General features: G+C 37.2%; 3 protein-coding genes across 3 annotated transcripts; 2 read left to right on the top strand and 1 right to left on the bottom strand.

Moving 5' to 3' along the window:
• The first annotated feature begins 8,099 nt into the window (after window positions 1-8,099).
• On the top strand, window positions 8,100-15,790 carry LOC127449314 (peptidyl-prolyl cis-trans isomerase-like 1). The gene is made up of 4 exons (XM_051712664.1): window positions 8,100-8,292; window positions 8,478-8,632; window positions 12,615-12,683; window positions 13,113-15,790. Exons 1-4 carry the CDS (start codon window positions 8,237-8,239, stop codon window positions 13,331-13,333), a joined length of 501 nt encoding a protein of 166 aa, XP_051568624.1. The 5' UTR covers window positions 8,100-8,236; the 3' UTR covers window positions 13,334-15,790.
• An 18,622-nt stretch (window positions 15,791-34,412) lies between these two features.
• LOC127449300 (fibroblast growth factor receptor substrate 2-like) lies at window positions 34,413-53,570 on the bottom strand. Its single transcript, XM_051712642.1, has 8 exons — window positions 53,406-53,570; window positions 47,353-47,477; window positions 44,116-44,204; window positions 43,840-44,026; window positions 42,472-42,627; window positions 41,477-41,598; window positions 37,115-38,026; window positions 34,413-36,284 (listed from the first exon to the last, which is right to left on the bottom strand). Exons 3-8 carry the CDS (start codon window positions 44,179-44,181, stop codon window positions 35,856-35,858), a joined length of 1,872 nt encoding a protein of 623 aa, XP_051568602.1. The 5' UTR covers window positions 44,182-44,204; window positions 47,353-47,477; window positions 53,406-53,570; the 3' UTR covers window positions 34,413-35,855.
• A 3,312-nt stretch (window positions 53,571-56,882) lies between these two features.
• On the top strand, window positions 56,883-61,706 carry LOC127449316 (translocator protein-like). The gene is made up of 4 exons (XM_051712666.1): window positions 56,883-57,040; window positions 59,673-59,859; window positions 60,083-60,221; window positions 61,169-61,706. The coding sequence occupies exons 2-4, from the start codon at window positions 59,687-59,689 to the stop codon at window positions 61,340-61,342; spliced, it is 486 nt and encodes a 161-aa protein (XP_051568626.1). The 5' UTR covers window positions 56,883-57,040; window positions 59,673-59,686; the 3' UTR covers window positions 61,343-61,706.
• The last annotated feature ends 265 nt before the right edge of the window (window positions 61,707-61,971 follow it).

Here is a 61,971-nt window from a genome sequence, read left to right as displayed (position 1 = left end):
CCTTCAGACTGGTCTGAGATGTTTGGTCCAACATGGAAGGAGCAGTCATACCTTTAACAACTGGAAGAAGCAGGAAGTGGTCTTTCTCAGCTAAAGCGACGCTGCGACACAATGGCATCTCTTGTCCATGACTCCGTACCGAATGACCGCAAAAGGAATTGATAGGGTAACTAATGGTTACTTTTATTTTAATAAGATCACCAATCTGACCAAATAATTGATTAATTACAAATTAAATATCTTCATATATATCAGGTAATACATAAAGTTAAAATGGAAAAGCTACTGTATATAGTAAACTAGTTTAAAAGAAAACAGACCATTACAAAAAGATTGAATGAATGAATGACATAAAAACATATGTATACATTTTGGTAAAGTTTATTTATTTATTTATATCTCTCTTTCCTTTTTTAGCTTAAAACTGAAGCATGACATTTTTGTTTAAAATTTTAGTCATGTGAATCATTGAGTTTTATGAAACATAAAGGATTAAGACTGCCCAGCATGTTAACTTTCACTTCCTTAATGTGCCAAACCTGTCTGATCAGTTCAAAACAAAGGGGTAAAATACAGTATATTTTATATGCCAAATATATTTTATATGTTAAATATGCCCATAGCAACATTTGTCTTTAATAATATTTCATATCAACATGAAAAAACAAACAAAAACAAAAAAACATAAAATATATGTTAAAATATATAAAGAATGAAAAACAGAAGAATTATAGACAGACACTCATGTCTTAATGTAATTTTCCTCTATTAACCTGAGAGCATTCGAATAAAAAAGAGCCAGGGTATGAATTCAAACCGTAATTGTTCCTTTTAATTTTTCCGTGAGCATTGTCGCTGAGCATTACAATGAGTATATGGGCAAAACAGACAGACTCTCTGGTAGCTTCATTTCAGTAGTAAGTGAGTTATCTAATCTACTGTTATCTCATCTAATGCACAGGTGAGAGGTCAGTCAGGTGCACACTCAGGTGTTGGTGACAAAGACCAGCCATTTTGATTAGCATGACTAAGCGCTTTCTTACCACCTTTGTTGTGTGGTTGAAATGGGATTTGGAGGCTGTAGAAACTGTTTTGTTTTGATGAAGGTGCAACCAATTAGTTTAACTCTCCCAGGTCAAGGTTTCTCTAGTGATCACTCAGAGGTTATGGTTACCAAGGAGGCAGGCCAGGCATGCAATGACATTTCTTTTTTCTTTCTTTCGAATGATAGTTGCCAAGAAAGTTGTAATGATTTAAAAGATGCATAGTGGTAGAAGAGGTCAAGTTAAAATGAACTTGGACAATGAGAATGATATACTTTCATGAAAAGTTTATTGGTCTGTTGCAAGATTAGAGCCATTTAAAGGAAATAAAGCTATAAAGATGGTGGCGAGTCGGGACAAGGAGATAATAATTAACAAACATCTTACAGTGTCTTGGTAAAGTACAGACTCTCCAGTTTTACACAACAGAAACAGTGTGTGATGTGAGAAAAGTGTAGAGTCCTTGGCTCCCCTCATGTTCCACACTAAAATTAAAACAATTAGATGAAAAAAGTCAACAAGAATTAAAAAAGGATGAGACAAACCATTCAAGAACTATTTGGATGGCCATCTCCATCATGCGAGGCAGTTTTGGATGTTATAGCCTTCTCTAATACTGCCTGGTAATGATGCAGATGGTCCTCTGCGGGCATCGTTAAAATAAATTTGCATCTGGGTGTGAATGCGCAGACCATGCAAATGCACACAAAGACATACAAATAGGGTTTAAAGCGAAAATATTTCATGCTGAAATACTACTTCAGGTTGATCTTTATACTTTATCATTTGAATATTGTGATTTCAAAGAAGTTCACATGTGCATTCATTGTCCTGAGGGTTCATCTTACACGACAGTGCTTGGCTGTTCACTGATGTTCTAACACTGTCTGGTAATGATGCACTCTGGGGGCTCTGTGACCAGGAAGTTAACAAGTTTGCATTTTGTAATATAATATGAATACAAAATGCTGAGAATTCAGATTAAGTATGGGATGTAACATCCTTTGGCCACAGGAAACTGTCAGACTTCAAAATGTATCATGCTTTGTAAACATACAGTGGTTCCAAAAGTCTAGGATTTTCTTAATTTAAAGTTCACATAAAAATAAAAATTCTCTCATCATTTACTCACCCTCATGCCATCCCAGATGTGTATGACTTTCTTTCTTCTGCAGAACACAAGAGGAATATCTCTACTCTGTAGGTCCGCACAATGCAAGTGAATGGTGACCAGAACTCAGAAGGTCCAAAAAGGACATAAAAGCAGCATATACATGATCCATATGACTCATAAACATAATCCATATCAGAATCAGAATCAGAATGAGCTTTATTGCCAAGTATGCTTACACATACAAGGAATTTGTCTTGGTAACAGAAGCTTCCAGTACACAACAATACAAAACAGCAACAAGACTTTTAAAAAATAATTAAAATTGAATAAAAATAGATAAATATTGAAAAGAAAAAAGTATATATAGAATATATAGATCCCCGAATTTTCCACTTCTTAATAAGTGATTGAACAGTACTGACTGGCATTTTCAAGGCTTTGGATATCTTTTTATTTCCTTTTCCATCTTTATAAAGTTCCATTACCTTGTTACGCAGGTCTTTTGACAGTTCTTTTCTGCTCCCCATGGCTCAGTATCTAGCCTGCTCAGTGCATCTACATGAGAGCTAACAAACTCATTGACTATTTATACACAGACACTAATTGCAATTTAAAAAGCCACAGGTGTGGGAAATTAACCTTTAATTGCCATTTAAACCTGTGTGTGTCACCTTGTGTGTCTGTAACAAGGCCAAACATTCAAGGGCATGTAAACTTTTGATCAGGGCCATTTGGGTGATTTTTGTTATCATTATGATTTAAAAAGGAGCCAAACAACTATGTGATAATAAATGGCTTCATATAATCACTATCCTTAAATAAAAGACAGTTTTTTTGCATGATCGGTCATATTTTCAAAATCAATGCCAAAATTTCACAATTTCTGCCAGGGAATGCAAACTTTTGAGCACAACTGTACATACATATACACATATACACATATATGAATATATATACATACATACATACATACATACATACACACACACACACACACACACACACACACACACGTAGTGCACATCTAAATAAAAATTGGTTATGTACAGTGCAAGGGAATGTAATGGCAGAAGAGGTAGGATGTGTTGAATAATATAAAAAGACTAAGCTGTGTATTGCACATTAATTATTGCTCAAAGAGGCAGTTTTAACTGTTCATGAGATGGATAGCCTGGGAGAAAACTGTTCCTGTGACTGACGGTTCTAGTGCTCAGAGCTCTGAAGCGTCGGCCAGAAGGCAGCAGTTCAAAAAGGTAGTGGGCAGGGTGAGTTGGGTCCAGAGTGATTTTTCCAGCCTTTTTCCTCACTCTGGAAGTGTATAGTTGTATAGTGTGGGGGGGGGGGGGGGGAGGCAGGGTCAGGGGGCAACCAATAATCCTCTCAGCAGTCCGAACTCCTTTGTATGTTTAAATCCATATCTTCTGAAGTGATATGATCGCTGTGGGTTAGAAACAGGTCAATATTTAAGTCCTTTTTTACCTGTAAATCTACACTTTCACATTCAGCCACCTACTGGTTGGGGCTGGTCAAAGGTGGAGATGTATAGTAAAAAATGACTTATATATTGATGTGTTTCTCACTCACACCTATCACATCACTTCTGATGAAATGGATTTAACCACTAGAGCTGCCTTTATGTGCTTTTTGGACCTTCTGAGTTCTGGTCACCATTCACTTGCATTGTGAGGACCTACAGAGCTGAGATATTCTTCTAAAAATCTACATTTGTGTTCTGCGGAAGAAAGAAATTCATACAAATCAGGGATGGCATGAGGGTGAGTAAATGATGAGAGAATTTTCATTTTTGGGTGAACTTTTCCTTTAAACCTGAAAATAAACAGTAAGTATTAGGATTTTGAAAAATGTAAAGCAAAGAAAATTTGTGATGAAAATGATGAGGAAATATTTAAGATTCTGCACTATTTCTAGGTCACTAATCAAATTGAGGTGAGCATATTAACTTTGTACAAAAGATCAGATTTTAGGTTCAGTTTTTTATTAAGTATGGAATATAGCTTCTATGGCCACAGGAAGCTGTCAGACTGTCAGACTTCATGCTTTGTATTATTTACTAACTCAAATCAGTTATTTGCATATATTAAATCAGTTATTTGTCTATAGATAAGAGGAAGACTTGTCAAGATTTCCTGATAGAATGAGATAGAATAAAGGGAGATTGTGAGAAAGGCTTTGTGAATTGATTTAATATAGATACTCGCACTCATCTTACCCTGTTCATCTCACTATTGTCAAGGGATGCCCAGGCAGCCATTGTTATTGTCCTGAACCCCACCCTGTTACGTTGAAATACCTTCGTGAAAGTAATTCCTCCACACTCACACACCCTCTAATGTGTAATGTGTCTGTGAATGATCGGTTCATCCTGCCTTTCCTGTGTCTTATTGTGTGAATGTCACCTGAGATCTGTGTGAGAAAACACTATTTGAAGTGCACCTACACAATTCATTTGTCCAGTTTGCTGTGCTAAAGAGGAAGTGATGTCAGCCAATAAAATATTAAAGACTATTGAGGTTGGTATAAATACACATTTTACCTGTTTTTCAGATGATTATGTGTTAGGCTATACAATGGAGCATGGAAAAATGTATGTGATTTAAAAAAAAAAAAAAAAAAATGTAAAGGATATAATTAGCCCTTAAAATGTGGTTCTTATGATAATTTTCTGTCAACATGACCAAACAAAACATTTGGTTGTTTTCTGAATGTGAATAAGTACATTTCCTATGTGTGGACTACACACCAATGGTCAATTTTGGGGGTTTAATCTAACCAATCTGCCTCAAGTTGTCTTTCATTCTACCTCTATGGATGCTGACCCTTGATACTGACATTGACACTTTAGGTTTACTGCCAGTGAACTGTTTATAAACCTCCCATTAACATCTGCTTGCACTTTTTCCTACGCTAAGATCACTTTAAACAGTTTCCTTCAAGATTTTCCTTCTGAAAAATAAACACTTTAACTCTAATTCTGTCATTCTCTCTTTGTCTGCTTCCATCTCCCCTACAGTCACATGACATCAGACCCTTTCTTCTGCCTCTCCGCTGCAGTAAAATCCTCTGATTTGTGTCTTACCAGGCAAGTTTAGATGTTGATACTCTGTCTAATACTGCCTGGTAATGCCATCAATCACAAGGAATTTGATCGCCAATTTTCTTTTTAACTCCATGACTTCTGGTACACTGCTAGAATGGAACAGTTATTCATTTATTTAGATTTTAAACAGTGTTTACATTCATTATATATATATACCGATCAGCCACAACATTATGCCTTGTTGATGAGAGAGGTCAACAGAGAATGGCCAGACTGGTTCCAACTGACAAAGTCTACGGTAACTCAGATAACCGCTCTGTACAATTGTGGTGAGAAGAACAGCATCTCAGAATGCTATTCTGTGATGCGGGTTGGCTCTGTTTTGGCGGCACGAGGTGGACCTACACAATAATATGCAGGTGGTTTAAACGTTGTGGCTGAACGATGTATATATAAGTCTGATAATAGCTAATTGTATCTCATTTTCTTATGACACTATATACTGAAAATGGCTCTGGTTCTTCCTTGACACTTTACACTCCATATTGTTTAATTGCTTATTTTGTTTGAATGTAAACTACATGCAAATTCCTCTTGTAAGTAAAAGCAATAAAACAACCTCATTCAACTACATTCATGTGTATTTGACTTTGTGCATCAATTCTAATTGAAACAAGGGTTGTTATTTTTTTCAACTGCACTGCTGTTATCCCTGATGTTATTTTAACTCAAATAAATTAAGTACAATAAATATAAATCCTAACAAATTACCTCCATTACGTGAGTTTATTTTTTTTAGTTAGGTGTATGGTTTTAATGATTTCTCTCATTCTACTGGACTTTTTGAGTTCAATCTATTTATCTAGCCTATTCACATTGAATCAATTTGTATAATTATGTTGAATTTAAAAGTGTATTTGCCAAATCAACCCAAAAACATTTGTTGAAACAACTAAAATCGGTGTCAGTGAACTCTGCATCATTTATCACAAAATCTTTGATACTGACAAATTACTTTGAATCTAAACATGCTACAGTAGACAAACAATATCACCCTAAATGTTATCCCAACTAGCTTTGTCTAAACAATTTAATAATGAACAATGCTGCTAATTTGCCAGATCCCAGCATGCATTGTGGTATGAATATGTTAGTGTTATAGGCTTATTGTTTGTTGTTTGCAGATTTTATCTGTGCTGTTGTTGTTGTTGTTTTTGTCACCACTGTTAGTAAATAATTGTGTGATGATGTTCAGAGATCATCGTTTTACTTGATGTTTGTTGATTGCCATTACTTAGGTGTGTGTGTCAAGTGTTGAAATCTACGTGCCACCTTCACTGCTTAGAGCACAATGTGTTGGCTTTACAATTTGCAAAGGGGCAAAGACTAAACTGTGTATTTTGCTTAAAGTATGTAGAGTAAGTGCAAGAATGATTTAAAAAAAAAACAAGTTAAATAGATTATATTTATGTTATTTGAACAAAATAGGTCACTTAGTTAATTTTTTTTATTTTTTTATCAGTGTAACTTGAGTCAAATCAAAGATAACAAAACTAAGTTAAGATGAATCAACCCAACTTTATTACTACAGAAAAATGAACTTTTTTAGTGCAATGTTTCCATACATTTTTAAGTTCAATTAACTTGTCCAGGCTTACAGTGTGGGGTCCAAAAGTTAAAACAAAGAAAAGTTATGATTAAGAAATATTTAAGATTCTGCACTTCTAGGTCACTAATCAAATGTAAGCAATTTTTTTAGACACTGACCATGTTAACTGCTTTGTATAAAAGGTCAGATGTCCTTGCTTCCATTGAAGCACACAAGATGCACTATGAAACATTCTCAAATCGTGCTGGGATAACATGGATCATCAGGCCCATGCCAGCTCGAGTGAATGCTGTGATTAACACAAAAGAGGGGCATACTAAATACTAAGAAACTGTGAAATGTATGTAGGCTTACATTTTTTAATTCAACTTTTCACTCAGATTATGTTGATTATAAAATTAGTAATAAATTGTTTTGTTTTAACTTAGAAAATGCAAAATATAAGCATTTTCACTTGTGGTCTCAGAATTTTGCAGGCCATTGTACGTATGTATACAATTAATAGTTCACCCAAAAAGGAAAATTCTCATCATTTACTCACTGACTCACCCTCATGCCATCCCAGATGTGTATTACTTTCTGCAAAACATAAATGAAGATTTTTTTTTTTTTTTTTGAATAATATTTCAGCTCTGTAGGTCCATAAAATGCCAGTGAATAGGCACCAAAAGTTTGAAGCTCCAAAAGCACATAAAGGCAGCATAAAGATTAAATAAAAAAAAGTTAAATATTGATTTGTTCTCACATACATCTATCATATAGCTTCTGAACATATAGATTTAACCACTGGAGTCTTATGGATTACTTTCATGCTGGCTTTATGTGATTTTTGGAACTTCAAAATTTTGGCCATGGTTCACTTGCATTGTGAGGACCTACAGAGTTTAAATATTCTTCAAAAAAACGTTGTTTGTGTTCAGCAGAAGAAAGTAAGTCATACACATTTGGGATGGCATGAGGTGGAGTAAATAATGAAATAATTTTTATTTTTGAGTTAACTATTAGCCTATTATTCCTTTAAGCTTTACTGTATGATGAATAGAGACTGTCCTCGCTGCGGACTGTAGTGGTCGATTTTCGTGACGTACTGGATGTTTTTAATGTGCACGCCCACGGCTAAATATTATATTAGATTCTCTTAACAATATGATCTCATTTAGTGTTGTCAGTACGACATACACGAAATTTTGTTTAACAGGTTATATTAGCCTAATGGCTAACCATAAAGGTGAATAGACAAGCGCCTTGTCACCCAGTCCACTAGATGGCAGCACTTAGGTCATGTGTTCTTGGTGGTTTACAACAACGAGGGAACCCAACCGGGCAACTGTATCCTAATCACGCTTTGCGACATAATTTAAAAAAAACATTCAATACATTCATCTAATCCCAGTTTTAAATAATAAACAGAGATGTCCGGAATACCACCAGATTCTTGGCAGCCCGCCACTGTATCGGTGGAGACAACGTAAGTCGAAAAGTAGACATTTGTAAACGAATGAGCCACCTCTTGATAACACACGAGATTATTGTTTAACAAGGTTTCTTTATTCATACATACATGCTAAAAGTAAAGATTTGCTGCATGTTTGCATAAAGAGTACAGAAGGGCACTGATTTCACCACTTCCCTCACTTCATGTTGTCTTGTCAGTATGGGAACTATCGTGCTGGAACTGTACTGGAATCACGCACCGAAAACTTGCAAGAATTTCGCAGAATTGGGCAGAAGAGGATATTACAACAACACAAAGTTCCATCGCATCATCAAAGACTTCATGGTTCAAGGGGGCGATCCAACGGGAACAGGTAAGGGCCAAAAAATATCTCTCCTTACAGCCGGTTGATCAGACAGTCCCTGTTAACGTGATCGTGGATGGATATGAATGCCCAAAGTTTGTTCCTATTTCACACATTACAGTGTATTTACATTCACAGTTCTTTTTGTTCATGTACGTATTCATTTATTAATAACATTGCCCTGAGTTTCATTCAAAGCTCACACATATTTAATTCATTCATCTAATTATTTTTGCAAGGTAGTTCATTAAAGGTGCAGTATGTAAGATTCAGAAACCCTTGTTATTAATGACACCTGTGGCCGTTAAGTGAACTGCAGCCAGCTACCTGTTGCTCGTGCACACACTCCATAGGGACGCGATCATCGACCAAAACAATGACGTAACGTACAAAGAGACAACGTGATTCACAGACATCATGATGACAGATGAGGTAGCATAATTAAAATTACATGGTTATGATTGTTTTACTACAGACTTTGAGACTGCATATTATATTTGACTCTCCAGTGCTGGAACAGGGCTAAAACGAAGTGTGGATATAGGTCTGATTATGTGAGACTGTAGTTTGAAGTAATCAATTTTCTTTGCATGATACACTGACTGCATTTATACGACAGCCTATGTCGGCGTTATCTAGCTAGCCAGCTTTATCAATAGCTGTTATCTAAATCTGGTGGATGATGACAGTAGCTGTTTATAAAATATATTGTACATTATAAATATGTTGACACAATTCAGTATTGATGTGATTCCATCACAACTGTCATTTTGATATATCGATGCGCTATTGTTTTATAATAATAGATTGTACATATTTTCTGGATAACCAAGTTATGTTACACTAATGATTGGAGCTTTCTGCATTATCTTGAACATTGTCTAGCATTCATTTAATGTATTATTGTAGTTTACCTTGCTGAATAATTACAGATTAACAGTGACATTAACCTGACTTTTAGCATAAAGAGAAGATCGTTGAAATTATTTGAAAGTTACGAAGCAAGGTAGCTTGCAATTCGTCAGCAGGCAAGTTCAAGTTAGCTAAAATTACACAGATCAATCCTTATGACACTATATCTCACATGCTTTGCAGTTATGTAAGCTTACCTGTCCAATAAGAAGAATGCCAATTCAGGGTCGGGTTTGATTCCCAAATGCCCTGCTGATGTTCACTCTATTTTTCGCCCGACCACGATCACGTTCCTGCTTATCCAGATGGGATGTTTTTTTTTTTTTTTTTGCTTACTCGGAGTTTGAGTAGGAATCAGTGTTGTGCTGGGAACCGGACGTTTGCTGGATTCCATCTCTAAGATAATGTTACCTAGTGTTGCAGTTTGTTGTCGCTGTTGAATAGCGGAAGAGAAGCTACTGTCTGAGTCAAGGCTCTCGGGAGCACGCGTAAACATCACATCCTTTGTATTTTCCCGGCAAAAGCGACCCGCTCCCTTTGCATGAAAATCAGTCTACAGGCTTTAATAGGCAACCTAGGAAGTCCGGGAAGGGCTAATTTTTTAAGTTGCGTTACAAGCCGTTCACACATTGGCAAAAAAAGGCGAATATTACAAGAAAATTGTTACATATTGTACTTTTAAGCAAAAATGTATGTACCCGTGCAGTACTGCAGTTCCATTTTTTTAAACAAGTTTTTATTGTATTTATTTATTTTTCTTTTCAAGTGGTACTTACTAAAATAACCTGTTTTTTTCTGTATCTGTGATCTGTTAAATGCAATAAAGTTCTTATCTTAACACACAGGCTGAATTAGGTGGTTGAGAAATCAAATCCTGCATCCTTATTTGAATTAAGTTCTGAAAATGTTGTAAAAAGTCAGCTTCTTTGTGGGAATTTGGCAAACAAACCTTGAAATACAAACAACTTTCTGACAAAGTGAAACCAAAAAAATATTTATCAAATACAGTTAGTTAGGTAGTTAACTAAGATACACTTAGTGACCACTTTATTAGGTACACCTGTACACCTACTTAATCATGCAATTATCTAATCAGCCAATCATGTGGCAGCAGTGCAATGGATAAAATCATGCAGATATGGGTCATGAGCTTCAGTTAATGTTCACATCAACCATCAGAATGGGGGAAAAATTTGATCTCAGTGATTTAGACCGTGGCATGATATCTGGTGCCAGATGGGGTGGTTTGAGTATTTCTGTAACTGCTGATCTTCTGGGATTTTCACGCACAACTTGTTGATGAGGTCAATGGAGAATAGGCATGTGATAGTATAACATTTTTGCCAGCTTCTAGGCTACAACAATAGTATGCATGATTTTTTTTTCTGGATAGCAAGTTGCTAATATATAGCTAGGCATAGCTACAACTTTATTAACCGCAAAGTTCACTCACACTGTATGGCAACAAACGATTGCGTGGTGTTCCAACTTAAAATACATTTTGAAATCATTGTGTGCCACATTGCAATTATAAAATACAGGACTTAGTATTATCTCATTAAAATTGGATTTTAGTTGTTACTACAATACACAAACGTTACTGTGTAGCTTGCTGAGTTTTAGCAAACTACTCTTCGGCCACTTGAAAGCAAGCTACACATCTGCAAATGGCAACAACAGTTCACTTTGCTTGTTGTCTTAGTTGTCACTTATCTACTTTTCTCTTAGAGTGTTGTCTCACAGTTTTCAATGGCAGTTTAGAAAAACAAGCAGAACTGTCACAACTTACCTTTATCTTGCTGATTTGAATGGAATTATTGTCCCGCAGATGAGTGAACATGTTGTCCCCGGCAGTTTTGCTGCCACTTTTCTCCCATATATTTTACACAAATGGAAACCATCTCCCACCAACAATCCCTTTGCATTTTTATGGAACCCAAAATACTTGCACATTTAAGACTTAAAGCCCAGGAATACTTCGTTTTTTGCGTATTCCGGATCGCCTTTCACCTGGTCGACCACGTTGCCTTCGTGAGTATACTTTCCCGAGAACGAATAGGCGCTCAACACATGCGCACTACAACTGCTTTGTGACACTCTCTAGTACGGTCAATGGCCAGGGCATGCGCAGACCGTGTGCGTGAGTCAAGAAAATCAAGCCACGTGGCTGTGCTGATGACGCAATTTGCATCACACGTACTGTGCGTGGAGCCTTCCACAACGCGGACACCCGAAGTATACTTTGGCCTTTAGCCTTGTTTCTCTTCCACGCTGGTTTGTTTACATCAGAGTGTGCATGTGTCATTTGTGCCGTGTACACGCAGTGTTTTGAATCTTGATTCGTTGATGTGATAAATACTACTCTGCGATTTTAAAGAAATCTAAATAATTTGGCCAAAAAATTATATTTAGTTATTTACGGTATTTGAAGTTCCACTTCTGTCAACCAAGAACAGAAAGATGAGGCTGCAGTGAGCCAACCATCTGTGTACCTCAGCAGAAATTGAGATTCATCAGACCAGGCGACGTTTTTCCAGCCTTTAACTGTCAAATTTTGGTTAGCTTGTGCCCACTGCAGCCTCAGCTTTCTGTTCTTGGCTGACAGTAGTGGAACCTGATATGGTCTTCTACTGTTGTAGCCCATCCGCCTCAATGTTCGACATGTTGTGCATTCTGAGATGCTATTCTGCTCACTACAATTGTACAGAGGGGTTATCTGAGTTACTGTAGCCTTTCTGTGAGCCCGAACCAGTCTGGCCATTCTCCATTGACCTCTCTCATTAACAAGGCATTTCCATCTGCAGAACTGCCACTCATTGGATGTTTTTTTGTTTTTGGCATCATTCTGAGGAAACTAGATACTGTTGTACGTGACAATCCGAGGAGATCAGCAGTTACAGAAATACTCAAACCAGCCCATCTGATAGTCACATGAATAAGTAGGTGTACAGGTGTACCTAATAAAGTGGTCACTGAGTGTATTTACTTAGTAAATGAAAGGGACCAGATTTAGTGTGAATTTCCTGTCATGCCATGTTTAACCATTAAGTGTTATTTATGTAAACCTTTAATTCTGCAGGCCGTGGTGGTGCATCAATATATGGCAAGCAGTTTGAGGATGAATTGCATCCAGAGTTAAGATTCACTGGTGAGTTGTTTTAGAAACAAAGACCCATCATGATTGGCAAACCACAAGAAAAAGCACTTCATTGCTTGGACAATATTTTGCTTTTGTGCAAATTGGCATGACAGCCATTTATTGCATTCATGGACATATATTTTATTAAAGTGCATAGCAAAAGAATTAGATTACAGCTGTTCTGGAATCAACAAGTGCTTGATTTTTCAGTGGTTCCTAAATCTGTATAGAATCTATATTTATGAAATTTTCTTGGTAACTGTTCTCTTAAGCCATTATTTAATATTAAATATATTATAATCACATTGAATCATTTTTTAAATTTTATTTCAATGGCCTGTCTGTTTTTCTACAACTTTCTATGTAACATAATGTGATTTTTATAACAGCAAATTTTCAAAAATTTTGTAAATATTTTTATTTGATTGTATATTGTAGGTGCTGGTATTCTTGCAATGGCCAATGCAGGACCAGATACAAATGGAAGCCAGTTCTTCCTCACATTGGCTCCTACACAATGGCTGGATGGGAAACACAGTATTTTTGGACGGGTCTGCCAGGGCATTGGGGTTCTTAATCGCATTGGCATGGTTGAAACTAATAGTCAGGATCGGCCTGTGGATGACATTAAAATTCTCAGAGTGACTCTACCTAACTAAGAATTATGCGTGTTTTAAATTTCTGCTTTATTTTTGTACAGCCAAGTTTTCATAAAATATGCTCTCTGGAGTTTTGTGTTGTTTCATATTCTGATGTGTCTGTGTTTTGATCAGTAATTCTTCTTCTTACTGGTCAGAAATCATTGTTTAAACAGAATATCTGGTCCTACAGTTTTTTTTTCTTCTGCTCATTATTTTGTGACCAGATATTAAGATGATGGGTTCAGCTCCTTAATTTTCCCAGTGCAAATCCATGGCCACACGGTGGTGTATGTATAAATGTTCATTTCTACAGAGAAATGGAATATATGAACAATTTCAGTCAGGATTTAGGCCCCATCACAGTACAGAGACTGCACTTATCAGAGATACAAATGACTTGCTCTTATCATCTGATCGCGGCTGCATTTCTCTTCTAGTGCTTTTAGATCTTAGTGCTGCCTTCGTCACGATAGATCACGACATTCTCTTGAACAGGCTGGAGAAGTATGTTGGCATTAGTGGACTTGCATTAGCATGGTTTAGGTCCTATTTGTCAGACTGCTACCACTTTGTATGTGTAAACAAGGAATTGTCAAATCAAACAAAAGTTAAGGATGGAGTGCCACAGGGATCAGTTTTAGGACCTTTGCTTTTCTCCTTATACATGCTTCCCCTGGGAGATATTATCAGAAATCATGGAATAAGTTTCCACTGTTATGCCGACGATACCCAACTTTATATTTCTTCTAAACCCAATGAAAATTCACAATTCTCCAAATTAGCATAGTGTATCAATGAAATCAAAGATTGGATGGCCAGAATTGTCCTTATACTCAATTCCAACAAAACAGAGGTACTAATGATTGGACCAAAAACCTCTAAAAATAAGCAGCTAAAATATAATTTGACTCTCGATGGATGTATTATTACGTTGTCTTCTTCTGCAAAGAAATTAGGTGTTATTTTTGATACGAATCTGTCCTTTGAAAATCCAATTTCCAGTGTTTGTAGAACAGCATTCTTCCACCTGAGAAATATTGCTGAATTACGACATGTTTTCTGTTGCTGATGCAGAAAAATTAATTCATGCGTTCATGACCTCAAGACTAGATTATTGTAATGCATTACTGGGAGGATGTCCAGCAAGTTCAATAAATAAAACTTCATTTGGTTCAAAATGCAGCTGCCAGAGTGCTGACTAGAACCAAGAAATATGATCATATTAGCCCAAAAAATTAAATTCTGTTAACTTAATACAAAGCTTTGAATGGTCTAGCTCCACAGTACTTAATTCACTCTCATTACAATCACAAAATTCTGGCTTGTTAATAATTCCAATAATAATTCGGGATTCATATCCCGAGGTCACCAGAGCCTGCCAGATCCAGCTCCGTTCCTACTTGGTGTCGGACTCCACTGCTACGTGTCACTGAGAGATGACGACAAACTACAGCCGGTGCTAGCCAGACATCACTCCAGTTTTTTTACTTCAGAGGATGAACTGATGCCAGCTCCAACTGTAAGACATTGGAAACTTCATATGCCACTGCCTGAACCTTGGATTTAGGATGGACCCCACCGAACTTCACCAAAATGACCTGCAGGTTGAACTGCGATGCACCTCATTTATCTCTGCCTGCACCACCTTTGTCTATTGATGGACTACACTCTTAAATGGAATACATAGACCATCATTTAATTGCCAACAAAAGTCTTCATCAGCCAGCTAACAAAGGACAATGCATCTATTTGAACTTCTGTAGTTAATCCAATAACTTCAAAGACAGTCATTAATCTTAAAGTTCATTAAAAAAAGAATATGTTTTTTATTTTTAAAACACTGGACCTTAACACTTAATTTACAAATTTAAAACCATGACTTGCACTGCACACAAATTACTAATATTGGCATTATATTCATGTTGTTTAGCCAGAAGGGAACTGGCCCCCACAGTGAGCCTGGTTTCTCCCAAGGTTATTTTCTCCATTAACCAACATCTTATGGAGTTTTGTGTTCCTTGCCACAGTCGCCTTAAGCTTGCTCACAAGGGTACTAAATACAATTGTTATTTAATTAATTTCTATACACATTTTACAATCACATTTAATCAAACTACACAATGATCACTGTAAGACATTATAGATGTTACGGTTTCATTTTATTTTTTATAATGTATGATTTCCTGTAAAACTACTTTGAAATGATGTGTGTTGTGAAAAGCGCTATACAAATAAAAATATGAATATTGGTGAGAAACTATCTTATTGTTTTGTGTGCATTCCTCTTCGTATTGCCAGGTCCCATTTTTAAATGCATCCGTTTGATTCGATATAAAAAATAAATTTGTGCTGGTTTCATCCAATATCACTTGAATCCTGGGTTTGAAGTTTCATGATCCTAGAAAAGTTTTTTTTTTATTTTTTTTTATTGAAAACTCTTTATTGTTTAACTTGCAACTCTGTCCAGGATTAAATCTAATCTGTTTATGAAAAATAAAATGTAAAGAAAAACATTGAGGTTATGACTTTCAGAATCCTATTATTGTTGGCATCTAAAAACCCTAAAATGCTTATTATCTGTATCAAGAGTTCCTAAGCTGTTTATATGTCAGTTATTCTCCATTCTGTTCTATGGACTCTTATTTTGAATTGGTTTTGTCATCCTTCATTAGTTTTCCCCGTACTACACTTCCCATAATGCACTGCCCTCATCACTGCCATCTGTTCCCAATCCTCCTCACCTATTCTCCATTCCCTCATCTGCACCCGCTTGTATAAATACCCTCCTGTTGTATTAATTCCTTCTCAGTTCTTGAATTGTTATGCTGTGTTTGTTACTTTGTAGTGTTTCACTCCAGCATATTTCCTAGATTGATTCCTTGTATGTTATTTGTTCCATTCCAGCGTTTTCTATTAATAGTCTAAAGTTACTCCAGCATCTCCTCTTCACTCTGCAAACTACCATGACATAATTTCACAAGGGTTGATGACCAGAGAAATTTTTCTTTGTACAGTTTCCCTCTAAAATGCATGAAACACATCTCAAAGGCATTCCTTTCACCCCACAACGACAAAAGATATACATACTTTTGAAATGAAATCTGGAAGTTAAACATTTTGGCTATGTGGACATGTTGTAAATATATATATATATATATATATATATATATATATATATATATATTATTATTATTTATTTATTTATTTTTTTTTTGCCATTTACATTTTACTTTTGTTTCTCTTTATATAACAAATCTAATAAAATATTTGCAAGTGACAATGAGAGACAGCTTCTCAAAATAAATTAAATGTTAGGACATAACCCAGGGATAAATGGATGTAATTCTTCTGGTAACTAAGTCACATAAATAGTTGTCTATGCATAATCATAACGGAAAATATATATAAAAAATAAAGATAATAAAATATATCTTTAGAAAAAAGCTTGTATTACACAGAATAAATAGTACATTTTTTGATATAAAAAAAATTGGGTAACTACAGTTTGGTTCTATTTGTTAACATTAATGCATTAGGTATCATGAACAAACAATATATTTAGTAATCTTTATTACTTAATAAAAATACAATTGTTCATTGTTAGTTCATATTAGTTCATAGTGAATTAACTTATGTTAACATACAGTATACAACTATTAATCTGAAAAATGTATTACTACAGTATGTTAAAATTAGCATGAACAAAGATTAAGAAATGCTTAAGTATTGTTCATTGTTAGTTCATGTTAACTAATGTTGTTAACTCATGTTAACAAATGGAACCTAAAGTGTTACCAAAATGGGTTTATCTCTCTGTCAATGACTTGTATTTTCAAACACATTTAGCACATTTCAGCACATTGCACATAGACCCCTCAAGGTATTTGAAATGCTGAATATCATTGAACAAAAGACTAAAAGTAATATCAGCAATAAAGGATAATTTTATGGATCAAATAAAAGCAATGCCTGAAGACTTAATATGTCTCATAACAGGTGAACTTGCATGGAAAAAAAAATCATTAACAGAATCTCTAATCACCTGTCCCCTGAAGTCACTTCCAATTTAAAAACGCATGATTGGTTTGATGTTCAATATGTCTCATGGAAGGTAGTATACTTATGTACTGTATAGGTTTGTATAGTAAAAGTATCTGCATCTACAAGACTGAGGAGAAATGAGATGTTGCATATAATCAAGGCTTGCATCTCTTTCATTACAGTTCTTTGTGAAGCCTAAAAAATAATTAGTCATTGGCTGTTTGATTCTGGTACTTTTTTTTTCTTAAACTAATTTATTTTTTATAAGGATATATACCCATAAGGAAATATATATCTTTTTAAATTTACCCACTAGTTTTGTCTTCGAAAGGCGATGTAAACTGAAACACTTGGCTAAATGGCAGTTGAGGACTAAAGGTTGTTGGTAGTCTTTTCTCTGTCAGTAAATGATGACAGAGTGAAATGATGAGCTGAGTGTCTCTGAGACTGAGGCAGATCCTTTGCTGGAGTGCATGCCGACTGGAGTCACTGAGAGAAACACACACACACAAATATTTATTTTGCTATCCATGTGACATTTAATTCCATGGGAAATAAAACAAAATGGCGAGATGTTTGCTGGTCTGCTATAGGTTTAAGAAATACGTCCAGACAATTAGCATATATTGCTGTAATAATATTTTTTCAAAGGTAAGCTCTTTATTGTCACCATCCAGGTCCAAGATTAGTTGATGATACAACAAGATTGTCAACCAGGTTATTTAAGCATTGTCTTTTTTTAATTTACCAAATAACCTAAACTGTGCACATAAAATACAAAATGTTAAAAATAATATAATTCTTAGTGCTTATTTCTGTACTTTTGGCCAAGACTACAGGTACACATTTAAAAAAAAAAAAAAATTTTTTTTTTTTTTGCAAAATTGAAATCTTATACTTAAAGAAAAGGAAAATCCGAAGAGCATTACATTTATACAAAATATTTATTTATTATTTATTTAAAATTATTAACAAATAAATAATACCTACTTTCCACAATGTCCCCTCCCCCTTGAAAAGTTTGTAGATCATGGTGATGAGGATAAGTGAGAGAGAGGATACAGCCAGGAACCAGCCAATAGCATATGCCCACCATGGATACACATGTATAATTTTTTTTTTCTCCCCTTTTCTCCCCAATTTGGCATGCCCAATTCCCAGTGCGCTCTAGGTCCTCGTGGTGGCGCAGTGACTTGCCTCAATTTGGGTGGCGGAGGACGAATCTCAGTTGCCTCCGCATCTGAGACCGTCAATCCACGCATATTATCACGTGGCTTGTTGAGCGCGTTACCGCAGAGACCTAGCGCGTGTGGAGGCTCACGCTATTCTCCGCGGCATCCACACACAACCCACCACGCGCCACACTGAGAGCGAGAACCACATTATAGCGACTACGAGGAGGTTAACCCAATGTGACTCTACCCATCCTAGCAACCGGGCCAATTGATTCCTTAGGAAGCCTGACTGGATTTGAACTTGCGACTCCAGGTGTGGTAGTCAGTGCATATGTGTTATTAAACTTTAGGGTACTGTACTTGATGAGAGAGAAGATAAAAGTGCCCTATGGGACGTAAAGATTAATACAGGTTTGATCAGAAAGCAGTTTAGAAGAAGTATAGCATGTCACACCGAAAGAAATGAAATACCTGAAGAAAGTTTACATGTTTCTGAACTACCCCCATATGGGGTTGTATAATGTAAGCAATACCTAAAATATGTGGTAGACTGTTTAAAGTGCTATTATTTTACCTTCTAACAGAAAAAAATCAGCTTAAAGGTTGTGTGCTAGCAAGAGATGACAAACTTACTATGCATACAGAGTGGGTGAAATAGAGTCAGCAGTTCTTCTTCACAGGCCAGGGCTTGTAGCCAATAATATCTTCTATATTCTCATAGAATCGGTCAGCACCTTGGAGAGAGGCAGCTTAATTTTAAGCACATACTATAACACACTAAATCCCATGAAAAAGTGGTATGTACAACTGTATGGCTCTTTCAGTGTACACACCATATACCCAGTCGATGGCCACAGATTGGCAGGTTGCTAGGAACAGGAGAGTGGCTCCACTACATACGTAATGGTCAAACAACTGAATGATATACAGACCACCCTGTAAAAAAAAGAGAGTAGTATACTGTTCTTTGTAACGATAAAGGAATAGTTCATTTCAAGATGAAAATGTTGTTCCAAAATTGTGTGACACTCTTTTATATATAATTTTAACCTCAGTCACCATTTGCCATTACTGCATCTTTTGTCCATACAATGAAAGTGAATAGTGACTCAGGATAACATTCTTCCTAACATCTCCTTTAATGGTTCCATACAAAAAATAAAGTCACAACAGGTTTGGAACAACATGAATTTTAATCTGAATTGACGTTCCACCTCTGTGATCATGAAGAGGCCCATCAGGTAGCTGACAAGGCAGATCACTAGAAGCAGCATCTCTTTTCAGAAACCACACCTCAACACAGTGAGGTAAATGTCTGTCACTGACGTCATCAAGCTCTCCAGTCCAACAAACTGGGTGACAGAACACAGGACATTTGATGTGGAGTAGGGACAGAGGGAAAAGCAAAGCAACAGATGTAAGGCTGAAAAAGACAAGGAGAGAATCTACTGAATCTAAGAAACAAAGAAGTAGAGAATCTAACCAGGCTGTCCAAACCCAAGAGGATGATCATTGTGAAAAAACACACAGCCCAGAACTGAGACCATGGCAACATTTTCACCACCTGAGAGTACACTATAAACACCAGTCCTGGACCTAAAGACACATGCGAGATGCATGAAATCCATTGCCTAGAACAATGGTTAATTATACAGATTAACAGTCATTATACAAATATATTTGACTGCAGAATGAAAGAATTGACCAATCAGAATCATGATTTCCAGTGACTTGTATAATGATGACATAATACAATAAATGTAAATTAATCTATTACTACTTTAATTTGTAAAATGATTTTAAGAGGCTGTGACAGCGAGATCATACAAAAACCCACAATATTATTCCATTTCAAAATGAAATTTGAGCAATGATCCGCTAACATTGACATGTTTTAATGTCAGGAAGACAGAACAATAAAACAGCCTTGGACTTCTCTAACCAGACTGTAACATTGTTGCTGGCACTGGCAAAGACAAAGACGATGACCAGGTAAAGAACCCAAATGCTAATTTATTAACAAAAGTGTAATCCATAAACCCTAACTACAAATGTAAATAAAACATAAACATGAACTTGGATTAACATAAACTTGACTTGAAATAAACTTGAACTAACAACCAAAGTTACAACAACAAACATCACCTGACTGCCTGGCATCAGCAAAGAGAGAGACTCAATCAGTCCAAAACAAAAAATGTCTTTGAGGGCAACCTCATTAAAGTCCACCTGGCATGCCAGAGCGCAAAAGTCCTCCACGTAATCCTCCATTGGACGATTCCCCTGGTGAAGTCGAAGAAGCTGGATTGCTGGGTTCATATTGCGCTCTGGCATGCCAGGTGGACTTTAATGAGGTTGTCCTCATTTTGAACTGATTGAGTCTCTCTCTTTGCTGATGCCAGGCGGTCAGGTGATGTTTGTTGTTGTAACTTTGGTTGTTAGTTCAAGTTTATGTCAAGTCAAGTTTATGTCAAGTTTATGTCAAACCAAGTTCATGTTTATGTTTTATTTTCGTTTGTAGTTAGGGTTTATGGATTACACTTTGTTAATAAATTAGCACTTGGGTTTTTACTTCCTGGTCATCATCTTTGTCATTGCCAGTGCCAGCAACAACGTTACAGACAAATTTATTCCAACTAGTGATATCCAATAAACACAAGGAACTCTAAACAAGATAACAAGACAATCAACCAATGAAAACAAGACACATGAACATGGAGGGAAACATGAAATCACATGACAAGGGAACCACATGACATGAAACAGGAACTAGAAATTTCAAAATAAAAGACAATGAAAAACACGAACCAACAAAATACACATGACACAGACTCAGCAATGAGGGATATGTCCACTCCCTGTTCCTGTTCCATGTGACCCAGAACAAAGAAAATGGCAAAGCCACCTACAAAACTGGTACCACTGTTCAACAAGCAGAGGTAGAAGGAATCCCTGTAGGTACATTCAATAGAAATATTTAACTGCACTCATTCCCTCAAAAACATTAGCTTGCATGTGTCTACTATACTGGCTCATCAGAAATACAATTGAAAGGGGGAATTCCGGCTGAGCATGTGAGTGAGAAGATGCGCATGAAGTGAGCTCCCGAGCATTTTGTCTTTCAATGATATCTTTCAGGCTACCTGAAGCTTTTAACACATTTGGTGATTTCTTTTTTTTAATTAAAAAGAAATTTAAATTGTAATTTGGAAAGATTTATGGCTTCTGAAAGGCAACGGAAACTTAAATCGTCAGTGACCGTGACAGAGAGTCATGGCAACAAGCTGCCGCTGGATCTGGAAAATCTCCGTGCCACTCTGATCTCCGAGCTATCATCTACCATTGCAGAACAGATAAAAGCAGCCATTGACTCTGCTCTTGCCCCAGTTGTTGCGTCTTTTGAGAGTTTTAAATCTAGCATTGAGTCACAAGGATGGCACATTGACGAGCTTAATCAGCACTTGAACGACTAGAGCAACCGCATCGTAGCACTGGAACAGACGGTGCTAAAGTTGAATTTGGCTAATAAACAACTCACAGACAAAGTGGAGTACTTGGAGTCGCGCTCTCGGCATTGCAATCTTCGGGTCATCGGCATCCCGAAGCGAGCAGAAGGGAGCGATCCAGTTAAGTTTATGTCACAAATTTTCCAGGATGTGCTTGGATCAGAAATCTTTCCAACTCCCCCGCTGCTGGATAGAGTGCACCGTATTAGCCCTGCGCCTTCGGCTGACCGGGAGAATCAAAGACCTAGAGTGATGATCGTGTGGTTTCACTACTTTAATGACAAAGAAAAGGCTGTTCGGCGTGTGAATTGGAACCAACTCTTCTATCAGAGCCGTAAGGTCTTCATTTTCCCTGATTTCAACTCCAGTGTCGCTAAGAGGAGGGTGGCATTTACAGCTGTGAGAAACGGCCTGCATGAGAAGAATGTGCGGTTCTCTCTTAGATTCCCCGCTCGCCTGCTGATTGACCTCGGCGATGAGAAGCTTCATTTCGACTGCCCCAAAGATGCACAGCGATGGATTAACGAATGGTATTCAACATCCTAGGTATCTTGTAGAGATAATTATGCAAAGAAAACCATTTTATAAGCAATTGTACTCTGATAACTGTTAACCGAGTGTGTTTAGGCAAATATATGTTTTCATGTCGCCTGAAATGAATGTTCTCTATGTTACTCCATATGTTCAGGAATGACTTCATGCGACATAGATGCGAATAGATATGGTTTACGAGCATCGGATGTTCCAGAGTTTTGGTGTTCTGCCTCCATTGTTTGGGAATGGAGAGAAGAAATTGAGTGATGTTCAGGGTAGGGTGGGCTGAAGAATGGTGGGTGGTTTTTCCCCAATTTATTTCCCTTTTTTTTCCTTCGCTTGTGGCCACCTCTCTACTTATATATTAACCTAACTTGATGGACAATACCAGAAGCTCAGTTAGATTCTTGAGTTGGAATGTGAAAGGACTGAATGGTCCCATTAAAAGATCCAAAATTTTGACACATTTAAAACTACAAAAACCTGACATTGTATTCCTCCAGGAAACTCATCTGCGCCTCAAGGATCAATGCAGACTCCAAACTCACTGGACATCACATATGTTTCATTCCAACTATGATTCTAGGTCTAGAGGAGTTGCCATTTTGATTAATAAGACTGTGCCTTTTTCTATTGACAATGTTATTTCTGATGTGAATGGTAGATATGTAATTGTGAAAGGGGAAATTTCACAAACACCAGTAGTTTTGGTAAATGTATATGCCCCAAACTTTGATAATACTCTCTTTGCTCGGAATTTGTTGTCAAAGATCCCAGCTCTAAACACAGAGCTCTATCTTTTAATATTTGGGGGAGATTTAAACTGTGTTATTGATCCAGATTTGGATAAATCAAGTACTATTATGAAAGTTCCCTCTGCCATGTCAAAGATATTTTCTGAGTTTATGGTTCAGTATGGTTACATTGACCCATGGAGACACTTTAATCCCCAGCAAGAAAATATTAATTCTACTCGTATGTCCATCAATCTTTCTCTCATACATCAATTATTTTTTTTATCAATAGTTCTCTAATTCCTCAGGTTGTAAACTCTGAATATCTGCCCATTGTTATTCCAGACCATGCCCCTCTAAGTCTTGACATTCTTTTATTTTCATATCGCACTCCTCGACTGCCCTGGAGGTTCATTTCTTTGCTTCTATCTGATTCAGCATTTTGTGAATATATTTCTAATTCAACAGATGATTTTCTCCTTACTAATCAGACCGATTCAATTACTTATTCCTTACTTTGGGAAACTTTGAAGGCTTTTTTAAGAGGACAGATAATCTCTTACTCTGCTTATGTTAATAAAGAACGGAGGAATAGGATTAAAAATTTATCTGACAATATTCAAGCTTTAGATGACCAATATGCTCATAACCCGACTCCTGAGCTACATAAACAAAGGCTTAATTTACAGGCAAAATTCAATCTGTTATCCACAGGTGAGGCAGAGAGACTTTTGTTACACACGCGTGGCAATTACTATGAATATGGGGATAAGGTCGGTCGACTTCTGGCCCACCAGCTGCGCAGCCGAGCGGCTTTGCGCTTTATTACTCAAATTGCGCAGCCTGGTGGCGCACTAACCTCAGATCCTGTGGAGATTAATTCGACTCTTAAAAACATTTACTCCTCTCTGTACAAAACTGAGGCTTCTGACCATTCAGAAGAAATGAACCAATTTCTTGGGCATATTAACTTCCCTAAGGTTGATTCTCTTTTAGCATCTGAACTTGATAGACCTATTACCTTAGAGGAAATTATTAAGTCAGTTAATTCGTTGCAATCTAAGAAATCCCCTGGCCCAGACGGGCTGCCTTCCGAATTTTATAAGAAATTTCATGCTAAATTGGCCCCACTTCTTTTGTCTGTATTTGAGGAATCCTTAGAGCTAGGTATGTTGCCCCCAACATTGAGACAAGCATCTATAACTCTATTGCTTAAAGATGGGAAGGACCCAACATTATGTAACTCATACAGACCTATTAGCCTCCTCAATGTTGATGTTAAGATTTTAGCCAAACTTTTGGCCTCTCGTTTAGAAGCAATACTTCCTAGTATTATCTCAGAGGAACAAACCGGATTTATAAAAGGACAGTATTCATTTTCTAATATCCATACACTTTTTAATATTTTATACTCAAGACAAAACAACTCCTCTGAGGTGAGGGAGGCATTTGATAGGATAGAATGGGTTTATATTTTTAGGGTACTAGAGGACTTCGGTTCTGGGGATGGATTGATTTCATGGGTATGTTTTTTATATGCTGACCCTCAAGCTTCAATTTTTACTAACAATGTTAAATCTGAATATTTTACTTTATCACAGGGTACGTGCCAGGGATGCCCCCTATCCCCATTACTTTTTGCCATAGCTACTGAGCTCCTTTCAATAATGCTAAGAACACTTCCTGTATTTCAGTGTATAATCCGCAAGGGCTTATTACTCTACGTTACCGATCCAATTGCATCTGTTACTGAGATAGTACGTCTATTAGATGATTTTGGGAAATTTTCTGGGTATAAACTGAACTTACAAAAGAGTGAATGTTTACCCATAGATCAATCTGGCCAAAAACTAAAACAGAATGACATACCTTTCCACTTGGAGAGTTCTAAATTCAGGTATCTTGGTGTTAATGTTACCCTTTCTTATTCTGCCTTAAAGGCAGCAAATTTTACACCTTTAGTTTCATACATGAAGTCAGCTTTTTTAAGATGGGCAGCTCTTCCATTATCTCCACTAGGTAGGATAAACGCGGTAAAAATGAACATTCTCCCAAAATGTCTTTACCTCTTTCAGGCTATTCCTTTGTTTCTACCCAAATCTTTCTTCAAGAATATAGACCAATTAATCTCCTCTTTTATATGGGCAAGAAAAACTCCTAGAGTTTCCAAAATTTTGCTCTAAAAAAGTCAACTAAGTGGAGGGCTTTCCTTGCCCAACTTTATGTATTATTATTGGGTGGCAAATGTTCAGAAATTGGTGTTCTGTGTACAGGCCTCCTCTTTGCCATGGTGCCACTTAGAAGCTAAGTCTTGTATTTCAACATCTCTCCCTGCTATGGTGTTCTCTTCTCTCCCTTTGTCCCTTTCACATTATACGGATAACCCAATAGTATGCTCTTCTCTCAAAATATTCTTTCAATTTCGGCGTCATTTTAAATTTACCTCGGCATCAACCATGGCTCCTATACGTAATAATCATCTCTTTCCTCCTCCCTTTTCAGAATCTGTATTCTCTTTCTGGGAAAAGAAAGGTCTGAAATGCTTTGAAGATCTTTTCATTAATAATATGTTTGCAAATTTTTCTGAATTATCCTCATCATTTAATCTGCTTCCCTCTCACCTGTTTCGTTATTTTCAAATTAGGCACTGTGCCTCCTCTCTGTTCTCCGGGTTTCCCTCTCTGCCTACAAAGTCTACAAGGGATGAGGCATTTAAACTGAATCCTCACATGGGTGGGATTATCTCAAAGATATATGCAGTTATCTTGTCAAAGGATAATTCTCACAGCATTAAAACTATCAGGGCTTGGGAAGAGGAACTTGACTTAGAGTTTGAGGATGACTACTGGAGTAGAGTGTTAGACAATGTACATACCACCACTTCGTGTGCTAGACTTAGCATTATACAATTTAAAACGATTTACAGAGCTCATCTCTCAAAGACAAAACTTTCTAAAATATATCCCAATGTTTCAGATTTGTGTGATAAATGTAAACTTTCACCATGTAACCTTAGCCATATGTTTGTATTTTGTCCCAAGTTGCAAAACTTTTGGAATTCTTTCTTTACAATATTTTCTGATATCCTAGGGGTCAAGTTAGTTGTTTGCCCTTTGATTGCAGTCTTTGGTGTTTCATCTCGGTCTCAGCCTTTAAGCCGTAGACATGCCGACGCCGTGGCTTTTGCATCCCTTCTCGCTAGGCACAGAATACTGTTATCTTGGACCTCACCACAACTGAGGTTAGCCTATGGTTAATATAGATGTTATAGATAACCTCACTATTTATGAAATATAATAATATTAATAATATCACTTTTATTATTATTTATCTTCACATTTTCATTTTTGAGGTCCCAGATATAGCCCTCATTTGCTTGAATTCAAGAAAGGCAAGGTTTGGTCTCACATTACTAGTGCAAAAGCCTGTTGAATTTATTAACAAAACTGTAAAATTATCAAACTGTAAGTTGCAAATTAAGTAAATAACAAAAATATTTTTTGATAACACAAAGTCTCAGCTTTCAGATTATGTCTGGACTATACTGTATATTAGTAAACAAAGAATATATTTGTAAAACATGTTGTAAAAATTAACAAATATGTATGACCATCCAATTAAGAAGTCCTAAATTATTCTATGAATTAAAGTGAAAAGGACAGTTTGCCTAAAAAAAGAAAATCCTGTCATCTTTTACTCACCCACATGTTGTTTCAAACTGACACAAAATGTCAGAATGTTGCCTCAGTCACCATTCACTTTCATTGCATCTTGTTTTCTTTCAATGAAAGTGAGTGGTGACTGAAACAAACATTCTGTGTAAATGATAACAGAAAAATGTATTTGCTCTTTAAAGTAATTTGTTATGCAAAATCTTGGTGTTTAGTAGACTGAACCTGACCTTCGTACAACATTTGTGCTTATATCATCACAGTTAATGACTATAATTGGGTACATTATACAAAAGCGTCTATAACTCAGGATTTGATGAGATTGAATTCTTTTCAAAAACATTCCAGTTATTTAATACCTTAATTATTTGAGCGATTACAGACAGACTCTTTGGAATTCATCGTTTCATCTGAGAGAGAGAGAAAGAGAGAGAGAGAGAGCGAGAGAGAGTGCAAGAAGAAGAGCACACTTTCAACAAAAAAATAAACAAACAAATCTAAAATCAGTTTGTATTCTAAAAACTTTAATAAGTCCTGTCTGGGTAAAGCACACCTATACAGCTTTGTTTTCATTCAGCTACTGTCCACAGATATGCATTCTCCCTGTACTATTTGATTCAGTTGTCATAACATGAAATTCTTTTCATAGAAGTTTTTTTTTAAATGTTTTTAGAGCACTGTTAAGAAAGGGCCTTGGAGACAGGTTAAGGAGTTAGAAGGATAAGAAGAGTATTGCTCAAGGCACTGCAGATTTATTAAATGTGCATTACATATGTTAACTGACTTAACATGTATGGTGCAACATGCCACATATAGAAGATTTTCCTTAGACAAAAATGTGAATAAGAGCTCTAACATAGTTTAAACTGGTGAGAAAAAAATATATCATAAAATGATCTCCTTGCCTATCAGATCTAATTAATGTATTCCAGGTATTTCATGTATTTAACATTAAAATAAATATTATATTAATTACATTTATTGATATAATTAAATTCAGATGGTTTCAATATTCATAATTAAATTCAAAATTATTCTATAATGCTTTAGTGTTGATTAGAGCTTTACACCAGCACTCTTACTTAAACACAAACCAACGCTACCAATAAACCACTCATCGGCATTTTGTGCGTGTATGTGCATGTGTGAGAGAGATAGTGCAAAGAACACAGCATCCTATGTTAAATTAATTGGGCAGGATTTTTTAGTAAAATATGTTTTGTTATTGGGTAACCAGTAATTGCAAAACACACATTACAAAATGATGGATGGCTCTGGATTTTAGTGCTGATAATTAAATTACAGTTAAGTTCAATGTGAGGTGTTAAACACCTTTGGTAAATTCTTCTAAAATTACTTCTGCCATGCCTGTCAATTTCTGTCATGATACCTTTGCACAACTTCTGCCTTATAGGTGCAACAGTATCTTGACAATGCTGCAGCCCCACTTGTACGATTCCTTTTTAAATAATAAATGTCTGAAATAAATATGCAAAACATTGGCTTTATAGTACAGTCAAGCTGTACTGATAAACTGACATCGTGAAATCAAGCCAAACATTGATGAGTTATTTGCTATGAACAAATATCAATTTTCTATGAACACTTGCATTTAACAAATAAACAATTAAACAATCATCCAATGTAGATACACAAACATGGAGAGTTATGTGGGAAGGAGAGAAAAATCTTTGAATCCATCAACGGCCTCAGAGTGAGATTTGCACTAATCCAAAAACTGCACTAATTATTTGCTTTTTTGTTGTTGTTTTGCTTGCCAAAAAATTTGAACCTATCCAAAAAAAAATAAAAAAATAAACCTTGCCAATACGCGTTTACTCCTTAAAGGCATCAGAACTAAAGCTTCTTTAGTTTAAACTTATCCCCTTTTTATTTCTCGTCAACTCAATTCTTAATAATGACTTTTGTTTTTATCAGGTTGCAAAGCTTTTGCATTAATATCAAATAGTTTATAGTACAGTAAGTGCTTCTTCTCTGTAGCACAAATGTTTTGTCTTCTCACTCTTAGTTTTTTAAGTAAATTTGTTAAATTAACCACTTTGCTGATATTCCTTGAGCATGATTTCCATGCGTTCCTTGTGGTTGAAGTTGTTGTCTAGCCTACTGACAGGAATCTTAATTTTTAATCTTATCAATTGTTTCCTTTCATTCTCTCCATGCTTCAAATACCTATGTTAGCAAACAGGCAGGAAAACTAGCGAACAGTGATGCTGCTTTAAAAAGACATTATGATTAAGGTTAGGGTTAGTTACAATCAAAACAATTATTTCAGCCTATTTTTAAGATTAACGAATTTCAAATTCATAAAAACATTCCATCAAATTGAACTGCGTTATGTTTAACAAAATTAAATTAATAAAACTTAAAATATTTAGTTTTTTAATGTATTCTATTAAAGATTAAATTTGATGGAATTTTGTCATTAAATTGAAATTTAATAACAAATAATTTAATTAATTCAAAATTATTTTTTGAAAATAGATGTAATAAAATAATTAGATATGGCCTATTATAGATATATTCTATTCCTATGAACTGAACAGTTATTCAATATTTTTTTTATTATAATTAAAACATAATCTTTATAATTATATAAAATATTTTTATAAATAGATTTAATTATTTTTTATTACATATTTAGTTTTTTTTTTTTTTTTTAAATCTCCAGTCACACACAGGTACTGGAACAGTTACAAAACCGGGAATTAAATTGCTTGGGGTGGGGCCTTTTCATTATATGACATTTTAAAATTAGTTTCTCATTTGTCTAAAAATTCATAGGAACACATATTTTTGAAAATAGGCCATATATAATGATTATATAATGAATATATAATGAAAAACATTTATGCTCCAGTCCAAAGTTGCCCCTAGCAACCAAAGTCTGTAGCTTTTGCTGTCACCTAGTGGCCTAGATAACTTCCAAATGAAAAGTACAGGACACAATGAGGTAGGCACTGTTTCAAGCATTTTTTGGGGTTTCCTTCAAGAGATAAATCTGAGGACCAACAGACCGACCAACCAACAAACCAACCAACCAACCAACCATTTATCTAGTTGTCTGTTGTTCAAACACATATCACAGCAAACACTTTTTTACATTTACAGTTTTAATGTTGACTACATTTAATCACATACATTTTTATTATACAAGCCTTTCTCTTCAAAACTGTATATGACTGAAAATAACATTCAACATGGGGCATGCTTGCTTTGCATTGTAAGAATGGGAAAGCGTTGCAACTGCAACCTCAACAGAATATAGGAGGTGTCTGATCCGTTTATAGAGACTTTAATGTCCATCTAGTGGAATGACCATCAAGGTGTTGCTCATTCTACAAATGGCTGTGGAAAAAGTATAGCATCTGTTGCATCAACACAAACGAACACGAGAAGCTGACTGTAACTGCATAACCATATATGTACATACACAGAATTACATACAAGAAAATGTAAATACTGTATATAAAGAAACATAATCCAAAAATTGAATTGAAATTGAGACAAAGCATTAACACATCTTTTCATCAGGGAAGATAGAAACATTGAGTATAAATCACCTCTTCTGAGCACTTTACAAGTCCATCTCTGTGTGGTACATTCATACAGAGTGTAAGACAGTTCGAGAGTAAGACAGTTTGAGAAGCTTCAGAACCGCAGTCTCTAGTTAAGAGTCCATGCATGTTCAGCTCTCTTTCTCTCTTTTGACACATTTGAGACACATTCACATTAATGTACAGTACATCACAGTCATTGAGCTTCGCCTAAGCTTTGTTATGACAATGTAACTCTACCGTCATTACGACAGGTCATTAAAATTTTATTTTGGTTACTGGATAACACTCTTCAAGTGGAGTATCATTCCAGGTTAAGATGAAAAACAGAATTATAATATAATCACTTGATGAGAGGTGCTATTCCATAACTAAGAGATTTATGGTTGCCTTAAAGGGACAGTTCACCCAAAAATTTAAATTCTGTTGTCATTTACTTACCCTCATGTTGTTTCAAACCCATATAACTTCATTTCTTCCATAGAACACAAAAGACAGCTTCAGTCACTATTCACTTACCTTATATGGAAATCTGTCGTATTGGTTTGGAACAACATGAGGGTGAGTAAATAAAGATTTTGTGGTGAACTGTTACTTTAATGGAAAATTGTCCAACAAATTGTCCCATTTAGTACAATAAGCACATTCAGTTATTATTCTTACAGCGAAATTCTAAAAAGTCATGATTTTATACAGGGATTTACAGTACTTTCAGATGATTTCCCACCCCATCACAATTTCAGTGCGGTTAAACTGGGGCTAAGATGTAATGTTAATACATCAAAGGGCTGTTCAGATTTACCCTGTTAATGAATGAATGAATGAGTATGGAAGATATGAAAAAAACAACAAAACAAAAAAAAAATCACTCCCGCTCCAAAGTGGCCCCACACAATCAAAATCAACACAGGATTCTAGTTAGTATGTGTTACTGTACCTTTAAAATTCCACTATAGCTATAAATTATTTTAAAAGAGTGGGCAAATCACTTTTGGCACAATCAAGTTCTCTATGATCCCACACCAACACGCAAAAGGACTAGATTTATTTTCTCACGCCTGGTTTAAATACACATAGCGCATGTTTATCGAGATGAGGCCTGAGAAAAACAGTAAACTCACTGCTGATCCAGTCACAGACACAAATGTGACTTGTATCACAGAGCATGTTCTAGAACAACTCAAACTAATTTTGATATGACTCCATTAGCTGTTATTGCAAAATGTTTATCATACCACAATACCAAAATATAGATGTTAAAAACTAGATTGATCCTCTGAAAAGTGTCTAAAAGTGTCCAAATATTTCATCATCGCATTCTTTAAGAACAATAAGTATATGTCATTGTGAGTGTAAAATGATGATTTTATTTGGATTTACTATTTGGCAGCAATATTGTATTGAACCGCAAGGCTCCCAAATTTAAAATGTCACAATGATAATACACAAGAGGAGTTAAAAAGCTTTATATCATTTTTAAATAGTCTGTTTTAAATGTGAAATATTTTTTTGATAAAAAATAAACCACATCTAAATATAAATGGTAAATGTATCCTGATCCTTAAAATATTTTCTTTCAATTATTATGGTTTCTTCCATAATGTTTAAATCTATATGGTTTCTGAGACACTTCAAACAGAATGAATAACTTTAATAAATGTGTGTATAATCAGTCAGGCCAACAAAGCCCTGCACTCAGAACAATATAGCTGCCAGTAAGATTTTGAAAAACGGGGTCTATATCATTGCCCAGCAATTAAGGTGAAAACCTCAGCATTTGGAGGTCTCCCAGCAACATTTTCAGACTTGTATGATTTCCAGATGGAAATGTATAGCTACATCATTATCGTTGGTGAGACATAAATTAATTTTTAGGGCTGTTAAATGAACACTAACTTTGTTATAAAAATTGCTGATTTAAGAAATTCCCAAAAGAGTGTCGTTCATGTTAAAGAGTATTAAAGAAGCCCTATTATGCTTTTTGGGATTTTACCTTTCCTTTAGTAGTGTGTAATATACAGTACTGTGCAAGTTTTAGACACTTAAGATGTTTCACAAAAACATTTGTCTTAAGATGGTTATTTATATCTTCAGCTTTAGTGTGTCAATTGGAAAAATACATTTTAGACTCCCAAACATTACTTTTGCAAATAGAAAGATTAGAATAGAAGAACAGGGAGCCCTGCAACAGATGTCATGGTCCCCACAAAGCCTCCCACTGAACATCGTGTCAGTCTGAGATTACAGGAAGAGACAGAAGCAATTGAGACAACCTAAACAGATAGAAGAACTGTGGCGAATTCTCCAAGAAGCTTGGAACATCCTATCTGCCAACAACCAAGAAAAACTGTGTCCAGGTGTACCTAGGAGAATTGGTGCTGTTTTAAAGGCAAAGGTGTTCACACCAAATATAGCTTTTCTATGTTTACTGGACTTTGTATGATGTTAACTGATAAATGAAAACTATTTATGGCATTATTTTTGAAGACATCCTCACTATGCAACATTTTTCACAAGTGCCTAAAAGTTTTGCACAGTACTGTAGCTGTTTGTGCATGTAAAAGGTCTGCAAAGTTACAAAGCACAAAGTCCACGCCAAAGGGAGTTACTCTCTCACACAGAAAACACTGCTCCTGAACTGCCTGAAACGCCTGGTTTGCAGTCCAGCCATAACGTCTGTGACATAGCTACGTCACTATGTAACACATTTGCATAATGCTCGCCTCAGGAATGCACTGCTCAGGAAGCCTCGGGAGCTGAAACTCAGTTATGGTAAGGGGCGTTACATTTCCGACACACGCTCTAAGCGGTTGACCAATCACAACAGACTGGGCCAGCAGACCAATCAGAGCAGACTGGGCTTTTCGGAAAGGGGAGCTTTAAACAGACAGGAGCTACAACAGAGCGTTTCAGACAGAGGGTGAAAAAAGATGCTGCAGTGATGTACAGTATGAGAAAAATAATGTGTTTTTTGAACATTAAAGCATGTAAACCTATTCTAGTAGACCCCCAAAATAAAATTATGAACATGTAAATGAGCATAATATGGGCTCCTTAAATATAATTTTACTAACTAATTTGGAATGATACAATGGGATTTCATTAGGAATAAACAGACATGTCTGGTACTTTAGTGTACTTGTAGACAAAATATTTTATGTAATTGTAGAGAAAAGCTGCATTTATGTTTTACATGTTGCTGATTGTTAGCCCTAAAATTCAACATTTACCAATGGCACATAGTTTAGTGATATAATTATATTTTTGGCACAACATTCAAATACAGTTATTATTCAACATGAAACTGCAGTTTAAGAAAAAAAATACCAAGGTAGATTCTGTGATCTCCCATACCACCTTTACTATCTGTGATACAACTAATCTAATGACGTTGTCTACATTTCCTAATATTTAGAATACAAAATCATTTTAAATATAATATAAATTGACAGACAGACAGGTAGATAAATAAATAATTTTAAATTAAATAAATATGTTTTGCTTCATGATTCCTGGCATGATATTTTTGAGATATAAAAAAATAATTAACATTCTTACCTCTGTATATGCATATGGTGCTTTACATAGCTTTACAAAACATAGATGTACATAAATACTCTTGGATTTACAGAGAATTGTAATTCTCATGTACATTACCATTTTGGGGATGCGAGAATAGCAGTTAATATTGAAGACTGTTAATATTGAAGATCTTTAGATATCCTGAATTGCTGAGTTCATTATTTTTCTAATTTAAAATATACATTTAGTCCTATTCCTTTACTTTTCAATGCTAATGCCTGCTTTAAATTGGTGTATAAAACACCCCCCCCCCCCCCCGAGTAAAGAATAATACCTTGACCTTGTTCTTGAGACGAGACTAATCTTGAGATTTCAGAGATGTAATAAAATAAAATGACTTGCAATTGTGCTAAGAGCCAAAGTTTGAGCAGATACTGAATAATCATAACAATAATAATTTTTTCAGATCTAGAATTAGTCATATGCTTTGCAGTGCCGAGATCTGGACTTTAGCAGTCAAAACAGACAACTCTAAGTAAAACCACCACAAGCTGTTCTAAATGTACTACGGATCTTCCCTAATGACGTCCTTTAACATTATGAATAATTACTTTTAATCATGTAAACTTTCTTTTACCATGCCTCAGTGGGGAATTATGGAATCACGGGAGGCTCAGTTACAATTTGAGAATGATAAGTGCAAACTGAACTGATTTGATCAATTCCTGAGGATAGGAGATTATATGCTTTACAGGTGGCTTTAAAATACTAAACAATTAGCTGTCTTCATACTTGTTTCAGCCTCCACATAGTTACACATGGGAACTGAAATAGACACCATGATGAAAAGCTTGTCTTCGCTTGTTTCTTTGGGGGGTTTTTTCCAGATAAGTTGAAAACTTTAGCAAATTTTTCTTATAACTATATGTGCTAGTGTTATGTCCTTTCTGAAACTTGACAGCACCCCCATTAGCAGCTTGGACAATCGTGAAAAACTCTGTGTTCCATGGAAAAAGAAAAATCGTATCATTTCCACAGCATGAGTGTGAGTAGATGATTACTGAATTTTAATTTTTGGGTGAACTATACCTTTAAATAATCCCATAACTAATCCCAAAGTGATGTCAAATTTATAAAAAATAAAAAAATCAAATAAAGGATTAAGAAGCTTAACTTTGACTTTTGAGAAGTAGAAACACTGCAGATAAACTTCTTTGGCCCAAAGCCTAGACAGCAAGCAAAAAACACTATCGTTTCCCAACCTTTCCACACAAAATGTGAGAAAAAAATGAATAGAGCAAATGTTCAATGCTTGGCTCAATGGAGTTATTATTTTATCAAGCAGCAGTTGGTATGAGTGTAAAGTGTAGAAAATGGGAAAATAGATGCTCCACCATTATGGTGGAAGAAAAATACCACCAGAACTCTCTTTCCTTAAAGGGATGGTTCACAAAAAAATTTGAATTCTATCATCATTTACTCACACTCATCTTGTTCCAAATCCATATGACTGCTTTTCCTCCGTGAAAAGCAAAAGCAGATGTTAGGCACAATGTTAGTCTCAGCATCTTTTTTCTATACAATGACAGTAAATGCTGACTAACAAGGTGCACTGCCAAACATCTCTTTCTGCGTTCCATTGAAGAAAGAAAGTAATATGGGTTTGGAACAATATGACGGCGAGTAAATAATGACAGAATCCCAACTTTTATTATTTCCCTTTATTTCCCTAATTTCTATTCCTGTCATACCTGTTACTCTCTCTATCCCTCCCTTTCTCTCTCACAGAGGCAAGTCGGTGCTGTTGTGGCGTGTCTTTCGTGAGGTGCCATCGTCCCGAGGGAGAGCTTTCTGCAGGTTGGACATGGCTGCTGTCTTCTTTAGGTCAATCACGGCGTAGAATTCTCCACGCTGGGAGGAGGGAGCTGCGGAGGCAGCAGCCATGCCACGTTTAAGTGGAGGCGGTCTCTGCGGTACTGGAGCCCCGCCCCCATGTCCCAAGCAACCAGAGGGCTCACCCTCCAGGTCCACCTGGATGTAGTTGAGCTGGCGAGATGGAGGAGGCGGCGGGTGATGGCCGTGTTGCTCACAGGTGGTGTTGCCACCTCCTGCTCGCTGACGTCTGAAGTCAAAGTTGAAAACGTGGTTGGCCCGCTCAGTTGAGTGAGGGTGGGGAGGGCAAGCATGACGAAGATGTGTTGGAGGCTGAATCTGTATGGAGTGAATGTCTCAGTGTTAGTAGAGTTACAGGGTTCTTTTTGACCAATACATTTCCATAACTTTTTCAGTCGTTTGTGAAGATCTAGCCAATTGAATATTTCAGAGCAAATAATTATTCACTGTAATAAATGTACATTAAATATAATTTCCCTGACTTTTCTGTTACTTTTTAAGATTTGTTTCATGTCCATGACATTTTAATGCCTGTAAACTACAATTTTAAAGGTGAAGAGTGTAATTTTCAAACAGTTTTCAAAAAGAATTCCCAAAACACACCCCTTCTCTGCTATTGCTCTGACAACCAGAAAGTCCCACCCCAAACTCACACCTTTGGTTGAGCCGATGTTGCCGCATCAGGTTCTTTGGAATTCTCAAAACAAAAAAGCAAAAAAACAGAGCTTTTAAAGCACCTGTGTTTACATTTTACAAGGGAATCAATCTAGGAATGGCTTACTTTTAGTTGTCTCTGCATGCACTAGTTATTTTAACAAAAAAAATGACACTTTTTTTTCACATTTTTAAAAAATAAAGATAACACACTAAAAGAGTAATATCTAGCCAATGAAATATTTTAGGAAAAAAAAAAAAAAAAATGGATATTCATTATAGAATTTTTCCAGACATTTCCATGATTTTTAATGATTTATTATTTTATTTTTTTTTTAGTTTTATTAGTTATTATAAGACATTTCAATGCCTGAAAATCCCATTGTTAGAATTCCCAGAGTTTAGAATTTCCAGGTTTTCCATGACTGTGGGAACCCTGAAATTAGATTTGCAGTATTCCCTATACATGCTTGCTTGTGTTTTTGTTTACGTGCCTTTCCAGTGTTGACGTAGTTCTGCAGAGCATCACGATGAGTCCCACCAGTTCCGCCACTTTCCTGATGATATCCGTTTGGGGTTACGGGTCCTTCTGAATACTCGTACTCGTCATACTCTTCCTCCTCTTCCTCCTCATACTCGTCCTCATCCTCATCTTCATCCTGATCCTCCTCTTCCTCCCGCTGAAGTGCACGGTATTCCCAAACTGGTGGTAATGATGGAAGGTTCTCATAGTTGAGCAACGCAGTGCGACGATGACCACCGACCCCCATTCCCCGGTCACATCCGTATGCCTGTGGAGGCAGTGAGGAAGGGTGCGTGTGCGTGAGCGGGAGGGAGTGCGGATGTGCGTATGTGCGGGAATCACCAGTAGTGCTGCTACTACTGCTGGAGCCCAACGACTGCGTCTGAGACACGGTGCTCGGACTCAGCCTTTGTCTGCGTCCCCCTCTGAGTCCATTGATATTCTCATATGTTAGCTGGCTTTCTGGGCAAGGCTCCATTCTCGGGTGTCGGTGCATTAGATGGTGGCAATGGTGGTAAGAGTGTGTGTTGCACATGTGTACGGACTCCTCTCCCTCTGTCTCAGAGCTACCGTCTGGTGCTCGAAGCGAGTGAGTGACGTGGCGCTCTCTGTCTCTCTCCATTAGGCGGCGCTGTGCTGGCATCGGCCCCAACATGAACTTCACCTCCTGGGCTCCAGGTTGGAGGAAGACCTGAGGGTCTTTGTGAGGGTCGTCCATTGGGCAGCAGTGCAAGCTGGGCTGGCCTTGGACTGGGCCCCCACGTATGGTGGTGGTAGTTGAGGCTTCCGGGTAGGTGGTGGGCCGCACTTCCGGCAGGGAGTGGACACAGTGGCGGCTAGAGAGGTCAGTTTCCATGCCCACTGTATTCACATATGTATGGGTCTGAAAAACACATGAGGAAAGTTAGTTAGCTGCTATCAAAGGGACTCACAGCACACTAATTGCCTGGATTGTATGTTATGAGCATTTTAACACATGGAAAAATGTGCTATAAGGTTGCATATTTTATTTATGGGTGTGAAGCACTGTAGTCCATTTGCAAATTGTCTATTGTGATCACCTAATTAATTTCACAGTATTCATGTTTCCATCCAATTTGCAAATTTAATTTATGCCAAAAATCTAAAAGATTAATTTGCGAATAAAGCAGCATTTCCATCCTATGTGTTTTCGAGAACAAAATCGTCACTTCTGGTGATATTGGTGCGAAATAAAAATGAAAATGGAAGTCACTGGTGCTCTTTTTTTAAATGCAGTAAATTACATGTGGTTTAGAGCGCAGACAAAACACACTGACGAACTTCAAGTTTGCAAGTGTTCAGCAGCTGATGCTTTATGTCTGGAAGTGAAAGTGTGTCACTTCTGGGAGGTAATAGTAGCCAGTCATTTTGTTTAAAGGCTTTAGCTCCAGCATGTCAGATGGCATAATTCCAGCATTATTGGCTCCGGCTTTATACACATGGCTGGCTTGTTGAGGCAAAGTCACATGACTTTTTCAATGCGCATTTTCTGTTTATGTGTTTTAGTGGCGTGTGGTGGGCCTTTGAAATGAGGATGCAGAGTGCCGTCTCAGCTTTCGTAAATATATATATAAATTCCTATATCAGTTCCACTTGATATTTAAATAGCTTTCAGGTTAAACCCATACAAATCTGAAATCTGATTTATCACAACATATGGTATGAAAAAGTAGGTCTGCATAAAAATATACAGTATAATATAAAAAGGCATATTTTGCTTTTAAATGCAACAACATAATAACCAAATACTAAACATGGCTGTTATTCTATATGTAACATATACAGTATTTTCCTTAAATCAGTTTATTATCATCAAATTTGTATAGGCTATGTACACATATGCCCCCCCCAAAAAAAGAATATTATATATGTTAACTGCCATATATCAGATTTCTGTACGAGAAGGCATATGAAATATCTTTTAACTTACACTATAAATAAGCATGACATACTTACGTTTGTAAGTTGATATTAACACTATTTATTAAATCAAGTCAAATCAAAGACTCATCAAGTGTATGCATTGTTTTATAATTATTAATTATTCATTGCCTTAAAAACAATACCAACAAGAATACAGCAACAAGCATATTTCATGTAAATTTCATTTGTTCACCTATTATTTTTTATAGTCATCTTATTTTGGATCATCCTCCATCTATTCCTTGGTAAACAGGGTTCGTGATGGCACGGCTCTGTACCTTTAAGAGCGAGTGCTCACTAAAAATACAGTACCATTTCAAATATCAAGTAATTTAAATTAATTTTGAATTGGATGTGACCAAAAATGCGGTTGCCTGTGTCAGTTAGTAGTTTTCTGTGCAAATAGTTTCTGCACTTCCATCAGTTCGTCCCATTTATTGCGATCTGCAGAGACATGCTGTGATGACAAGGGCATAAGATGTAGGCACTATGCATTAATTGTTTGACAGCGTATTGAATGAATCAGCGCTAATTGGAGCCAGTGTCTCCTCACACGTGACTTTTTATCTATATTCGGTAGTTACACCCCCCCCCCCCCCCACACACACACACAATCACACCACACTATAGGTGCTGAGATCGCAATGAGCTGAAGGGAGGCGTGAGAGATGCTGTCTCCCTCTGAAACATTGTCCACTGGGTGTCGCTGTTTGACAGAATGACGTTGGAAAGATGACTGCTATACACAGTGTTTGAGCTCACATTTCGTAATATTTTATTATTAATATGTTTTATTTATGCACAGCCATTTATTTTGGTCACACAAATTTTTGTCTCCCTTGCCTACTCTTTGAAATCGTTTCCATCTTAGTTTATGCGCAAGTCTTCTTACCGAATAAAAAATGTATCCATGTTTTAAGTTCTTTATTTGGAAACTTTATTCACATCTTGGTGTTTCCATCCAGCATTTTTTATGCAAAATCATTAAATTTGCATAAAAACACTTGGATAGAAACCCAATTATTAACTAAGTACAGGTAATGACATGTCTGTTATTCTTTTAACATACAGTGGCCCCAAAAAGTATTTGGACATTAAAGAAAAAGTTCACTCAAAAATAAAAACTCTCTCATAATTTACTCACCCTCATGCCATCCCAGATGTGTATGACTTTCTTTCTACTGCTGAACACAAGTGAAGATTTTTAGAACAATATCTCAGCTCTTTAGGTCCTTACAAAGCAAGTTAATGGTGGCCAGAACTTTAATGCTACAAAAAGCACATAAAGGCAGCTTAAAGTAATCCATAAAGCTCCAGTGGTTAAATCCATGTCTTCAGAAGCAATTGGGTAGGTGTGGGTGTGAAAGAGATAAATATGTAATTCCTTTTTTACTATAAATCTACTTTCAAACAGCTCTCCTGCATGTTCGTAAGAGTTCTTCTTCTGCTTTTTGCAGATTTGCATTCTTCGTGCATATTGCCACCTACTGGGCTGTAGTGCAAATATGATTTTTTTATTCTTTTGCTTTGCTTTATCCCTCCCTTTATTTTATTTCTCCTCCATGCCCAGTAGGTAGTAAAAACAGATGAAGAAGAACTCGGTCTTCTCGTGAACACACATAGGAAGGCTGGTGAAAGTTATAGTAAAAAAAAAGACTTAAATATCTGTTTCTCACCCACACTTATCTTATTGCTTCTGAAGATATGGATTAAACCACTGGAGTTGTATGGATTACGTTCCATTCTGCCTTTATGTGCTTTTTGGGCCTTCAAAGTTCTGGCCAGCAAACACTTGCGTTGAATGGACCAGAGCGGAGGTATTTTTATTTTTTTTTATCTTTGTTTGTGTTCTGCAGAAGAAAAAACATCATACACATTTGGGATGGCATGAAGGTGAGCAAATAATGAGATAATTTTCATTTCTGGGTGAACTTTCCCTTTAAGCTGCACTAAAAAAAATGTATATATGTCAATGCATTAGATAACAAAATATTAAAACAAGTGTCATTTATTTTAAAGCAAGATAGCACAAACACATTTCAAGCAAAAAAAACAACAGATATATTGTGCAAAATTCAAAAGACAAAGTATTTGGACACTTTCCGGTTGTCAAACGTTATTGGAACATTTCCATAGTTAATGTCATGAACTACACCTGTGTTTACTGTGAAACCTGTGTGAAGTTGAGGGTAACTGACTTCATACATCCACTAAAGTTGACCATGGGACTAGTTAATGAAAAGTTGCCAAAATGGTTCAGAAACGTGAAGTTAGTTCTGAAAAAATATCTAACATAATTTGTTTGCAGATGCCACATTCATCCAAGTGTGGTTTAAGTGTCCAAATAATTTTTAGGGACACTGAATGTTTGTGCATTTTTGTGTCTCACTTGGTCATCCAGTCCCATGAGGCTGTGTCTGTGGTCATTAGTGAGAGAAGGCTGTGATGAGTCTGCACTGATTGGGTATCCTGGGTATCCATTAGGAAAACCCTGCATCGGGTATCCAGGGGCTACACAAACAGACCAAAACACAGAAGACATATGAAGGTGTACTTTCTGAGTTCTCCTAATATGTGGCCAAGATACAGTGTGTCATCGATACTGTGCGTGCAAAATGAGTCATCAATATTTTGGGTCAGTTTTGCCAGAAGAGAAAGATAACTGCATCTGCTAATGGTTTCTTTTGTAAACTTTTAAATTGTGATCAGGTACAGCACCTAATTCTACACTTTCTCTTATATGTTGCTATATATTTTAGCCTAAAATCGTAATGTTCAAAAAGCATGTTATTTGGCAACTATAAATGTTTTACAGCACACTCAAAAATTAAAACAATGTTGTCAAAAATGTAATGAATGGAGCGTGAAGATATGTAAATGCAGGTGGCTAAATGAGCAAAAGTGTGTGTGTGGTTGTGTGTGTATGTATACTGTATGTGTGTAAGAGAGAGAGAGAGATTTTTTGCACTGCTATATAAGCAATATGATTGACCTGACATTAAATTGATCTTGCATATCCATATTTCTCATTGATATCTCAAAAATTTTTGCCCTAATGACACTGAAAACACACGACAATCTCAACTGCTTACTACAGTTTTATGTGTACATTTATACACGCAGATATGAACCCTTTGTGTTCATGTGTGCAGTACTTATGTACATGTGATTTTTTCAGTTTTTTATTTTTAATACATTTGCAAAGATTTCAAACAAACTTCTTTCACGTTGTCATTATGGGGTATTGTTTGTAGAATTTTGAGGAAAATAATGAATTTAATCCATTTTGGAATAAGGCTGTAACATAACAAAATGTGGAAAAAGTGAAGCGCTGTGAATACTTTCCGGATGCACTGTATTTGTGTGTATATTCCTGTGACTCACTATTGGGTGTCTGTGGAGTTCGAGGCATGTCCATCTCTGGTGCGTGCCCGGTCATGATCATAGGCTCCTCCACCACATTGATGCTGTTACACTGCATCAACTCCTGTAGCAGATTAAAGATCTCTTCTGCACGAGAGCATTTGAATGCAAAGATCCCTGTCAAAGCACATACAAGAATAACTCAGAGTAAGACTATCAAAATTATAAATGCTTAAGTGGAGGTTCACTTTTGTGTGATGGAGGGCAAAGGAGAGGGACGGGATTCGACAGAAGGCATATATGAAGTGGCATATGCCACGAAAGGTGCTTTTACACAGACTTTTTAATCCCCAGAGGAGACATAAATGTAATTAAAGGAATAGTTCACCCAAAAATGAAAATTCTGTCATAATTCCCTCATATCGTTCCAAACCCGTATGACTTTCTTTCTTATGCAGAACACAAAAGAAGGATTTTTAATGAATATTCTGGTCCGGTCCCTTGTGTTGTTTACCATTAAAAAAAACAATGAGCTTTTCTGCGGCCTGGGTAGCTCAGTGGAAAAGACGCTGGCTACCACCCCTGGAGTTCGCTAGTTTGAATCCCAGGGTGTGCTGAGTGACTCCAGCCAGGTCTCTTAAGCAACCAAATTGGCCCGGTTGCTAGGGAGGATAGAGTCACATGGGGTAACATCCTTGTGGTCGCTATAATGTGGTTCGATCTCAGTGGGGCGCGTGGTGAGTTGAGCGTGGTTGCCGTGGTGGATGGCGTGAAGCCTCCACATGCACTATGTCTCCATGGCAATGCGCTCAACAAGCCACGTGATAAGATGCATGGGTTGACAGTCTCAGATGCGGAGGCAACTGGGATTTGTCCTGCGCCACCCAGACTGAGGCAAATCACTATGCGACCACGAGGACTTAAAAAGCACATTGGGAATTGGGCATTACAAATTGGGAGAAAAAAAACAATGAGCTTTTCTCATAGCGCTCGTGAACTTGCCACATACATACAGATTTTCACTGGAAAATTATTTAAATTGTGTCCCAGCTAAACCTCTCTTATGTCTTCAGAAGATTTGGAATATGACACACGAGCCACATAGACGACTTTTATAATACTTTTGGGTCCTTTTTTAAGCTATAAAGTCACTATCAGCTGCCTTTGTCTTGAAAAGATGGACCGTAATATTCATTAAAAAAAATTTGGGTGAAATATCCCTTTAAACAGGAATTAATATAAATGTATTAATAAAAATACAGCACTATTCTACCCAGAACAATATCAACAGTTCTCTGCTTCTGAGTAAATGTGAATGGTTCATAGGAACTGATTTCAATGTTTATCACAGACCATTTCTTGATAAAGAAGAAAGAATAATCATCTCACCTTGTCCAGTCTGGCAACGGCGGCCACTCTCGAAAGAGAAGAGGTTGGAATCATAACCGTAGCGGCGCAGGCAGAGGTACGGCCACCGGATGGCATCACGTTTGCGTGTGTGCAGAATGAGCTCTGTCTGTGTGAGCTCCATTGTTCCTGAGCCCAACTCATTTCCCTCATCGTCCACATTAGTCACCTGTCAACATGACCAGATATGAACGGATATAAATACTAAGTGTTGTTTTCTCTGAAAGTGTGAATACAGAGCTGTCTTGTGAAATGCACCTTGAATTTGTTGAGATGGTTGTCTTGGATAGTGTCTCTGTATAGACAGCTCCAGCAGCTCCCCATAGCTTCAGCAGGCCAGCTGAAACCTTAAACGGACAAACAGGTACAGATTTTAAAGCACAACATCAAGACAGCTGCAAGTGAATGGAAGTGGTAAATATATCAGATAGGAAGTTAGGAACATTGATATACAATAAGTCAAGAATCAGCCAGAATAGTAGAGGGCAGGAATGTATTTTGGAAAAATTGTTCACATACACACACGATACAGTAGGGCTGCTCGATTATGGCAAAAATCATAATCACGATTATTTTTGGTCAATATTGAGATCACGATTATTTAACATAATTACTCGTTGACTTTGGAAACATTGTGCTTTTACTGAACTTTTTTTTTTTTTTTAATTGTGTCTATTTAACAGTGGATTTCCTTGAACATGAAATGTAAACTGCACTGGGTAGGGGAGGAGGCTACTGTAATATGATAATTATTTTATGTTACGTATGGTAAACAAATAAAGGAAAGCCTCCATCGCCATCATTTACAGCAGGGATGCTCATAGTTCCATGGAATGAGCTACTTTTTAGGGGTCCAAGCACCAAAGGTGCAGGAACCCTATTGTATTTGTTCCTATTTTCTTATTATTTTCCTTCTTCTTCTTCTTATTATTATTATTAATTTTTTTTTTTCTGCCCTAAAAGTGTCTGGGCGTCAGAGACCATAAGTCGTAAAGTTTCCAAACTTGGCAGGATGGTTCCAAATCCCCCCCACTACTCATGCGTATAGACACACATCCATCAGACACTAGGTGGCGTTAATGCCATCGACCAATACGTTTTCAGCAGCATTTATATAGGGTTAAATAAGGCCGAACTGAACTAAACTTGGTATGCCTATTTGTCTCTTGGCCCAAGAGGTCTGTGCAAAATTTGACAAAAATTGGCCACCGGGAGGCGCTATGGCGTTTTACATGCTTGTAAATTGCTGTATATGCTGCTGTGTTTAAAAAAGAAACACTATTCAGACCATGTTGTAAACCTCCTCATTCTAAACAACTTTGCCTTAAGCACCATTGGTTTGAAACAAAACGTTCAATAAATACTTGAGATAATTTTAAAGTATTACTTTTCAAACTAGTTGTAGGCCGTTTGCCCAAATGGAACCAAACCAGTGCAGAAACATTCTCAACATGAACAGTCCCAAAATGAAAAGTTATCAAAGGAATTGTAAAATTAGAATTTATCGTCAAATATTATGCCAAAATGTTCAAAATTCTCTTTCACTTGCCCCTTCAAAAATCCACTTGTCCCGGACAAGCGTTAATGTTGAGCCCTGATTAAATTTTGTATTCAACATTCTCAGATAACAATTTTTTCTTCTGCAGTATAGCTCCTAAAGTAAATGTACATTGTTTTAAAGGAGTTTTAGTTATTATTTTGAAAAACAAGCCAAAAAAGACTAATCAAATACGTATTTTGTTCTAGTAGAGGTTGGAATCATAACCGTAGCAAACGCGTGCGAGTGACGAGCGTCCCCGCGCCTGTAATATATTTGGGACATTTTCCCTAGCGGCCAAAAGTGGTCGCTAGGAGGTTTAAGACTTTTTTTTTGAAGTTTGGTTTTTGTTGTGCCTCTGTTCTCTGTTCCCTTTGATTCATACCAGCTGTCTTGTTACCCTTGTTAGTTCTTGTGTATATAATCCTCTCATGTTTTCCCTGGCTTGGTCTGATTATCCAGTCTGTAATGTAGCTTTGTGTTCAAGTTTTGCACTTTCTCTAGTGTTTCTATAGAGTTTTTTCATTAAAAGCTGCAATTGGATCCAGCCTTCTCCAGTCTGCTATCATTACAGAAGAAACGACCCAAGAAATGGATCCAGCAGTGGAACTGTTATCTCTGAAGTTTTGTGCTTTCGCTAGTGTTTTGCATTTCTCTGAGTTTTTACATTAAAACCTGCAATTGGATCCAGCTTTCTCCAGTCTGCCATCATTACAGCGCCAAAGTGTGCATCAGCTGGGAGAAGATTCAATCTCTTCCCCGGTCACTTTACGCAACTCATAGATGCGGCACTGACCGCACAGAGAAATGCCAGTTTTGGAGTTTATTTTCATAACCCTCTTCCTTATTATTTGAACTTTAATAAAGGATGATTTAAAGATATAAGGCTGGGGTGTTTCATTGCGAAACGGAATGCGGCACAATAATCATTTTATCTCGATTATCTTGATTTTATAATCATTGGAAGCCAAAATCGTAATTGAAAATAAAATTCGATTAATCGCCCAGCCCTAACATACAGTACATTTTCTTTTTTTTTTGACTAATGACTACATAGTGAGTAGTTATTATAACTATAAATATATTTATGGCTATAATAGAAGGAACAAGCTACCCTGGATTCAAGTCGATTTGAGTTGAGGGGGAAATTGATATTCCAGAGTATTGTAATATTGTACTTTTTTTTTTTTTTTTTTTTTACCAAATTCAAAACAGGTAGTTCCTAATAGTGAACACTGCTGATTAAGCTTAGTATAAGGATTAAAGAAACAGTTTACCCAAAAATGAAAATGTTCTCATCATTACTCACCCTCATGCAATCCCAGATGTGTATGACTTTCTTTCTTCTGCTAAACACAAACAAAGATTTTTGGAAAAATATCTCGCCTCTGTTGGTCCATTCAATGCAAGTGAATGGTGGCCAGAACTTTGAAGCTCTAAAAAGAACATAAAGGCACCATAAAAGTAATCCATATGACTCCTTTTGTTTTTGGTGATTCGCATTCTTTGTGCATATCACCACCTACTTGGCAGGGAGGAGAATTTATAGCAAAAAATTACTTAAATATTGATCTGTTTCTCACCCACACCTATTATATCACTTCTGAAGATATGAATTTAACCACTGGAGTTGTATGGATTACATTTATGCTGCCTTTATGTGCTTTTTGGGACTTCAAAGTTTTGGTCACCATTCACTTGCATTAAATGGACCAACAGAGCTGAGATATTTTTCAAAAATCTTTGTGTTTTACAGAAGAAAGTCATACACATACACTCTGGGATGGCATGAGGGTGAGTAAATGATGAAAGAATTTTCATTTTTGGGTGAACTATTCCTTTAAGGATTTGTATTGAACAAGACATGTTTCATGTATGTAGAATGAATACACATATACATCTATAAGGATGTATAACTGAAAACACTTATCCATACTTATACATTTATACATACTCACGTGGTCCAGGCCATCAGTGGGAGTGATGCTTGCGTCAATCCCAGAGTCCTCTGCTGGGTGTCATAGTAGAAGTAAAGTGTGCTGGTAAGAGCATCCAGTCCCAGTGCACAAATGTTTCATTTCTCCTATCAAGCAGAGAATAAAATGACTTGACAAAATCCTCTGACTATACTGTCCTCTTTTTCAAAAACTCCCATAACTATGGTGCTGTTATTAAGGCACAGGGAATGAAGTTACTCAGTCTCCTCAGACTCCCACTGGATAAATAAAACATAATTACTTTACACTAGGAAACTTTTTCTGAATTGAAAAGTTTAGCCTCCTAATTTTGCTTAAACCTATACAATGACCAGGGAGGATCCTTCAAGTGACAACTGTAGTAAAAGACTGTCAAATAACTGATTATCACAGCTTGTATATCAGATGGTTTCAAATACCAATTGGATGTCAAGAATGTTATGCTGGGATGCAGAAACAATTAGCTATTTTTGACTGCAGGATCCCTATGGGAAGTTTGATATTGGCATGTCCAGAATTTACAGTATAATATAAAGTTACTGAGCCTCAGAAACAATTATTACAACAATAATCAGTGTAAATCAATAACTATCAAGAGGAGACTTAACGTAAATATGCATTACTAATTGCACATGACTACTTTCTACTTAAAGTTGGATAATGTGTACACACCTCTAAGTAAAAAGCACCATATGTATGCATTGATGTTGTTTTTCTACATTGTACAGCACGTAATGTACTGTAAGAAGACATCTCCATATTAAAACCATATTAATACCCAGGGACAAAAATTTCAACAGGTCTCATCTCTTTCTCTGAGTATGGAATGACAAAGAGGAATTACTCATATCTCTGTCCTCATTCACTAAGACTAGTAAAAGTGAACATAACTAAACCTATGTTTGGTGTTCTGAAAAGAAACATCTAAATGTTACTCTTGCATTTATGTCAGAGCATTGTAGCAGTATACTGTAAGTGTCACAAAGAACCACAGACAAAACTCATGCTGTATGATGTTGTGCTCTGGAAATAGAACAAAATTGTAAGCTTTAATGTTTTTTTAAAGGAATGTTCCGGGTTCAGTACAAGTTAAGCTCAATCGACAGCATTTGTTGCATAATATTAACACAACAAATTCTTTTTGACTCATCCCTCCTTTTCTTTATAAAAATCAAAAATCTTGGTTCCAGTGAGGCACTTACAATGGTAGTGAATGGGGCCAATTTCTGAACGTTAAAATACTCAAGCTTCAAAAGTATAGCCACAAGACTTAAAGGATATGTGTGTAAACATGATTTTAGTGTGATAAAATCGCTTACCAACCTTTTCTGTGGAAAGTTATAACCAATTTTACAACTTCATTACCATGACAATGTAATGTCAACAAAGCCTAAAATCCTAAAAAGACTGTAAAATGTACAGCTCAAATAATACACAAGTTTTTAACAGAAGAATTAAAGTGCTTTTATAAAATCATAAGCTTCACATTTCTGTTTAAATCCTCCAAAAATTGGCCACATTCACTTTCATTGTCTCCATTCACTTCTATTGTAAGTGCCTCACTTTAACCTCGATTTTTGCTTTTTTTTTTAAAGAAAAAGAGGGACGAGTCAAAATTAATTTTTGTGGTAATCAACATTATGCCACAAATGCTGTCGATTGAGCTGAACTTGTAATGAACCCGGAACATTCCTTTAATTGAGCATGTCCATTCAATGAACGTAATGAGAGCAAAGAACATTTTCCACAAGTAACAAGTAGCTATGGTGCAAGCTTAAAACACTAGATATTTAAACTAGTATTTCAGGAAATCATTGCCAATTTAGTTTTGCACTGATCCACTGTTTGAGAATGGATCTGTAATGCGGCAGGCGAGTATTAAAGATCTAAATGCAGCTTTTAATCGAACAATAAGGTAAAAAAAAGTAATTCAGAATATAAAGAAACAAACACTGGGAACAAGGCACAGAACATAACGGAACACATGCAAAGACTGACGAAGAAACCAGGGGAAACAAGGGCTTAAATACACAAGGGAAAACAAGGGAACGAGGAACACCTGTGGAAACAATCAGGGTAAACCAATCATAAAATGAAACTACAAAGGACTACAAAACTAACGAGCTTGCGGAGCAGGAGACTTGGGCGTAGCCGGCAGAGCCGGATACTTGGGCGGAACTGGCGGAGTGGAACGCCCTGACAGAACCGCAGGGAAGGTGACCCATGACGGAGCTTTTGGCGGAGCAGTCCAGGGTGGAGCCAGGGAGACGGAAAATTAAGGCGAAGTCAGGGAGGCTGGAGACCAAGGTGGAGTCGGAGGGATGGAGAACCAGGCCGATGCTGCAGGCTTGGAGGACCAATGTGGAGCCGGAGGCACGAGGGACCCCGGTGAAGCCGAAGGGATGACGGACCACAGTGGAGCCGATGGATCAACGGGTCTAGACGGAGTCATGGGCTCGGAGGGCCGAGGTAGAGACGGAGGGTCGGAACCCTTGTGCTGAAACCACAACTCCAAAGGTGGTTCTGGCTGGACAGGAGACCGTGGTCGTGCCGGAGAGCCGGCCGCAGGGCGGGGACTGGGTCAGGAGGCCTGGGCGGCGGCCACAGGGCAGGGATTGGGTCAGGAGGACTGGGTGGCGGCCACAGGGCAGGGATTGGTTCAGGAGGCCTGGGCGGCGGCCACAGGGCAGGGATTGGGTCAGGAGGCCTGGGCGGCGGCCACAGGGCAGGGATTGGGTCAGGAGGCCTGGGCGGCGGCCACAGGGCAGGGATTGGGTCAGGAGGACTGGGCGGCGGCCACAGGGCAGGGATTGGGTCAGGAGGCCTGGGCGGCGGCCACAGGGCAGGGACGGGGTCAGGAGGCCTGGGCGACGCTGGAGGAGGAGTGGGCGGAGCCGCTGGAGAAGTCGTCTCTGGGAGAGAGGGCGGAGTCACAGAAGACTCTGAGGGCGGAGTCGGCGTAGTCAGGAGCGCTGGCAGCGACTGGGAAACGACCTCCGTGGTTGTGAGCATGGGCAGTGACAGGGGAACGGCCTCCGTGGTCGTGAGCACGGGCAGTGACAGGGGAGTAGGAGCCCTTCTCTTCCGCTTCCGGACGATCATGAACACAGCTGTGAGAGACTCGGAGGCAGAGCCGTGGGAGGCTCGATGAAGGAAGGCGGAGCCATGGGAGGCTCAAAGCCATGGTGGCCCCCCAAAAAAATTCCACTTGGGCAGAAGGGGGCATGAACACTGACTCTGGGATGGACGAGGCTAGCAACGCTGGCTCTGGGACGGACGAGGCTTGCAACGCTGGCTCTGGGACGGACGAGGCTTCAAGAACAGGCTCATTGGCCGTGGCAGGTGTGGCCATTGGCCGCAGCAGGCATGGGCATTGGCTCGTTGGCTGTGGCAGGCGTGGGCTCATTGGCCATGGCAGGTGTGGGCTCGTTGGCTGTGGCAGGCGTGGGCGTTGATAACCCGTGAGGAATGGCCTTCATGGCCGAACGCACCGACATCAGTGTAGGATCATCCACCTTGGATGATCCTACACCAAAAACAACGAGGTAAGCTCCGTGGCCGTTGGAGCAGGCGGCGGCAGAGAAACGGCCTTCATGTCTGAGAGAACTGGCAGGGTAGGAGCACTGGGTTCATCCTTACATGAAGGAAAAAAACTCTCCAGAGTGATGTTGATATATTCCCTCCATGTGAGTTCATCCATCTCTGGTAAGTCTATATTGCGGTGGTAATTCAAACCGATCCAAAAAATTAATTTTAAGTGTGAATCGGCTCGCAATACCCCAAAAGCAAGCACAGTAAGGAAGGTCGGCCCGAGACAGTTCAAAAAATTCAGCTGCTAGATCCATTTTGGGTCAGTCTTTCTGTGACGTGGCAGGCGAGGATTAAAGATCTAAATGCAGCTTTTAATCAAACAGTAAGGTAAACAAAGTAATTCAGAATATATAGAAACAAACACTGGGAACAAGGCACAGAACATAATGGAACACATGCAAAGACTGACAAAGAATCCAGGGGAAACAAGGGCTTAAATACACAAGGGAAAACAAGGGAAAACAAGGGAATGAGGAACACCTGGGGAAACAATCAGGGTAAACCAATCATAAAATGAAACTACAAAGGAGTACAAAACTAACACAGGAAACAGGAACGGGGAACTAAGCAACAAGAATTTCAACATAAAAGTCTAGACACAACCAGGGAATACGTGACAGGATGCTGGACTGTTTTAGAAATTCTTACATGCAAAGACAATGCATATGTTAAACATATAAGACAACATACTGCAGATTAAAATCTTCAAAATGTATGGAACCTGGAGTCTTAAGAAAGTAAGCCTATGGAAATGAAAACAGTGTCTGCTAAATTGCTCTGAATGTGATATAATGTCTTAAATTAAGATGACAAGCGAAAACATACAAGCGAAACACACAGCGAAACATACAACAAAAGCGATGCATTCTTATATATATAGTTGAGAGTAAAGAATAGGTTACATGAAACATAAATATTAAATATTAATGTAAATATGTGTGGCTTTGTGAAGATTATGCTACTTCAAAATCAAATTGTATATTGTAAAAGGTTTATGCATTTGAAATGTATGAATACAGGGTAATAACAAAGGAAATGTTAATTTATAAGATCATTTCTATTATTCCTATCAGTTTGCCTAATTATTTATATTATTAACTAATATTTCATCATCATATTAAATTATTAAATAAAAACCAATTCTATAATTACATCTGATGTTATTAATCTCAAAATTAACAATACTAACATGCCTCAAAATATTAATCAAGCCACTTACACTGAAAAATATGCCAACATAAGAGTTTCAAAACACAGCAGCATAATTACGCTCAGTAAACTGAAGCATGCATGATTAAATATGAAAATGGTTAATAGTAGATGGCAGAAATGTAAATGTGTGCCAGGTGACTTCAATCACAGTCCTTTCAATTTATTCACTTTTACACATTTACACATGGAAACACAAAGCCATACAAAGTTTCTTTCCAGCTAACCCAAGCTAACAAACAGTATAAAAGTGCCATGAAAACTTTAAAAAGGGGAATTATGCAGTGGAATATAGGTATGCTGGGAGAAACGCACTGAACATCTTATGCTTTTTTTATATATATATATATATAACTGAATGAGCACCTTTTAACATCAGGCCACACAGTCTCTCTTGCTGTGGCTCGCCGCCCCATACAGCTGTTTGCAGTCAAAACTGTAATCCACCTAATATTCTCTTAAATCTAGTGTCATGCAGAACCACATGCATTAGAAACCTTTAAAATTTGATTTTTGGCCAATAGCTTATGCAATAAACAAGAGTCTATATCCAAATGTTGTATCAGACAACCAAATTGATGTGTGATAAATATGTCAGGTAGATCTCATACAAAAAACTCATATATGGTCATATATATGTATGTGTGTGTGTGTGTGTGTGTGTGTGTGTGTGTGTGTGTGTGTGTGTGTGTGAAAATGGCTATGTTTGAAGTAATTTCGAAATATATGTTGCATTTATGTAGAAGTATGGGACTTTTTTATCGCAGTAAAAAACATACATGAACATACATATTGTGTCTTACATATTGGCATTTATCAGACTTCTGTATGGGGATGCAAAGCATCTTTGTTCGACTTGAAAATATTGTAGCACACATAAACGCCACGATGCATTACATAAACGGGACAAATGCTGAATGAATCTGTAAGAATACCTTTTCTAACGGCACGACAGAAAATTAAAATATAGAACTCAATCCAGTGAATGCAACACTGTCATCAAGCTGCACCAATTCACTTGCGGAGATAGCTCGCTGTATGTTGCATACAGCCTTTGTATCAACGTAAGTGCAACAGTAACGATTTGCAGCTGGACGCTAGTTATTGTGTATGAAACACAGTACATTCACACAAACTAACGGGATGAATGAGAATAGGATGCGATCGCGCTGTACCAGCTGCATCAAAACATGTTTAGGCTACTGCAGAACAATTCAGCTGCGGTTGCTACTCACATGTTTGGCAATGATTGCGATACGAGACGAGACAGATGAAGGATGCAAACAGCAGTCCACGGCGGATGCTACACCGTAAGATTTGGCGGTCGGCGTGGTGGTCGTTTTTTATGCTTATAATAGTGGCGAAACTAAGAAAAAAATAAATTGCGTGCAATTATAACAATAACGGCAATTGTTCCATATCCCCCCACCCCCCACCCCGGAACGCCCCCTTGCTGCGGCACGGGCCTCTCTGTGACATTTCCCGACCACCAGGGTGAGAGTTCAGGCAGACAACGAGGGCTGCTGGAGCGACAAGAAGGTAGAATATGCTGGAGGACCAAAAGATGAGGTGTGAATGTGTTTGAGCATCACACGATGACATGTTGGCAACAGCTCTATTTAAAACCACCTTGCTGTGATTTAAAACAGACTAATTCAATTCATATTCGACTACTATAAGGCGCTGTGAGCAACACATCTTTCAAACAGGTGTTTTGTGAGTGCATTAGACAAATGGCAAAAACTTATTTTTCTGAAGATTTTGACAATTCTTTTTGTAACTGCGCCATGTTAGTTTATAATCAACTGTCCAAAGGTTTATTGAGATTTTTTTTTTTTAATAACAATAGGAATTTAGTTCTATAAATGAGGAAGACTTCTTTGTTCATGATAAAAATGTCCAAGAGTTTATTGATGAAGAAGGAAAGATAAATAAATAAATAAATAAAATAAAAATAGGAATGTAGCTCTATAAATGGGCAGACTTCTGATATCAGTGTCAATTTAAAAAGAACAAATAATAAAAAAAAAATTGTATAAATTAGAAAGCAAAGGAAAACCACAAACAGAAATGAAAATTGTTTGCCCAAGGGCCCTGAAAAATAATTAGGCTTATATATATATATATATATATATATATATATATATATATATATATATATATATATATATATATATATATGGGCTCCTATGTGATCTGTTTTTAATCTATGTCATAATAATATAATAAGCCCTACAACATGTATAACATTGGATCTGAAGTAAGTTCTGGTGTGGGTTTCACCTGAACTGTTATACATGAAATCACAGTTTATTTGTGTTTCACAATGAAATTCTTTTTAAGTTCACCATGTGCTATATTGAAAGCACTACAGCAACATATTTATATATATATATATATACTGCAAATCAGTTAGGACAGTCGAGTGTTTACCACTGTGAAACACCACCATTTCTTCTAATAACACTTATTAAGCATTTCGGCACTGAAGACACAAGTTTGTTAAGTTAGCAAGCAGAATTTCCCCCCATTCATCCATTATGCAGGTCTTCAAATGTGCAATTGTATGGGGCCTTTGTTATTGAATTTTGAGCTTCATAGTGCTCCACGCCATTCTCATTTGGAGATAGTTCAGGACTGCAGGCAGGCCAATCTAGCACCCACACTCTCTGCTTACGTAGCCATGCACTTATAATCCGGGCAATATGTGATTTGCTGTTTTCTGGCTGGAAAATGCAGGGACATCCCTGGAAAAGACAACGTCATGATGGCAGCATATGTTGCTTCAAAATTTGTACTTATCTTTCTGCATTAATGATGCTCTCATAGATTACCCATGCCATGGGCACTGACACACCCCCATACATTACAGACACTGGCTTTTGGATCTGACGCTGATAACAGCTTGAATGGTCCTTTTCCTTTTTGGCCCGGAGAACACTAGAGCTGTTTGTTTTTTTCCAAAAACTATTTAAAATGTGGACTCATCAGACTACAGAACATGATTCCACTGTTCTATTTTCCATCTCAAATGAGACCAAGCCCAGAGAAATCGGTGGCACTTCTAGACAGTGTTGATGTATGGCTTCTGCTTTGCAAAGAAAAGCCTTAACTTGCATCTGTGGATGCAGCGGTGAATGGTGTTGACTAACAGAGGTTCAATATTCCCAAGCCAATGCAATGTCATGATATCCATAAAAGCATAATGGCTTTTAAGACAGTGGCTTCTGAGGGAATGGAGAATTGTCTGTTGAATAATATTTTTGACTTGAATAAAACCAGTTAATTTATATGTTACCACATTAAGCTCTTTTTTACCATGTGGGAAGTGTCAAAATGATGGAAAAGAATCATGATAGTCACAGCATTTTTGTGTATGCATATGTTAAAAGTAATACATTTTAAGCAAATATATAGTAATAATAACATGCACAAACTCAGATGGTTTGGTGGTTGACTTTATTATTACAATTCACACTGTGTGCAGCTAAGTATAATTTTTAAACTCATATGATTTATAAGGCTGAGGCTGATATAATTATGAATTGAATCTTGTAAATATTGAATGTAAATTCTTGTCTTTTTTAGATTCAATATCAGTGTACCACTATATACAATGTCTTTATCAGTGTCTACCAGAGAGTAAAATTTTGTTTAAAATAATAATAAATAATAATAATAATAATAAAAAAATTAGGGAGTTATAGTGTTCATGTCATCTTAATGTCATCATTAGAGAGTCACCTTATAATAAGCTGTATTCATCAAAATAACTTATCAAACTTTCTTATCAAAGTGCTATATTTACACAGGCACTGTCAGAATTACAATGAAAAACCTTTCTACCTCCATCTGGTGGTAAGTTTAATTTTATTCTGAGCTAAGACAGAATTCTGGAAGCATGCCCTCAGCTCTCATGTAAAATATTCACAAGATAAGTCATGAATTTCAGAAAAGCTTTTTTAATATTTTTATTTTATTTTAATTGTTCTCATACTGATGACTGATGATTGTTAGGGGGTACAGATACCATGAAGTGATTTTGGGTCATGGCAGGGCCTTAGAATTACATAATGCAGTTTAATCATAACTCCCAAAAAATAAAATAAAATAAAATAAAAAAATAGCTCTTTTTCTCAATTTTAAAAACATTTTGTGGTAATAGGATGGTGACTGAAACGCAATCAATATTAATTTATTTTTTCATAATTTGCTCAGTGTTTGTATGAATGTGTATGGGCCACCAAAAATTCTGGATCAAAGACAGAACTCATAATAGAGTTCAGCCATGCAATAGCAAATCAGGAGCTAAATATAAACTGACATCTGAACCCCAGCAGCGCCGCGTTGATCTTCTTGAACGCATCTTTCATGCATTATTATTTTTTGTATTTATTTATTTTTTTTTATTATTCATGCCAAACTACTTACATGAAATTGTGTCAACAAGTACAGAAAAAAAAAGGAAGACATATATCATAAATATAATAATAGTAAAATAAAAACCAAAAGCCAGAGGAAGAAGAAAAGAAAAAAAGGAAAAAAAAAACACATCTATAAAAAGTATTTTTTGACTTTTCAAAGACCTTTCATGCATTATGCGAAGTGATCGTTTCACAACAGCTTGCCTAATAACACTAAGAATTGGCAGATGTTTACATGCCTCTCTAGTGGCCAACATTTCGTTTCTACGCACAAACAACCTACTCTTCTTTTTTTTCTACACTTGACCAGCCTCGTTCTTCACGCACGCCCACTGACTGTTATACGAAGTTATATCATGATTTCAAGAGCACTCGGGTCACAGAAGGACATCGAGACTTCTCTCTATTCGCTCAACATTAAGGAGCGCTTCGATCTGTCGATTCAGGTAAAGAAAAGAGTGCTGTTATTTACTTCAAACTCCTCTGTTTTCTTCCAGCTCTGATTAGTAGTATTTTGCCGACAAATTCCACAATTTGTAGCGCGTGACAAACATTTAGTAGAAAAGCAGCCGTTCATGGGGCGATAATGCTGTAACACTACATTAACGAGAGCAATGCCGTCTTTGTGTGTTTTTTGTTTTGTGCTAATCACAATCGTCACTATGAAAAATAATAACGTTTTACTTTAAGAGACATGAGCGAACTCCCAAAGGCTAACAATCTTGACGGGTCGGGCACTGAACCAAACCTCCCTCACGTTTGATTCTCTCTCGAGTCATGCTGAACTCTTGTTAAATTCATGGGAAGTTTGTTCATTCAAGTTAATGTGAAATATTGAAACGTTTAATTTGTCATTGCCAGCTAACAGAGTAACATAGCAAGTAAAAAATACATGAATTAATTTCTTGCTACTAATGTATTTTTATGAGTGTTTTTTAAACCTGGCACTATGGAATTCTAGTAGAGTCTGGTTAAAGGTGCATTCAGTAATTTAGGGCTAATTAAAAAAGTTTTACACTATAACAAATGAATTGTGTTTTTGTGAAGAGTGATCTGAATGGTGTACACTCACATGAGATAAAGACTGTACTCAAAATAGTTTTCTATAAAAAGTGTTTTTATTTTACATGGTGCGGGTCACCCCTTCAATGTGTTTCGCATGTTGAAATGACATGGTCCTCTGTGTTTAACTAAACGTCGAAGAAGAAAATCCTCACACTCATTGGCTGCCGCCTATGTAGATACGCTTGGCTATGCTTAGCGCAGTGTTGTTTGGTGATGCGAAGAGCAAAAAGAATACAATGAAACATACTTATTATCATGCTTTAGAAGCAGAGTCAACAGGAGATTCAGTAGCTGTACTGCCGAAGAAGCGAAAAAGGTCCAAAGCAAGAAGCAGAAAGAAGGCAAAAAACTAGTGTAAATATCGGTACAGCATACATGAGGTGGAAAGTAGTGATGCCCATGTTGCTTCTTTTTTGTTGGACAGGTAAGACATTATTAATTGTCTGTAATTTTTCAGACCACTCTGTAAAATAGTATCAGCGGAATTTACAGAACTCATACAAGTTTCCCTCGAACTTTTTAAAATTACGCGTGTAGTCGGGGGGGCCTGGGTAGCTCAGCAAGTAAGGACGCTGACAACCACACCTGGAGTCGCAAGTTCGAATCCAGGGCTGTTGTGTGACTCCAGTCAGGCTTCCTAAGCAACCAGTTGGCCTGGTTGCTAGGGTGGGTAGAGTTACATTGGGTTAACCTCCTCGTGGTCGCCATAATGTGGTTCTTGCTCTCGGTGGGGCGCGTGGTGAGTTGTGCGTGGATGCCACGGTGAATAGCATGAAGCCTCCACACACGCTAGGTCTCCGTGGTAACGCGCTCAATGAGCCACGTGATAAGATGCGTGGATTGCCGGTCTCAGACGCGGAGGCAACTGAGATTCGTCCTCTGCCACCCAGATTGAGGCGAGTCACTACACCACCACAAGGACCTAGAGCACATTAGGAATTGGGGAGAAAAGGGGAGGGGGAAAAAAATGTCCTGAGCTTGGAAAAGGCTACAGAGACAATCGTGCTGATCCACATCGATAGATGGAAGTACATCGTCTAACACCACTGTCGTATTGGTACTTAAAGAACACGAAGAAGAGCAATGCGAATGCTAATTATTTGACTACTAACAATGTCCAAATGTTCATGCACCGCAGGAGATTTACACACTCGAATAATTTTAAGATTTACCAATTTCAATTTCTTAACAAAACTCAAGTTGTACTGAGTACTAATAAAATAAAAAGTAAATATTTAAAGTTTTATCAATTTAAATTTGTTAAACATTATTACACAATTCAGTATTATGGAATTTTGTTATGAAATTGAAATGTGCAAATATTAAAAATAAGCTAAAATATTTTTTTGAGTGCCAGATACGTTCTTATTCGTATTTTGTTTTTTCTGGAAGTCATGAAGAAAATTCACAGTGTGGTTTCCACCACATCTCAGATTTTGTATTGTGTTTAATGGAATTCTGTGATGGAAATTAAGTTAACGTTTTTTTAAATAAAATGTACAAATCTGATTGGAAATGATGAAAATGCAAATGGTTTGTTTATTTCACACTTTAACATGGTTTTAAGAATGTAATTTGTATTTTTATAATGGATTTTCATAGTCAAATATTGAAAGTATGGGTCTTGGACATGGCTAAAACAATAAAATCGTACAATAAAGGTATTTGAAAAATTAAATGGGCATGGTAAAAGTTCATATAACAAAAAGAAAAAAGTTCTGCATGTTAGTTTTAACAAAAATCAACACCTGGGACATGGAATTGCCTTAAGTTAAAGAAACACCCATATTGGAGAGATTTTTCATCAGTCTATGATTTATGATTGTTTTATGAGAGAAGGCTGTGGTCTTAATTATTTTACAGCAAATGAGCCCTAAGCTACTGTTGCCCTCCTTGTCTCTTGCTTTGGAGATAAGCAAACATACTCTGAATTTGCAGACTTGGAGGGTTTAGAGCAATTACTGAAAAACAATGTCATTCATAAACATTTGCTAATAAAATTTCATTTGCCAGTTTGCACTAAAAGGATGTGGATTCCCATGCTGAGTTTGACTGCCCTGCCTCACATTGGTGGGATATTTGGAGGTCTTATAACAAGGAAGGAGGTGAAGACTTGGTACACTACACTCAACAAACCTTCATGGAGGCCACCTAATGCTGCTTTTCCAGTGGTGTGGACCACTCTCTACACTGGCATGGGGTATGTAGAAACAGGGGTCATTTATTTAAATCTGAATCTGACTAGATTTTAGGGTTGCATAGATGTACATTTGGCAACATTTACAGTTATACATGTAGAGGGACTTTGAAGGAAACTAATTCAGTTTCCTTCAATATCATGTTCAAGTTCAGTTCAAGTTATTAAGTAACTAAAGAAAAAAATCTACACTGTGTATATGCTCTCTTTTTTTTTTTTTTTAAAGATATGGTTCATACCTTGTGTGGAAAGAGCTTGGAGGCTTCACACAGGATGCACTGGTGCCACTGGGACTCTATGGTTTGCAGCTGGCACTTAACTGGGCATGGACCCCCATCTTCTTTGGAGCACACAACATTAAACTGGTGAGAAGACATGTTTCACTGTCACCTGTAATAATGATTTAATTTAGACTAATGTTGCAATAAATGCTTAAAACAAAACACCTTTCATTTAGTAACATTATGAACATCCAACAGGACTTGAGGGAAATCAGGAGTTCAAAAATAACTGTTATTTTAGTTAGAAAATATAGTGAAACAGTGTTGCATTACAGGTAAACCAGGAAGTCTCATTGCTTCCAATACTGAGATCATATCAGAGATTTTTGTGAAGAGACACTTGACTGAACCTTTTTAATATTGTGGCAGGGTTGGGACAGTTTTCAAATAACCTGTTTATCCAGAGTGTGAAATAAAAAATGCATAATTAAAGCATTAGTACCATAAAATATTTTTACTCATTATTGTTACTCAAATAGTATTTATGTCTCAAACTCCATATCTCTTATGTATAGATATTTAAAAATGGCAAAAACCTAGGGGGCGAGTATTGACGCTGACTACCACCCCTGGAGTCACGAGTTTGAATCCAGGGCGTGCTGAGTGACTCCAGCCCGGTCTCCTAAGGAACCAAATTGGCCCGGTTGCTAGGGGTGGTAGAGTCACATGGGGTAACCTCCTTGTGGTCACTATAATGTGTGGTTCTCGCTCTCGGTGGTGCGCCTGGTGGGTTGTGCGTGGATGCCGTGGAGAATAGCGTGGGCCTCCACATGCGCTCCGTCTCTGCGGTAACGCGCTCAACAAGCCACGTGATAAGATGCGCAGATTGACATCTCAGAAGCGGAGGCAACTGAGATCGTCCTCCACCACCCGGATCGAGGCGAGTCACTACGCCACCACGAGGACTTAGAGTGCATTGGGAATTGGGCATTCCAAACTGGGGAGACAACCTGATCACATGCAAAAGATTGTACTATTTTAAACATGGATATGCTTGATTAAATATAGTGGTGCTCTTCTTTTCTATTTAGGCAATGATAGAGATAGTGATGCTCACTGGCACAGTCGCAGCCACCATGGTGACTTGGTATCCCATCAGCCGCACTGCAACTCTGCTCATGGCGCCATATATGGCCTGGCTCTGCCTTGCTACCAGCCTCAACTACTGCATCTGGAGAGACAATCCAGATCCAAAAAAAGACTAAAGAGGCCAATAAAAACAAACACCATTCTAACTAACACAACGGACTTGTTTTTCTTTAATCCACTATGAAAAAATGCAATCATGATTTCACACTTTGCCATTTTGCAGTTACTGATTAGTAATATAATGAAGAATTAAAGAAATCTTTAGTTAATTTTCAGATAATAATCAATTAAATGACTCTTGAACTTGAGTAAAAGAACACATTCCATCTCTTCACTCTTCACATTTTACACAAATGACTCTCAAGATAGCTGTATTTTGTTTACAAGCTTTCAAACTCCGAATGTCTCTAATTAATAACTGAAAAAGTATTGTTTGCTTGCTTCCTTGCCTATTTTTATACAAATAAAATATTTTCATGACTCACTTCTTTTTTGAAAGGATATACACCGATCAGACACAACATTAAAACCACCTTCCTAATATCATGTAGGTCCCCCTTGTGCCACCAAAACAGCTCTGACCCATCAAGTCATGGACTCCACAAGACCTCTGAAGGTGTCCTGTGGTATCTGTCATCAAGACGTTAGCAGCAGATCCTTTAAGTCCTGTAAGTTGCGAGGTGGGGCCTCCGTGGACCAGACTTGTTGGTCCAGCACATCCCATAGATGCTCAATCGGATTGAAA

The sequence above is a fragment of the Myxocyprinus asiaticus genome, chromosome 12, assembly GCF_019703515.2.
Source record: "Myxocyprinus asiaticus isolate MX2 ecotype Aquarium Trade chromosome 12, UBuf_Myxa_2, whole genome shotgun sequence".
In the NCBI taxonomy this organism is placed as follows: Eukaryota; Metazoa; Chordata; class Actinopteri; order Cypriniformes; family Catostomidae; genus Myxocyprinus; species Myxocyprinus asiaticus.
The sequence above is the reverse complement of the archived record's forward strand: the minus strand, read 5'-3'. Positions and strand labels throughout refer to the sequence as shown.

Bases quoted from the DNA above. Each gene is read 5' to 3' on its own strand.
- LOC127449316 (XM_051712666.1), top strand. From the start codon at position 59,687: ATGTGGATTCCCATGCTGAGTTTGACTGCCCTGCCTCACATTGGTGGG. The intron at 59,860-60,082 runs GTATGTAGAAAC...TTTTTTTTAAAG, and splicing joins ACTCTCTACACTGGCATGGG to ATATGGTTCATACCTTGTGT. The intron at 60,222-61,168 runs GTGAGAAGACAT...TTTTCTATTTAG, and splicing joins GAGCACACAACATTAAACTG to GCAATGATAGAGATAGTGAT.
- LOC127449300 (XM_051712642.1), bottom strand. From the start codon at position 44,181: ATGGGGAGCTGCTGGAGCTGTCTATACAGAGACACTATCCAAGACAAC. The intron at 42,628-43,839 runs GTGAGATGATTA...GTGCTTTGACAG, and splicing joins CCGTTGCCAGACTGGACAAG to GGATCTTTGCATTCAAATGC. The intron at 38,027-41,476 runs GTGAGACACAAA...TGTGTTTTTCAG, and splicing joins TCATGGGACTGGATGACCAA to ACCCATACATATGTGAATAC.
- LOC127449314 (XM_051712664.1), top strand. From the start codon at position 8,237: ATGTCCGGAATACCACCAGATTCTTGGCAGCCCGCCACTGTATCGGTG. The intron at 8,293-8,477 runs GTAAGTCGAAAA...TTGTCTTGTCAG, and splicing joins ACTGTATCGGTGGAGACAAC to TATGGGAACTATCGTGCTGG. The intron at 8,633-12,614 runs GTAAGGGCCAAA...TTAATTCTGCAG, and splicing joins GGGCGATCCAACGGGAACAG to GCCGTGGTGGTGCATCAATA.